The 70012-nt window shown below is 35.4% G+C and overlaps 7 protein-coding genes, 1 long non-coding RNA gene and 1 pseudogene across 13 annotated transcripts in view; 3 read left to right on the top strand and 6 right to left on the bottom strand.

Moving 5' to 3' along the window:
* The window catches only part of LOC111777119 (T-complex protein 1 subunit gamma), a 5011-nt gene extending 2659 nt beyond the window's left edge, over positions 1–2352 (bottom strand). The window contains exons 1-8 of one of the 2 annotated variants that reach the window (XM_023656572.1): positions 2218–2352; positions 1972–2033; positions 1815–1887; positions 1547–1614; positions 1332–1401; positions 1003–1071; positions 846–917; positions 603–676 (exon numbers count right to left, since the gene is read on the bottom strand). In XM_023656572.1, the coding sequence (XP_023512340.1) occupies positions 603–676; positions 846–917; positions 1003–1071; positions 1332–1401; positions 1547–1614; positions 1815–1887; positions 1972–2033; positions 2218–2242 (513 nt within the window). In that variant the 5' untranslated portion in view covers positions 2243–2352. Of the gene's footprint in view, positions 1–602; positions 677–845; positions 918–1002; positions 1072–1331; positions 1402–1529; positions 1615–1814; positions 1888–1971; positions 2034–2217 lie in introns of those variants that run through there. The other variant, XM_023656573.1, reaches the window with a different exon arrangement.
* Positions 2353–9148: 6796 nt separating this feature from the next.
* On the bottom strand, positions 9149–16635 carry LOC111777116 (RNA polymerase I-specific transcription initiation factor RRN3-like). Of its 5 annotated transcripts, none has more exons than XR_002812344.1 (17): positions 16392–16635; positions 16077–16235; positions 15619–15702; positions 15472–15543; positions 15330–15401; positions 14997–15233; positions 14216–14326; positions 14010–14123; positions 12968–13090; positions 12790–12858; positions 12554–12660; positions 12224–12307; positions 12015–12102; positions 11472–11591; positions 10867–11051; positions 10220–10614; positions 9149–9587 (listed from the first exon to the last, which is right to left on the bottom strand). XR_002812344.1 is itself a non-coding variant. In XM_023656568.1 (16 exons), the coding sequence occupies exons 2-16, from the start codon at positions 16188–16190 to the stop codon at positions 10314–10316; spliced, it is 1881 nt and encodes a 626-aa protein (XP_023512336.1). In that variant the 5' UTR covers positions 16191–16259; positions 16392–16635; the 3' UTR covers positions 9904–10313. The 5 variants fall into 5 exon arrangements, 3 of the variants coding, with proteins under 3 accessions (XP_023512336.1, XP_023512334.1, XP_023512337.1); XR_002812345.1 differs by having other exon boundaries at positions 9149–9540; XM_023656568.1 differs by lacking the exon at positions 9149–9587 and having other exon boundaries at positions 9904–10614; positions 16077–16259.
* Positions 16636–28095: 11460 nt separating this feature from the next.
* On the top strand, positions 28096–31858 carry LOC111777115 (serine/threonine-protein kinase PBS1-like). The gene is made up of 10 exons (XM_023656565.1): positions 28096–28426; positions 28530–28618; positions 28697–28946; positions 29044–29703; positions 29786–30034; positions 30119–30282; positions 30377–30453; positions 30588–30735; positions 31112–31261; positions 31387–31858. The coding sequence occupies exons 1-9, from the start codon at positions 28267–28269 to the stop codon at positions 31229–31231; spliced, it is 1917 nt and encodes a 638-aa protein (XP_023512333.1). The 5' UTR covers positions 28096–28266; the 3' UTR covers positions 31232–31261; positions 31387–31858.
* Positions 31859–33685: 1827 nt separating this feature from the next.
* On the bottom strand, positions 33686–42275 carry LOC111777123 (MLO-like protein 13). Its single transcript, XM_023656580.1, has 14 exons — positions 42084–42275; positions 40967–41024; positions 40449–40666; positions 39588–39704; positions 39399–39459; positions 37818–37879; positions 37462–37536; positions 36861–36949; positions 36295–36344; positions 36160–36200; positions 35781–36056; positions 35622–35689; positions 35386–35446; positions 33686–33960 (listed from the first exon to the last, which is right to left on the bottom strand). Exons 1-14 carry the CDS (start codon positions 42222–42224, stop codon positions 33889–33891), a joined length of 1389 nt encoding a protein of 462 aa, XP_023512348.1. The 5' UTR covers positions 42225–42275; the 3' UTR covers positions 33686–33888.
* Positions 42276–44996: 2721 nt separating this feature from the next.
* LOC111777157 (60S ribosomal protein L10) lies at positions 44997–46581 on the bottom strand. Its single transcript, XM_023656622.1, has 4 exons — positions 46516–46581; positions 45902–46403; positions 45673–45754; positions 44997–45221 (listed from the first exon to the last, which is right to left on the bottom strand). Exons 1-4 carry the CDS (start codon positions 46523–46525, stop codon positions 45153–45155), a joined length of 663 nt encoding a protein of 220 aa, XP_023512390.1. The 5' UTR covers positions 46526–46581; the 3' UTR covers positions 44997–45152.
* Positions 46582–49036: 2455 nt separating this feature from the next.
* On the bottom strand, positions 49037–52073 carry LOC111777174. The gene is made up of 2 exons (XR_002812352.1): positions 51950–52073; positions 49037–49211 (listed from the first exon to the last, which is right to left on the bottom strand). It is a non-coding gene; the product is annotated as an uncharacterized LOC111777174 (long non-coding RNA).
* On the top strand, positions 49209–53361 carry LOC111777170 (cation/H(+) antiporter 15). Its single transcript, XM_023656636.1, has 3 exons — positions 49209–49480; positions 50143–51135; positions 52063–53361. Exons 1-3 carry the CDS (start codon positions 49262–49264, stop codon positions 53338–53340), a joined length of 2490 nt encoding a protein of 829 aa, XP_023512404.1. The 5' UTR covers positions 49209–49261; the 3' UTR covers positions 53341–53361.
* A 479-nt stretch (positions 53362–53840) lies between these two features.
* Positions 53841–54524, bottom strand: LOC111777735 (annotated as a pseudogene).
* A 3577-nt stretch (positions 54525–58101) lies between these two features.
* Positions 58102–62135, top strand: LOC111777154 (ABC transporter I family member 10). Its single transcript, XM_023656618.1, has 6 exons — positions 58102–58264; positions 58404–58575; positions 59590–59676; positions 60746–60871; positions 60962–61084; positions 61780–62135. Exons 1-6 carry the CDS (start codon positions 58182–58184, stop codon positions 61990–61992), a joined length of 804 nt encoding a protein of 267 aa, XP_023512386.1. The 5' UTR covers positions 58102–58181; the 3' UTR covers positions 61993–62135.
* The last annotated feature ends 7877 nt before the right edge of the window (positions 62136–70012 follow it).

Below are 70012 nucleotides of genomic sequence, written 5' to 3'. Positions count from 1 at the left end.
CCTTCAAATAATAAAATGTGAAATGCCTTAGAAAACTTACACTATCTATAAATAAGATTCTAACTGCCTGTAGCCTATACACTATCTATGAGTAACAGCCTAAACGTTCTTTAATCTTCAATACCATTAAAAAGGAAACCCTTGAAATAACTAAGTTTAAAATGCACTAGAAAACTTACACTATCTACAAATAAGATTCTAACTTCCTTTAGCCTATATATATAACACGAAATGAAAATAAATCAAGCAACAGGTCTAGACAAATCCCCCCAACAAATTTTTTAACATTGAATCTAAAGATCGGGCATCCTTATAGAATAAGTACATCAAGGAACGACCAAACAATCAGTGATTCAAGTCATCTTCTGAAACTACCTTCTAAAAATCTTAACATTGAATCTAAAGATCTAGTATCCTTGTGGAATGAGAAGAACAGGGAACAACCAAACAATCAATATTTTAAGTTTTCTACTGCAACTAATCCACGAAGGCCTATAAGCATATCCAGATTTCTAATCATGAGTCACATATAAGGTAGAAAATATATAAACAAATGTAATTGCAAAACAATGTCAAGAAGGTAGATGAGTTAAGATTCTTACAGCTATCAAATCTCCAAATTGACTTGTGAACTTGGTGCCTATGCAGCTTTTGACCAGCCCCAACATAGCAGTGCCTGCCACATGATACTCATTAGTACGGTAGAGATTTTTCCAATTAATATTACATTAGCTTTGACGAAGAAAAAACAGTAATTGTTCTAGAGGAAATATATTGAAGCAACAATCTTTTATCTGGTTTTGATATTGAGTAACTACAGCATCTGATGTCTAAGTTCAACTTACGATCCTTCACATCGATGTCCATTGCTATTTTATCAAGCACAGCAAGTGCATCTTCGAGAGCTTTATTGTAGGCTATAACAAAGCACATTTAAGTTCGTAAGGATCACATTATGAACAATATCCAAGATGAAACTGCTGGCTGGAAAAAGAAAAGTACCTCGGCAAATGACTGTTGGGTGATAATTTTTCTCAATGAAGGCCTCAGCAACATGGAGCATCTCACCAGCTTCAATGTTGAGAATTAAGAATTAAAATTTAGAAAAGAACGAAAGTGAGAAAGAGAGAATCAACTCAATGGACCAACTTGATCACTAATGTAAAGTTCTAAAAAATTTAAAAAGAAAAATGATAAAGAAAAGCTTCCCACCCGACATTCCAAAATAATCCCTCATACAAGAAAACAAAATTGAAACCAATTCAGGGCAACGGTTAATTGTTGATGCTCTGTTACAAAAATAAAGCATTATACACTGGTCCAACACATACCAAGCACAATAACTGATGTAGTTCCATCTCCTACTTCCTCATCTTGTGTCCGGCTAAGTTCAATCATCGACTGCCAGCAGCAAAAAGTCATATCATGCCATATCGATAAAGCATTAAACAACAAAGTGAAAAAGGAGGGAAATAACAGGTACAAAGAAGAATACAAAAGGAAAATAGTAAGAAATAGAGAAAAAGAACATTGATAGAAAACATGCTTTTGCCGCTGGATGTGCAATATCCAATTCCCGGAGAATAGCATTTCCATCATTGGTGACAACGATCCCTGTTGAATCCCGAGAGAGTAGTCAGAAACTGACTCGAAGTACAGAAAACAAAATGAACAAAACCGTGTTGACGCTACTTGAAACAGTTAAAAAGTGACAGAATATTATAAACTTGTGACGGCAATATCAAAATAGTTTCATTTTTTCATCTGACTATAAAGTTCTGATTTCTCGAAAGAAATGGAAAGAATAGAAACACCTCCACTAGCGTCAAGTAACATCTTCAACATAGATCTCGGCCCCAACGTGGTACGAATAATATCAGCAACAGCCTGCAGGACAAGTGGAAATGGAAATGCTATGAAGTGGTAAGAATTTGAGAGAAAAGTAAAGCGTAAGAAGCAAATAACACAAACCTTGGAAGCCTGGATATTAGCATGGTGAACCTTGGTTCCAGACTCGCGTTTTAAAGAATCTTCTGCTCAATTGACGAACATACAAAACAGTTAGACAGAAGAATAGAAAACAGATGGATCAAAGAGACGAAATGTTGGGAGAACATTGAAAACATCAGGTAAAATCCTCATTTGATCTGAGATCTAAGAAACAGAAGACGAGATCATGCAAGAAAATGAGAAGAGAAATGCGGAAAAGGGATTAACTGAGAACGAGAACTGGAGCGTGCATGGTGACCGGCTTCGATGGAGATACCGACGGCGAAAAACCCACGGCAAAACCCTAGAAAGAGTTGGAGAGGAGAAGAAAGGTTTTGTTAAGTTCCGCCTGAGAGCAATAAAAACTCCATTCAATTNCTTTTTTTTTTTTTTTTTTTTTTTTTTTTTTTTTTTTTTAAATAATAAAACCATTTTTATTACAAAAAAAACAAAAAAAACAAAAACAAATATTAATGTGTTTTTTCTTCAAATAAATAAATATTGCAATTATTTTTTAATCCATGTTGTCTTTGTAAAATTTTCAAAATTATAAGGGTAAAATAGTAAAATATGTATTTTCGTATTTTAAACTTTGAAAAGTTTTTTGTAACAATCGTGACCGACAGTTGACAGATATTGTCCTTTTTAAGGTTCTCCTCAAGGTTTTAAAACACGTCTGCTAGGGTAAGTTTTCACACCCTTATAAAGAGTGTTTAGTTCTCCTCCCCAACCAATGTGAGACATCACAATCCACCCTCGTCGTTACATATGGTATCAGAGCCAGACATCGAACGATGTGTCAGCCTTCTCGCTATTCTCCGAAGGGGGATGGACACGAGGCGGTGTGTCAGTAAAGATGTTGGGCCCCAAAGGGGGTGGATTTAGTGGCGGTCTCACATCAATTGGAGAAACGAACGAGTGTCAACAAGGACGCAAGGCCTCGAAAGGAGGTGGATTGTGATGTCCAACATTGGTTGGGGAGGAGAACAAAACACTCGGTATGGAAACCTCCTCTAGCAGACGCGTTTTAAAGCCTTGAAGGAAAGGCTCAAAAAGGAAAACCCAAAGAGAGAATATCGGGTAGCAGTGGATATGGAGCGTTACAATTTTAATAATACTCCTAAATTTAAAAAAAAAAAAATAAAAAATACATTTATTGTGATGAAAATTATTACAGAGTTTTTTCAAAAATACCCATTTCTTTTTACTTTTTACTGTGTTTCAAAAATAACATTTTAAAATTTTTTATTTTATTTTTTTAGTTTTTTCTTTAGTTTAAAAGTATTTTTTTAGGGTGTTTTTTTAACAAAATATTTACCGTTGGTGTTACTTAACTTTCATTTTTTCTTTTTAAATTTATTATTGATGTATAAAATATATAAAATAAAAAATATTATTTAAGTTGTATTTAACTCTTGTTTTTTTATAAATGATTATTTTAATTCTGGTTTATATATCATATTGATATTATTAAAATATTTTTCATAAATAATTATTTATATGCTTATTTCTTACTACATTTTATTATATCAAATATTAAAATGAAAATTTTAAGCTAAGCTAATGAAAATATATCTTTATATTTTATCTAAAAAAATATCCTTAAATTAAAAAAATAAACTAAGAAACTTTATTATTTTATTTCAAAAATTATTCTTAAATTTTTAAAAATATTAAAAAAATACCCTTTAAATTTTTTAAAGTTTCATTAATACCAAATTTTTTTTAAAAAAAACTTCAAAAATACCTCTAAATTTTTTTTAAAAATTTCAAAAACGTCTTTAAAAGTATTTTTTAAAAATTAAAAAATACTTTTTCTTTTAGTATCACGTTTCAAAAACACTCATGAACTTTCCAAAATAACATTAAAAAGGTTGTAGATAATTTATGTGATACTGACCNAAAAAAAAAAAAAAAAAAAAAAAAAAAAAAAAAAAAAAAAAAAAAAAATTATAAAGGTAAAAGATGTTATAATGCTACTTTTAAATAGACTCGGATCTAGGTAGGATCTCTGAAGTCTCTAGCTCGTCCACGTCACCGTCCCGGCTGCATTGCATCTCCCATATCTGAAAAGAATACTTGAGATTTATAATTGACCTTCTTTCTTAAGGTTTTTGGTGTGGGTCGGGTTCTTGGTCCAACCGTCCTTCCATTTTATAAACTCAGATCACGTATCCTGTATTGGTAACATCACTACATGCTGCTTTAATTACATCGGCGGAAAGTCATAATAAATACTTTAAGATAAAGTTATGGACTTACGTATTTAGTTCAAAAACAAGAAGTTTGAAATAAGAGTCGTTTAACGGTGAAACATAAATGAACTAACTACTAAATGTAAATCAATGTATTCTATTGCCCTATCTTGACCTATCTCGACTTCCATGGCGTTTTCAGCATTCACCGTCATTCGTGCTTGAGAGCTTTATCTTTACCTAAAAAATATAAGGGTAGCATGTGACTTAAGTATTTTAAGAAATACTCAGTAAGTCATCTCACTGTCGGGATTAGTAATGCAATCACACACATACCATGATTGTGACCTATTCTTTAAAACAATAACATGACCTTAGACTCTTTTCAGTTTCGGGCAGGGTTGGATGTGTGGTACTTCTCCACATACGACCCACGTAAGTGCACATGGACCCACCAAGCGGGCTCGTATACGTGCCCCCTAGACCTGACTTGATTGTACACAATGCATTATACATCGCTGGATGCCACAAAAAAGGAAAGGCCGACATGATATCATGCCAAACATAAATATCGAAGGTACGCGCTCGTACCAATATAACATAATGAAAAATTATCCCATGCACATGATATACATACATGCATGAGGTCCCCATGATTTACATTCATAGCATAATATGAACATAATTCCATTTCTCCTTTCATCTATGGCATATTACATATATGCATTATGTATACATGACAATCATCACATAACTTCACATGGCAAGACATGATCACAGGACATGCATAAGATTTCATTTCATTCATAACGTAGTGTAATAGATATCACATGCATACATTACATAGCATCATATGTTAATACAAAAAGCACATAAGTATAGCATAAAATAATATGGGCCACGAGGCTTGCACCATCATATATCATTCAATTATCTAACTCCAACAGTAAAATCACTTACTTGGTTGGCGTTAGCCGAAGTCCCTAATTATTTAATAGCTTCGAAACTATGCTGCAATCTTTAACTTCACCTATATCAATTTGTATCACATTCATAGGACATATCAATATCTTAGTTTAGCTAAATATGATAACCATTTCCATTATAAGTCCTAAAATTATCTAAAATTGAATAAAAAGGAGTATTATGGACCTCTATTGGCTTTAATAAGGTCAAAAATGACTTCAATAGGGTTGAAATTTTATGAAACGGTGTAAAATTTGTATACCGAGGCGTCTAAGCCGGGAAGCCAAGCCGTCAAGCCGAGTCGGAGCGAGCCGAGAAGTCGACTCGAATGAGCTGCCACACGTGCCGAAGTTGAGGCAAGTTTGAGCTGCAGTTGGGGTAGAGCATGTGCCAGGCACGTGTGGAGTTGAGAGGGGTGTGCTGGGTTGAGGTGCGCATGTATGGGTTGGGTCATGGGTCTCGGGTTAATGCAATGAATCAGCCTTCTGCGTGGGTCTCGGGTTGGGTCGTGTATGGGTTGGGCCCTGTGGCCCCTACATGCACCATGTTTTATTATGTGATAGGACTATATGATGTATGAATTATGTGACCGTTTATGCTATGAAACGTAATGGGTTAGGTTGACAGTTAACTGTTTATGTCATGCGAAGTTATGAATGATATGTTAGTAATATATGCCATGAAAATGTTGATCGATGCCATGGATACACGTAGTATTATCGAGTCATGTCATGAGATATTTATGCAACTGGAATGTACTTTCATGTTATGTAAGATAAGTCATGTGAGATGTCATGTAATGTAAGAAACGTATATGCGATGTTAGCACTGCTTATATAATGTCATGCTAGATATGTTAAGGGACCTCATGCATATATGTATGTCACATGCATCGGGATTCTTCCCCTTTATGATACGAAAGAATGAATTACGATATTTATGTTCGCCATGATATCATGTGGGTCATTTTCTGTTCTGTGGTATCCGGCTACGTGTAACACGTGCCCGACCAAGTCAGGCCCAGGGGATATGTATACGAGCCCGCTTGGTGGGTCCATGTACGCGTGCCGTGTGTGAAAGAGTACCACACACCCAACTCTACCTGGAATAGAAAAGCGCCCAAGACTATGTAAAGTTTACGAAAAGTTAAGTCTCACTCATAGCATGTGTTTGCATTTCTAACCCCAAACAGTTGGGTGACTTACTGAGTATTTCATAAAATACTCAAGCCACGTGTTACCTACATTTTTCAGGTAAAGGCAAGACGCCAATGTACGGTTGACGGCGAAGCTGAGGACACCATGGAAGTTGGAGAGAGGATATTTTTAGGAGTTTACGTTTATCTGACTGTTTTAAGTTAAAGCATTGAGTATTGTTTTATTTAGATTTATTTTCAGAGATAGATTTGTTTTGGATTTATAAATCTTTATGAAAAACTTTGTTGTGTTTTTCCAAGGTTATTTATGATGAGTTTCTGCGTAATGAATTATGTATGCATAGGTGACGTCACTAATTAGGTTTAGAAAATTATGGGCATTACACTACATCTCCGGTAAGATCAACATCCACAAAATCTTCAGAGTCTACATCTCTAGTACAATGTTTTTACGTCCATTTTGCTCAAGGTGTAAATTCTCTAATGCAGTAATACTCAGCAAAATTCGGGTAGTAGTTAATTTCAGAAGAAGATAAAAGATTTCAGCATAATCAATGTCTTTCTTTTGTGAATATCGTTTAACTACTAACCGAGTCTTGAACCTCTTTTTGCCATTTGGTTCAACCTTGATTCTGAACACCCACGTTCGTTCAGCAGAGCTCTCTTTTCCCTAGGTAACTCAGCAACAACCACATATTATTGTTTTCAAGGGAGCTCATCTCATCATCTATGCATTGCTCCCACTTGGTTGAATCTTTCATATGTAGGGTCTCATCAAAGAACTCTAGTTCTCCTTCGTTAGTTAGCAACAAATAGTGAAATGAAGGTGAAAAACTGTTTTTGGTATTAGTCCTGAATGGTCTCCTCAACACCGGCTGGTGTCACTTGTCTGGTTTTTCAGTAACAGTCTTAGAAGTTTCTTGAGTTTCTATTGTATCCTCAACACCTGTTCCGGTGTCACTTGCTCCACGTTTGGTTTTTCAACAACAGTCTTAGAAGTTTCTTAAATTTGTGTTGTAACATCACTGGGTGAGTTTTTTCTGCAATTCAAGCTCAACTACCACTTGGTTCGTAGTCTCCGAACTTATCTTCTCTTTGTCCTTATACTGGATATTTTCATCAAATATCACGTCACAATGTCTTAGAATTTTTCTATTTTTGTCATCCCCAAACCTGTACCTGAACATGTCAGAACCATAACCTATGAAGCAGCACTTCACAGTCTTGGCATCAAGGTTATCTCTCTTCTTTGGATCAAGGTGAACATACGCAGTACAACCAAAAGTTCTCAAGTGAGAGTAATTTATTTCTTTTTCTGTCCATACCTCTTCTGGCAATTTAAACTCCAAGGGTACAGATGACCCTCTATTGATCAAATAGGTTGTTGTATTTACAACATCAACCCAGAATGTCTTTAGTAGCCCAGAATGAATCCTCATGCTTCTTGCCAGCTCATCAATATTCTTCTCGTACTTTCAACACACCATTTTGTGTTGTCTTATCGGGAACTGTCCTTATTAATCTAATTCCCTCAGCTGCACAACATATAACATATTTTAAATTATGACTTTTCATACTCTTGTCCATTATCAGACCTTAGGCATCTGATCTTCAAGTCGGTTTGATTTTCAACTTCAGCTTCTCACTTCTTGAAAGTGACAATCACATCTGACTTGCATTTCAGGAAATAAATCCATACCTTCCTACTGAAATCATCGATAAAGGTGATGTACAACTTTGATCCACCAAGTGATGGAACTGGTTATGGTCCCCAAACGTCTGTATGGACCATTTATAACCACATTTTCTTTGGTTCTCTAGTGAACTTTGTAAAGCTAACTCGTTTTTGTTTGCTCATAACACAGTTCTCATAAAGACCCATGTTAACATATTTCAGGCCTTCTAAAACTCCTCCCTCAACGAGCATCTTCATTCCTTTGACGCTCATATGTCAAAGTCTATTGTGACATAAACTTGAATTGGAAGCACTTCTAGCAACAACAATCATGTTTATACACCCTATATTGGTATATAAGGTTCCAAATTTGTGCCACGTGATACCACCATGGCACCCTTCACAATCTTCCATGAACTCTTCCCAAAATTTGCTTCATGACTTGTGCTATATATCCAACTAACCAATAGATATTAGATTTTCGTTAGACCAGGAATATATATCTAACATCGTTTAATGCTCACTGATTTCCTGCTAGAGTTTGTATACATACATCTCCCTTCCCTTCAATCTCCAAAAATTTTTTGTCGGTAAGATACACCTTCCCGAAATTTCTTGATTTCAAATTTCGAAACAATTTCTTACTTGGAGACGAATGAAACGATGCACTTGAATTCAAAATCCAAGACTCGCCGAGCTGTCCACACAATGGATTATAACATCCTTAGTATTTTCTACTGAATATATAGAATCATCATCATTTCCAGATTTGTGATTCTGCTTCTTCTTCACTTTTGTACAATCGACCTAAAAGTGCCTTTTCCTCCATAAACTTTAACCTGTTATGTTCGGTCTGTTTGGAGATTTTTCAGGTTCTTTGATTTTGATCGATCATATTTGTTTGGACCTTTCTTTTGATTTACCTCTTCTCTTTCTATCAACACGGAGAGCCTTGCTTGTTGATTCTTTCATTGAGAACTACATCTCGAATTTTATCAAACTTCAACTTCTTAAGTCCTAAGGTACTGCTGACCGCAGCAACAACAACAGTAACACACGACTTGGGTAAAGATGGCATTAAAATTAATACTTCAATTTTATCTGTGAAAATAATTTTCTTCGAGCTCAATTGATTTATAATCATATTGAATTCATTTGTACGATCCGTAACAGATCCACCTTTAGACATTTGTATTTTGAATAATCTCCACACCAATTACACCTTGTTCATAGCCAACAGTTTGACGATGGATAATCTCCACACCAAATACATATTCAATAACGCCTTCAACAAGTTCGATGTTGTCTTCTCCTTGATAATGTTGAACGCTACATTTCTAAACAACATCAACTGTATCAACTCTAGGACCTACCAATCCTTGAGCTTCCACTGCTCCGTGATCCCAGTATCTAACTTCATCCCAGACAAGAGTTCGTGAAGATCCTTCTAGTATAGATAATCTTCAATCTGCATCTTCTAGGAACCGAAATCGAGTCCATCAAATTACTCAATTCCAATCTTCGAGCTTTCCATCTTCACAAATCATGGTGAATCTAGCCTAACTTTGATATCAATTGTCAGAACCACACAACTCGCATACTCGATCTAGATGAACACAAAGATACAAGAAAGAAAAAATGCAAATACCATTAACTATAAGTTTATAATGACGACTTCAAGTATAGGATAATAAAAAATACAATATATTTGTTACAATTATTCGCAATGTATGACGATTGAGTAAGCTAAAAATAAACAGCTATCCATCTCCACGCATGTGGATTTAGCTGCTGTCGTTCTCCTCCTTCGCTCGTTTGTTTTTTTTTAATTAATAATAATAATATTTTCATTTCTATATGATATATATATATTTTTAGGAATATTACAACATCATCCCAAATACAACAGAGGAATGACACAGTTTGGTACCTACTCGTATACTCATACATATATACCATTCAGAAGTGAACAAAACTTTGGCTGTATTCGATGCTTACTGCAACTATTACAAGCCTGGAGCGTAAAGAATAGGAAACCAAAGCTATGCAAAGCTACAAAAATGGAATGAGAAAACAAAACTGAACCCCAAACCCACCTATTGTACAATTTTAAATAAACAAAATAAACAAAATAAACCCAAAAACCCACCCTAGACTTGCAATCAGAATCTTCATGGAAATATCATTCACAATTGCATTCCAGTTAACTATTCAAACTGATAATAAAAAGGAGCTTACCTTTTTCAGCGATGGATCCGCTCGCTGGGCTGGATGAGCTACCTTCTACTTGGCCTCTGTACTAGCTAACTAGTCGTGGAGTGGCTTGCTACTTTCACAAAGATTCTGGACTCATTGAGGGTCGGATTCGTGAGGGCATCCGAACACAATCTTGCCTGAACGGGAGAGAATTTCTTGGTGTGATGGACATTTTATCTAATGCATTATCAAATTCATCAAGGTCAAACTCTCTATCATCGTAGCTTCTTGCCATTGCTTCATCGTCCATAAGGTTTTCCTCGATTCTATCCGGGAAAACCTCCGCGACATCTTCATCACTGCTACCTTCGTCTTCTTCTTCTTCATCATATGTAGGTCTAACCATCGACCAATATACAAAATATGGCCGGAGATATCTTCATAAACAAAGGGGAATAGAGAAGTACGAGTTAATAATCCAAAAAATGAAACGTTCTTAAACTTTCAAGTTCTCAAGTGTTCTCATTCATTCCATTCAATCACTTTGAACATAAAACAATCAGATCCACAATATAAACAGAATGATTTTAACTTGTAATTCTAAGTCGCCTCTTATAATTATTTTACGTGTAACATTATTTATGATCGCTATCTATCTATACCTCGTTGTAAAGACTAAAAGTATATACCTGTCACATCTTTTCAGCAAGCAAGGATCATAGGGAAAAAACATGTCGAGCCTTTCAATCCCACCGAAAGTCTTTGAATATTCAGACTCCAGCAAACCATTGAATATAAAAGTCTCTGATGGTGTAAATAAATTAGCAACTTTTGCCTGCCGGAGAAATTCCTCGACGATAGACGGTAGGCAAACCTATTAAACAAAAAGGCGTTAAAATAAAAATCATATAAGAAAATTGCACGGAACCGAGTTTCAGGCAGCATGAAATTTTTTATGACAACATTGCCACTATAACAGAAGTCCATATTTGTAGATCCAATATCCGAGAGAAATACAGATTAAAGATGTCAATCTCCAAGGCCAAAATATGAACTTCCAAACATTTGTAACTTAATGCATGGATAAGATGTCGATTAGGGAGGAGATTATTGTTTAATCGCCTCAGTTAAGAAGTAATGAAATATCAAATGTGATTCTTTAGGCACCAGAGCCCATATGCTTATTCGGGTTTCGGAACATAAACATTGATTTCAAGGACAAGGAACAACAAACACAACAATTTATATCAAAAACAAAAGCCACCAAAGATCAAGGGGTCAACAAATTACCAACCTTCAGTGGGCTTAACCTATGCGTCAAGATTCGACCTATAGGCATAAGCAGAAGTTGCGACTTCAGCCGCGGTATCTCCAAAATCGATCTCATCCGAAAGCAAAGCACATACATTATGGCCTATGAAAAAGGAGTCATTAAAATTAGAAGAAAAAAAAGCTCTATCTCTTGTAAACAGAAAACAGGTAGCCAGGTTTCTAATGGAACAAAACATCCATGAAACTCATCCTCCTCCAAGAAGAAGGAATTCAAAGTGGATGCTTAAATTTAGGTTCATGAAATCTAGGTTGGTATAGCCTGTGAAATTAGCAAACGCATAATCTAGGATAAGCAAACTCCACCAAATATACTTATTCTCGTGTCACAAAAACCTAAACCATATCCCGCTAAACGATTTAGTGAGACAGCAAAAATCTAAATCATCATAATCATAACTGAAAAGTACAAATAGCAACACTTCGAAAAAACATAATAATTATTTTCCAGTTTTTCAACAAATCCCACCAGCATTAGTCAAGCAAAAGGAGTCCACGCATTTCATACCTGGCAACCAGAATAAAATATTTTATGAGCCTTTGGGTTCAGGTCAACATCATGTGTTTTGCCATATTCTAAACACCAATCCACCAATCTGAAAAAAAAAATGGAAAGCAAAACTAGATTTTGAGCCACAAATATTTACCCTCCCAGCTTTAATTTTATCAGTTTCATATTTCTTATCATAGAAATAATGTTAAAATTGACAAGTGAACCTTTTCAATATAGTGGTAACCAAAGAGGTTGACAGGAACTTCCCGCGAGACAAATAACTCGCAAGATATGAAATAGCACTCATCCTGCACAATACCACAAAAATATATTCTTTAACTTCACTTTTATAAGGAAAGAAACACCGTTCGAGCAGTGTGTGAAACTAGTGCAATATTGCAAAATTATATTAAAAGTTACTAAAAGGACAACAAATGGCCAAAGCTAGTGTTGTAGAAAGTAGAGGCAAAATTAACTAGATTGGTTCCACAATCAGACCTTTTAAGAAGCTTCCAAATGCTAATGAACATAGCTATCTAATGAATTGCTATTACCTGGTAAGGGGAAGACCATTGCAGGAAACGAACATATCAGCTAGCGTGACGGAAAATCTTGCACCACAAACTTCTGGATCTAATGCACAAGCGTAGAATATGACAAACTGCCAAGAAAAAGCATCAAAAGTTATTCAATCTCCATAAACAAACAAATGATATATAATTAGAGCTCACTGAACTAGAGTAAATAAGCAAATATAGAGAATTATGGATGGCAAGGGTGTGTTGGTTACCTGGGCAAATTTAGACTTGTAAGCAGTCAGAACAGTTCTTTGAAATGATAGAAGTAAAATGTCAAAAACCTACAATCCACATTAAAAATAACATGGAAAAATATCTCAATTGCAATATAAATCAAAGGAATTTAGAACAAATAAGAAAGAAATGATATAAACCACACAAAAAAAATACCTCATTCAATCGTCCATCACGTTCACATGATTCAAGATGTTCAAATGTAAGCACTATCAAGCTATCTAACGTTTCAGCAATTACATTTCCACCTAAGCTCTTACGACTTAGTTCTCTTGGAAGCTAGCAAAATAAACATAAATTCAGCCAAATAAATAACAGCATAAATTAAAAAGAAGTATTGAGACATATAGCAGAAAGGTCGAAATGTAAGTAATTTTTCAATAAAATTGCATGACGCTTTAAAAGCCTGACTCGGCTAGAGTACTTAAACTTTGCATACTCAAAAGAAAATTTGCTTCCAACCATGGACTATACTTCAGATCCATTACTTCATAAACCAGAATACAAGAATTTAAACATAAAAAATATAACGATACGAATGCCAAAATGTTCTAAAAGACCAAATGCAGTCTTAAGGTTGAAGAGGCAAGGCACACCTCGAGCGTAAGCCTCAAATTAAATTTAAAACATTTTATAAACCCCAAATTGGCATGAACAAGCATTGTTAAACATAATAATGACATCAAAAAGTTCACCCNTCCCCCCCCCCCCCCTCCCTGCTACTTAAAAAAAAGAAAAGGATATCTATAATATCGCTGCTATTATTTTTTTATAAGAATTTATCGCTGCTATTACAATTATATTAATCATAATAGCAGCGATATTATATTAATAACAATATCGCTGCTATTATGATTAATATAATTGACTTGTACTATAACCTTTTCCACTGTTTTTGAAGTCACAGTAGTAATAGTTCAAATTGTCACAACTCAAACCTCTAAGATTTTAAGTCTCAATGTGATTTCACTAAGGAAGAAGCCTCTTATGGCTCAACGAAGGCACAGATATTGAGACACAAAGTAAGAGTTTTGCCTCGAGGCAAACCTCAAGGCATAAGCCTCAATAGCTTTTTAAAACATAGGTCACCAACCATAATTCTCCAGAAAAAAGGACAAGAAAAGCTAATAAAGGGATTAAACCATCACAACTTAGTTGAAGAAATAATTTTATCCAGCCTATAGGTTAAATATCATACCTCACTATTATCCTCATCAATATCATCTGTAGATTCATTTTCATCTTCAAGTTCAATCTCAAAAATTCCTTTACTGAAATCGTCTTGTAGGATATCATCCCACCCAATCTCCACCTATCAGAAGGTTAGAGCGCATTATAATAATAATAACAAAGTAATCACATAAACGAACGTCATTGCAGAGTAAAACATTTGTTTTGACTTACATCCAAATCTAAAAGCTTATCCACCAGTGCAGTTAAGATTTTCCTCCCAACAAATTCACTCATTGCACCCTTTTCCAACCTCAGCATGTTCTCCACATATATCGTGGTCAACTACAGAGCGGTTCAACAGATGTAAGTGGAAGACAATCACAAAACAAAGTCCTAACAAAGAGTAAATGATTTGAAGGCGAAACAGACAATGATTTCTTTAAAAGAATATTCCAGAAAAAAATCAAAGCAATCTCTCTCTTTTAATCAAGCAAGAAGTACCTATAAGCACATCTATAAAAATAGGTCAGGGCTTTTGAAAATGTAACCATCTTTATGATTTCTGACTCGTTTAATGGCCTAAACTATCTGGTTCATATGAACACATTTATCCACAAGATTTAGGAGGAATTCGTAGTTTCAAAGATTGTATAACTGTAGCATCTAGCGAATATACACTGCATTTCAACTATAAATCATAATCAGGGTAGTTCTACTTCGAACTATATTTCATAGGGTCTTTTAACGATTCAAATCGAGGCATCTAATACTTCAGATCAATGTGCCAAAGCATGCAAACAAATAATGGGCTTTCGGCTTCACACCAAAATTCCAATAGTCGTTGCATAGGTGGTCATGAAAAAGAAAAAGATGGGTAAAAAAAATTAATAATTAGAAATAACTGTTTTAGAAAACATGACAGATGAAAATAACAATAACAATCAGTAAGAAATAAACACAATTTGCACCAAGATTTCTATTGGCAACTTTTAGCCGGGAAAATTTTACTCACAGATTCCTTGAAAAATACTCTCTGCATTTTATGGACAACTATGAGCTCTAATCTCAAGGGTGCAAGAGGAACCAAGTCCGAGATGTCTTTTAGAGCTGTGTGCACTCGAGAAAGAACTTCATCCTTTCTTGTAAGACCATGTGGCTTCTTCAGGAAATCCTTGTAGGAATGGGGCGGCATGAAATTAGTTACAAGCATATCCAAGCATGAATCCACATATTTTCCACTCGAAACAGCCTGAAACATTAAATAGACAAAAAGTCAGACGAGCATGGAACTATAAGGTGAACCTCGAGAAAGAGTGAAAGTTCTATTGTCATAAAATGCTCATACCAGGGATGTTATTAGTTCAATCAGGGCATCCATCACGTTAGGTCCATAATCCCACAAGCTCATTTTAAAAATCTGAGAAAGAACTTACATTACAACAACAAGATTGCAGGATAATGACTCTTGAGTTTAGTGATAAACTTACTGCAGCAAGAAGAGATTCGTGGAGAACGACATCAATACAAGAAACTGCTCCAGATAGCGCCTTCAAACATGTCTATTAAGCACATCAAGTGAATTAAATTACATTTCGTATCATTGGTCAAAAACAGTTATGATCTAAAGGACATACCACGAGCAAGGCAACCTCATCAGGGGATAATCGATCTCTGTGGTGTATAACACCAACAAGCTGGTGATACCCATCAGTATTTCCCTACACCAATTAAAGAGCTATTGTAAGGTTACAACGGTTATTCTTCCAAACACAACATGATTATGAGTGAGAACTCGGAAGCATATCCAACCCATATAATAAACTAACAGAGAGCAATTCAGAATTCGATTGCTATATGAACTCTCTCTCTCTCTCTCTCTCTCTCTCTCTCTCTCTCTCTCTCTCTCTCTCTCTCTCTCTCTATATATATATATATATATATATATATATATCCAAATAATAAACTAACAGAGTGCACTTCAGAATTCGATTGCTATATGAACTCTCTCTCTCTCTCTACATATATATATATATATTATATCTATATATCTTTTAAAAAGTAAGGAGCAATAATGATCTTAATAGAACAATACCAGCGACACTGAAGTAAGAAACCCCCTAATGAAATCAACTAACTGATCATCTGTGAAATTAACACCCTCCATATCCTGAAACTGAGCTTGGCCGTTTTCCAATTCCACCCCCATGATTAATGCCGAAACCCTGCTGAGATCCTATTGCGACAGTGAGGCCTGCGAACAGGACACGGTTCAAAGCTGAAAACATAAGACCGATTGAATAAANGATTAAAATTACGGAAACATAAAAGCAAACCGCCTGCTCCAAAACACACAAGCAAAACAAAAAAAGGCAAATATCAAACCAGTTTGGAATAAAGGTAAGATTACCCCACTAATTAGGAATAATTGTTTTGATTGGCGCCGACGTGCGGTTGCAGCAGAGAGGGAGATAGAGATAGAAGAAAGAACAGAGGCGGTAGCGACAGCAGTGGCGACGACTTCTGCCGCTGAGGTCTGGCTGGTGGAGGCCGGTAAAGGCGGAGACGACGACGGCTTGTGGATGGTGGAGGGCGGCGTCGGTTGTGATGGAGGGCGGGGAGTATGGAAGTCAGAGAGCCAACCCTAAACCTAAACCAAGAAGAACAAGAAGAGTTAAAAACAAAATTCTAAAATTTTAAAATAATAAAATAATAAAATAATAAATAATAAATAATGGAAAGGGACATTTTTGTCGTTTAGCTTAAATTTGTCTTTGATATGTTGGATGTTGACTCGACCCAATTATTTTATTTAAATAATTCTTTCGTCAAATATTTATTTTTAATAAAATAAAATGTCAATGCTTAAAATATTTATTTTTAATAAAATAAAATGTCAATGCTTAAAATATTTATTTTTTTATTTTTAAAAATTACTAACATTAACTAATCAACAAAATAATTATAAAGTTGAAGTAAATATATATAATTGTATCTAACCAAAAGAAAAAATTAACAATAAATTTGAATTGTTTTTGTTCACTAAAATTAATTTTTAAAAACCTATTAATCAATTTAACAAGGGTGTACATTCAACCTGACAATCCAAAAACCCAGACCAACCCATCTCGAACTATATAAGTATTTGGTTGGGTTGAATTAGCATTTTATGTAGGGTTAGGTTCATTTTTCTGAACCTGAACTGAATTGGTTTCATTTCGATTTCGTGGGTAAAACTTTCGAGTTGACCCGAGCCAAATAAAAATATTATATAAATATATTAAGAATCTTTCTGTATTAATGGGTTTGTCGTGGTTCTTTGGCCTATCTAAGGACACTCATGTCTAAGTTCGATGCCAGAAAATACAAGCAACTCGAACTCGAACTTTTGGGTTGGGTCAAAAAAATTTCTCAATCCAATCCAACCAGACCATGTACACCTTGACAACCCAACCTGAAGTAGAGGATTGGGTTAAAAAAATTCAGGTTGGGTTGGGTTACCAATCCAACCCGAACCCGAACTTTTGGGTTGGGTCAAAAAAATTTCTCGCCTCAATCCAACCCAAACCATGTACACCCCGACAACCCAACCTGAAAATAGAGGGTTGGGTTAAAAAATTTCGTGTTGGGTTGGGTTACCAATCCAACCAACTTGAACCCAAACTTTTAGATTGGGTCAAAAAAAAATTCTCAACCCAATCCAACCCTGATCATGTACACCCTGACAATCCAACCCGAACCCAACCCGAAAATAGAGGGTTGGGTTACCAATCCAACCAACCCGAACCCGAACTTTTGGGTTGGGTCAAAAAAATTTCTCAATCTAATCCAACCCAGACAATGTACACCCCTCGGATCTAATCTATAAAGTTTCATTTAATCAACTTGAGAAGGACGAAGATTTAAAGAAGGGAAGACGAAGAAGAGAGGAAAAAATGTTTATGTAATTTAATATTATAATACTCAGATATTGAAATAAAACCTAAACTAAATTTTAACGACTAAAAGTTTAATTTTTCTAAAATAAAAAATAATAGTCAGGTCAATCATGCAACGATTTGACTCGTAACTCCTCTTTTCTTACCTAAAATTGTACAACTTTTCTCGTTGGCTTTCTTTTTAGCGAAGTCTTAACGACGTATAAGGTATTTACTTTTCAGGCTAGAATTTGTACGAGCTTTTGCTCACGACACAAACTCTCGTTTAATGTCTAGGTTCGTAGTCTATCACATGGGACTGGTAGGTCACGCACTTGTAAGGCATGGATGCATATTGCACGTTATCGACTGCAATAAGAGATGGTGACAGAGGTAGTCAATACACCACTAGTCCAATTCGATCTTTAATTTTGAAGGGTCGTGGGCAACTTACCTTTACGCTTAAACATCAAACCTTTCGTCGGTGTTACATTTAGAAATACTTTATCGCCTATCTCTAATCACAAGTTTTTACGGTTTACATCAAACCAAATCTCGTGTTTTTTCTGGAAAACGTGATTAGGCAGAATTGGAGTAGTTCAAGGCAAGATTAGGGGCGATGTGAGGTGGAACAAGCTTGTATTGAGAGGATTTGGGCTACTGAAGTTGAGAAACCAACCCCACTTCGCCCGATGATTTCGTTTGTCAAATTCTTGCACGAACATCGACGATCTTGGAGTGAAAAGCAAGGTCGTTCGTTCATTAGAGATAGCGAAGCTCGTGGTGAGTTTCGATTTAAGACAAGATGACATAGGAGAGGAATCATATTTGAATTATGATGGATTCATGTGATTCTTGAACCTACCGTTTCGAGGTGAAGAGCTTAAAAAATTTCATGAAGAGGCCGAGGGATGGGAACGTGTGTAACACACGTTTATCAGGGAGTCAAACTCACGGTCGTTATTATTGATACCGATTATATTTTATATAAAACATTTCATATTTCATAGACCATGTAGTGGTGTATAAGATTTCAGATTTTGTGTCACGTGCTACTACTATAGCACCCTTCACAATCAACTCTTCCCAAACTTTGTTGCATAACCTATGCAACAGTCTAGTTCCATAGCAACAGTCTCACGAGTTTCTTGAGTATCCGCTACAACATCACTAGGTGAATCTTTCAGCAACTCAACCTCAACTCTCACTTGCTTCACCTCTAGTTCCTCAGCAATAGACGTAGGAGTTTCTTGCGTATCTGCTACAACATCACCCTGTGAATTGTTTTGCAACTCAACGTCAACTCCCCCTTGCTTCATTGTCTCGGAGCCTTTTTTCAATTCTTTGACAGTCTTTGTGAAGCTAACTCGTTTCTGTTTGCTCATAACACAGTTCTCACAAGGGCTCATATCAACAGATTTTAGACCTTCCAAAACTCTTTTCGCAGCCAGCATCTTCATTCCTTTGACGCTCATATGTCTAAGTCTGTTGTGCCATAGACTTGAATTGGAAGCACTCTCAGCAACAACAGCTATGTTCATACACCCTGCAGTGGTGTATAGGGTTTCAGATTTTGTGCCACGTGCTACCACCATAGCACCCTCCAAAATCTTCCATGAACTCTTCCAAACTCTATTGCATAACCTGTGCTATCCAACCGACCAATAGAAATCATGTTCTTCTTGGCACCAGGAATATATTTGACATCCTTTAATGTCCACTGATTTTTTGTCGGAGTTTTTATGAAAACATCCCATTTTTCTTCAATCTTCAAATCTTTGTTGTCAACAAGATACACCTTCTTGAAATTTTCAGGCTTGAAATTTCGAAACAACTCTTTATTTGGTGACAAATGAAAAGATGCACTTGAACCCAAAATCTAGGATTCAATCGGATTGTGCACACTAAGGATTAGAGCATCCCCAATGTCTTCTGCTGAATGTAAAGAATCGTTGTCATCATCTGATTTGTGATTCTGCTTCCTCTTTGTTTTTGTACAATCTGCCTGAAAGTGACTCTTTTCTCCACAACTCCAACACTTTACGTTTGATTTGTTTGGAGATTTTCCCCAGTTCTTTGATTTTGATCACCCATCGTTTGGGCCATTTGATTTACTTATTCCCCTTTGATCAGCACTGAGAGAATTGCCTGATGAATCTTTGACTTTCCATTTGCGAATACTTTCGCTGAGAACTATATCTCGAATTTCATCGAACTTCAGTTTGTCAAATCCTCATGAACTGCTGATTGCGGCAACAACAATATCCTACGACTCGGGTAAAGATGACATCAAAATCAAGGCTTTAATTTCATCTTCGAAATTAGTGTCCATCGAACTCAGTTGACTTACAATCATACTGAATTCATTTATATGACCAGCAATAGACCACCTTCAGACATTTGTAGATTGAATAGCCTCCGCATCAAATACACCTTGTTCATAGCCAACGATTTTTCATACATATTCGACAACGCCTTCAACAGATCTGACGTTGTCTTCTCCTTGATGATGTTGAACGCCACATTTTTGGACAGAGTCAATTAGATCAACCCTAAGGTCTGACGATCCTTGAGCTTCCATTGCTTCGTGGTCATAGTATCTAGCTTCACCCTCAATAGGGGTTCGTGAAGACCTTTCTAGTACAGACAATCTTCAATCCACATCTTCCAGAAACTGAAATTGGATCCATCAAACTTCTCAATTCCAATCTTTGAAATTTCCATTTTCATAGATCGTGGTGAATTTCGCCTAACTCTGATACCCATTGTTAGGATCGCTTGACAAAGCAGACACTCGATCCAGATAAACACAAAGAACAAGAGAGAGAAAATTCAAGGAGGAATATTAACTAAAGATTTATTGATAACTTCACGTACGTACACCAAGAGAATATAGAGAATGAAGAAAAGTACATTTTGGAAGTACGGTCTAATCGGTATATATATGGTTTCCGTTTACTAAATATAGCTTTAACAGATTTAAACTATGAGATATAGAATATATCTCTATCAAATCTTTACGAAATATCTACTATATATATATCTCTACCAGATCTTTATGAAATATCTACCATATATATTTTTACCGGATCTTTTACTATAAATAGATATCATGCTCCATATACCAATATTAACGTACTCGGATTAGGAAGAATGTCGGCTAAGGCCAACCAAGTAAGTGGTCTTGCCGTCGTTGGGTATAATTATGTCTTGTATGATGACACGTGCCCATGGCTTCGCACTTGTCTTAGGCCATATGCGAACTGTTATGAAATGATATGCAAATGTTGCGTGATTGTTATGCTATATTTGATGAATTGATATGTTTTACGATATGTTATGTTATGATATGATATGTTGATGACATGCTCGGGATTATTTGTGTGACTGTTATGATATATGATACGATATCTGCACAATATGGATTGTTATGTCTGCAAGCATGAAAACATTATGATATGATTGATATGTGACATGAATGATATGATATGATTGACATGTAAAACGATGAATTAACATGAAATACAACCTCGGCATACACATAAGAATTATGATAAATGATATGAGAAATGCTATGAGAAATGCGGGTTGTAACAATGATAATTAAAATGAAAAAAATGTTGGGACCTCATGCATCAGGGGATACCCCTATTCCTTAACGATAGTACGCACGCGTACGCTATAAAGCAAGGAAACGATCATTATGTTTACCATAATGTAATTGTGACGGCTGCTACTCCTAACTGGTGTTCGGCATCAACAGCTACCAGAGAATGTTTAGTCGAACAAAAAGGAGCCCAGGAGGCGTGTGAACCGAACGATGGGTCCATACTCGCAATAATATATATCTATATATATATATATATATATACACAAAGGACACTAAAATTTAGGAGAAAGAAAGGGACATTTTGTGCCCACCATTATTCCCATAATGGCAGACAGCCCCACATGTCCATGCATTTATTACACGTAAACAGGAACATGAAATATCCTCGAACTCCTATGTTTTAATATTAATCATCAATGTCGGATTTCTTTCCTTTATTCTCTAAGGACAATGACAAAACCAATACGATTGGTCGACCCCATCCTCCTCGTGTTTCGGTACCATTCACAATTAGTAATGTGATCGTAACGGTATGGTGTAGCTCGGGAATGAATCAAAGTAGAGCTCGTAGGGTACGTGATGTGTTTTCTAATAAGTGAGAATCAATGTATAAAAGAGAACGTATGCACATTAGGTGGTATTGGTTGATGTTGAACGGTCAATCTTATTGTAATGCCGGAGCCCGACTAGAATTAATTCTTTTATTTTTAAATTTTCATTTGTGGAGTTTTATTAAGAATAGATAGGAGAGATAAATACTTAGAAACACTAAGTACTTTTATAATAACTCTCATTTCTCATTTTTGTAGTTGACTGCTATTCATCGTTCAAGGTAGAGGAGTGTTTTTGAGCTACATGGTTAACGAGGGGGTCATCTAGAGGCGTCAGTAAAAGAAATAGTAGGAAAGAGTTCGAATGTATCAAACTCGTTGGATCAACCGAGAAGCCAAACTAAAGTCGTTAGAAAATGTATTCTACAACTGGCTCTGAACTGTCCAAGTGGGATGAATGGAGAAATTGTTGTGACTCAGTAAGCCGAGGGTCTCACTTTCATATTGGAGTCCAACTCCCAATTTCTCAACCTAACCGATGCTGGACAACCTTAATTTATTTTTAACCTAGCCCGATGTTTTTGGTATTCGGTTCGGAGTTCTAACTTTGGTTTTGATCTAAGGATCCTAGTTCTAAGGTTCTAGGTTCTTAGTTCTAAGAACTTGATCCTGATCCATGTTCTAGTTCTTATCTTTAGTTTTTAGTTCTTGTTCTTGATTCTTATTCTTGTCGTTAGTCTCGTTCTTAGTTCTTGTTTTGATCTTTTCTCATTCTATTCCCTAAGACACTCCTTGGGATTTACGATACAAGACATGAAATTGACAATCTGTGTCCAATGCTTCATGCATCTCAAGCAATATAGTCGGAATCTACCTCCAAGGTTTCTATGTTCCAAGCGACGTAGTCTGAACCTGCATTTAGGGTTTCATGCATTCCTTACGATACAATATGAAACATATACCAAGGCTTCATACATTCCAAGCGATGCAGTTTAAAAGTCTATACTCAAGGCTTCATACGTTCCAAACGACATAGTCCAAGGCTTCATACATTCGAAGCGGTGTAGTCTAAAACCTACATCTAAGGCTTCTTACGTTCCAAGTGATGTAGTTTGAAAATCTACATTCAAGGCTCCTTACATTCCAAGTGATTTAGTCGAGTCATGAATATTTTGTACCGTGAGAGGTTTAGGAGTTTCTTAGATTTTGAGTTCGAGGACCTTTGTTCTGAATTCTTGAGTGATACCTAACATTCTTCTACCAAATTTTACATAATTGCTTAGTTTAGCTACTTAACCTTATCTAATGACTACCAAATTTTATATATAACCTTAATATGTCATAACGGAGTTCATTTAATGGGTTATTTTAACGTTACTTAGTTCTCGAGCAAAACACTCGATTTAAGTCCTTAACTCACGGTTCTTTACTTGATTCTTCCATAATCCATTAAATCTTACTTAACTTAAGGTTCGTATTGAAATCTAAGTGATTAAGTATGTCTTAATAAAAGTCCTGATTGACTACTTACCTTTTCGTTGATGTTTCGGTCCTCGTTTCTCAAGTTTTCAGTATCCAAATTGCTCCAAATTTTCTTTGGTAGATCAATCTTTGAGTCTAGTTTCTGGAACCATAAAAAAATTTTAAAAAATTGAGAAGGTCATTTTTTAGTTGACTTGGGCAATTCAATTGAATTAGTCATTCCATCATCTCCTTCGGACTCGCAACCCTTTCATCGATAGCTCTGAAACTCGACCTCCACAATCTTTTGCAGTGGCTTTCTCTCCTCGATTTCTTCATGAAACTTAAAGGTCATGTTGCAAGGAAGAACTAGGTATCAATTTCATACCCTATCGTGGACTGTAGCTGTGATGTCCCACATTGGTTGGGGAGGAGAACAAATCACCCTTTATAAGGGTGTGGAAACCTTCCCCTAGCAGACACGTTATAAAGCCTTGAGGGGAAGCCCGAAAGGGAAAGCCCAAAGAGGACAATATCTGCTAGCGGTGGATCTAGGTCGTAATAAATGGTATCAGAGCCAGACACCGGACAATGTGCCAGCCTTCTCGTTGTTCCCCGTAGGGGGGTAGACACGAGGCAGTGTGTCAGTAAAGACGCTAGCCCCAAAGGGGGTGGATTTGGTGGTGGTCCCACATCGATTGGAGAAAGGAATGAGTGCCAGCGAGGACGCTGGGCCCCGAAGAGGGTGGATTGTGATGTCCCACATTGGTTGGGGAGGAGGAACAAATCACCATTTATAAGGTGTGGAAACCTTCCCCAAGCCCAAAGAGGACAATATAGGACTTATAAGGTGTGGAAACCTTCCACAAGCCCAAAGAGGACAATATCTGAGTCGTTATAGTAGCCTAAGTTATAAGTCTTCCGCTCACCAACCCTAGAAATTAGGGTATTTACAGTAACCCGAACCAATCATTGTTTTGGGATGAAAGAGGTTATCTGCATTTTGGGGAAGTCCAAATCAAAGCCATGAAGGCTTATGCTCAAAGTGGACAATATCGAAAGAGGTTATCTGCATTTTGGGGAAGTCCAAATCAAAGCCATGAAGGCTTATGCTCAAAGTGGACAATATCATACCATTGTGGAGAGTCGTGTTCGTCTAACATGGTATTAGAGCCAAGCCTCCTCGAATGCAGTAAAAAATGACTAAGACTCCAAAGGAGTCGAGCCAAGCCTTCTTGAAGGCAGTAAAAAATGACTAAAATAATCAAGAATTCTTCCACTCGTACTAAATGTTGATTTAGAAGCTACAATAGACGCTCGAAATGTCAAAACATTTAGACAACTTTTGATAAAACTCGTATTTAAATTCATTTACTTTTCGACGGGTCGGAAAAAAAAAATGATGGATTGAAAATAAAAATTACATAGAATATTGACTCAAAGGGACAAATTCTGCCACATTCACGTTCCAATCAAAGTGGAAAAAAGTTTATGAAAAGAAATTAATATTTAGGGGTCCGAAAATGAGATGTGCAATCATGTTCTAATGTTACGTTCATAATTACATGCGAACAAAAGGCCCTCCTCCATCATTTTGGTGCAATTTAATATTGTGACATTCTCATTATTTTATTGTTTCTTTTACGAGGAGAAGTTTGTTCTCACCACGCTCACGACCCGATAAGAATCATGGTGTTCCAAATGGACTGATTATACGATCCAATGCCAAGACCAAGAAGATTCAACCCTATTACACGATCCAAGGCCAAGAAGATTCGTTCCAAATGAACCTATTCATCTACAAAATTGGATCGGTTCGGTTCAACCATAGAAATGAATGTTTGCACGGTTGAAGTTGGAAAACTTTAAAATGTCAAAAACAAGGTTTGAACGTGAAGCCCAAATCTCCTTCCCCACTCAAACATATAAACGTTTGTGAGAAGACTCCATTGTTTTTTTCGTTTTCATTTTGTAATGGTCAAATGGTCAAAATTGACTTTGTCTTTTGTGGAGATTAAAGGGGATCGGGATTGAATCCCGGCCACAAACGTCTTTTGTCAAGAGACTATAAATACCCACAATATGTTAGGTGAAAATTAGATTGGTGGATGAATGAAATTGAGATCTCGAATTGAGACATTTTCCTTCGAAATCTAAGCATCAATTTTGTCATTTATAAGTTTCAAGCAATTCTTGTGGTAGAATTGCATCCGAGTCATTCAATCAAACATGGATCAAGTTCGATTGTGAAGTGACTCAATTTAGAACAAGATTCCAAATCTTGCTTCTTCTAGATCTTCGATCATAAGAGATAATCTAATTCTAGCTTTATCTCTTGGTTGATCCAAATTTCGTATAAGGAGGTGTTAATTACTTTGATTCAAGGGTTCTTGCTTCAACAAAAGGTTGAATCGTTGGGCTGAGGATTAGAGTTTCCTTATCACGACCCAGGTGATCTGCCAATGATAGTAAGAATTCTCCCGTTTTCTGGTAAAAAATCTACTCAAGACCTCTCTTTTCATACCATTACAACATGCTCTAGTCCCGAGTTTTTTCCAGTGGTCTCTAGCGTTAGAAGAAGTCGTGTTCGTCTTAGATCCTTTTCCTCTACCTCTCATCTGCTAAGGGATTCAGTATCTATCTCTACATATATTTTCAAATTGTGAGATGGTTGACCTAGTTTTAATATTGTGAGATCCCACATCAATTGAAGAGAAGAACGAGTGCTAGCGAGGACGTTGGGTCTCAAAGGAGGGTGAATTGTGAGATTCCACATCGGTTGGAGAGAGGAACGAAACATTCTTCATAACGATTTGAAAACTTCTCATCAGTAGACACGTTTTAAAAACTTTGAGATAAAACTCGAAAGGGAAAGCTGAAACAAGATAATATCTACTAGCAGTAAGCTTGAGCTATTACAAGAGTATATCTATTATATTTTAAAATTTTTACTAAAATATTAAAAAGTATATACTAACCAGATATTAACATTGCAGAAATCATATCAGATGACGTATTAAAGAACTCGTGTCGTTTTTTAATTTATTTTTAATTTTTAGACTTCTTAATTTATAAAAAAAGAAAAGCATTTTTATTTTTATTTTATTATTTGGTTTGTATTAAATGATGAATTATGATTTATAAGACCACATGTCTTTTGTAAATTCATGAATAAATACTAATATTTTATTTTGGTAAATCATATTGATGCATAAAATAATTAAATATTAAAACATATATATATAATAAATTTAACATAAATTATTTATTTATTTATTAATTAAGGTACAATCTAGTTAAATTATTAAACATGGGTACACGTAAAACGAATAATTCAATTATAAATTAAAAATAATTAAAAAAAAACAGTCCATATTTATAAAAATTTATTTTATTTTTATAAGTGCATAATAATTAATTATGATTTTCCAAAAAAAAAAAAAAATATTTGGAAAGATATAATTAATAAGGAATAATAACTAATAAGATTTATGATAATTAATATTTTATAAATAATTCACTTATTTAGGAGTATTGTTAATGCAAATCTTTATTGTTATGGTATTTCTTAAAACAAAAATAGTTAGCTTAATTTGCAATAATAAAATTATTAAATTATTTTTATTTCGAAATTTTCTAAGGACAAAAATCTCGAGTCGGTTGAATTGATGATGCAATCTGAATAGAGTTCACACTCCAACCCTCTATTTTTTTCAAGATGAAATGGGTTGTCGGGTTTTTTTTTTTTAAATAATTTTTATAAAAACCTGCTTATCCACAATGTTCGAATATTAAACAGTTACTCGTCACACTGCAATACTAACATTGATTATAAACGTCGAATATTTTTAATTTTCATAATAATCTTAAGAGTACGATATGGTAGGTTTGGGTTGTAACCCTCCTGACAAAAAATATGTCAACCCCACGAACTTACCCGAATTTTAGGTTTAAAAAAAAATTCAACCCAACCCAACCCAAACCGAAAAAAATCTAACCCAATCCAGCCTTTATGATTTGGGTTAGATAGTCCGATCAAATTCTCGATTCATTTGAACATCCCTAAACCTTTTGAAACTTTTAATTGAGATAACTTACCCTAAAGATAGCTCCCAGATATTTATAAGAGATAAAATTATAATATTATAACTTCAACGAGCATTTTTTAGTTGGATTGAGAAAACCATTTGAACCAACTCGAAATTTTGGTTCGGTTGAATTGGTGACCCGAGCATCTTGAATAGATTTCACAACCCAACAGCTAAGCCCACCGCTAGCAGATATTGTTCTCTTTAGACTTTCCCTCTCGAACTTCCGTTCAACATTTTTAAAATGGGTCTGATAGTAGAGATTTCTACACCCTTATAAAAAAAAATGTTTAGTTCTCCTCTCTGGATATGAGATCTCATATCAAATATTCACAATATTTTATAATTTAGCATAAATAAATAAATAAATAAATAAATAAAATAAAATAAGTGAATCGGACGGTTGAGAGGGAAATGGGATATATATATATATAAATATATAAATATATATATATATATATATGAGAAGCAGAGGAACAAAGCCTTGGCATACAGTTACCACTAACCTCGATTTATCTTCCCCATGATTCGCTTCTTTCCTTTTTCCACTGCATATGCTTAAGCTTTTATCGTGCTCTAATGGCTTCTCTCGCGCCTAAACTTTTTCCCTCGCTTTGAAACCCTCCATTTCCTCTTCTCCACTACGGCGGCGCCTACGATGCTGCTACCTGACCCTGCCGCTGGCCATGGCGGCTCTGTGGTCGTCGTCGGGGTCAGAATGGAACTACAGAGTCGGGAATTGCTCACTTGGGCGCTTGTTAAGGTTGCTCAGCCTGGCGATTGTGTCATTGCTCTTCATGTTCTTGATTCTGCCGCTGGTAATTGTTTTGTGTTTGCGACCTTGTTTCTCTCGCTTCATTCCGTGGTTTGATTTTGCTTTGTAGTACTGAGTGTGGAGTTTTCTTTGGGTTTCTGTTGTAGTTGATGAGGGGAAGTTGACTTTGCTCTCTCTTGTGAAGTCGTTTGACTCTATGTTGTCCGCTTATGAAGGATTCTGCAACCTGAAGCAGGTTAGAATGTTTGTGAATCGAGAGTTCTTTATTTCCTTTTTTGCTGAAGATTTGAGCGTGGAATTGTTGCTTGTGTAGATTGATTTGAAGCTCAAAGTCTGCCGAGGATCGCCGGTCCGGAAAATCATTAGACGGGAAGTGGATTCGTACGGTGAGGCTTCTCTAATTCTCGGTACTTCCAAATCTCACCATAGAATCCGTTCGTCGGCCTCGGTTGCTAAGTACTGCGCTAGAAAATTGCCGAGCAGATTCAGTGTTTTAGCAGTTAATGGTGGCAAAGTCATTTTCCAGAGATTAGCGACTTTCTCAACTAAATGCCAGTCTCGAGGTTGCAATTATTTCACTTTTCTTTTTTGCTTTTAGGTTGTGAGTTCTTGTTTAGTGCTTAGATCATGATTTCCCCCTTTTTCTTTTGCCTAATTTAGCAGACAAGGATAGGGACAAGAATTGTGCTGCCATTGTAGATGTAGCTAATGAAGCAAAAGCTGTTGGGTTGGCTACAAACTTTATCGACACTCATATTTGTTTACAGAAATCTGACTCTGGTTGTAATGATAAAACGGAGAGGGACTCCGTTGAGGGCACTCCATCTTCGCTTGAACGGAATGATTCCGGGACTGATTTGGTTGATGAGTTACCTGAGGACAATGCTGTGGGGAATTCACTAGCTTTAGTACCATTTCATAAGCCTCAGGGATCGTTGAAGTCGAATTCCATTGTGAGCCCAGAATCATCACATTGGAAATCGAGTTGGCCGCTTCTACGACGTAGATTTTTGTCCAAGCAGCATGTAGAGAAATCTTCAAAGAAGTTTTCTATGTTCCAAGGCGTATTGCACGTTCCAAACATCCAGTCGTCGTCGTCGTCCTCAGCCTTGGTTTATCCAGATCAGAAGCAGAACAGTTCTTATCAGGATCAGGGTTCCACCATTGATAGGGAGTGTGGTGCAATTGTGCCATATGGGTCCGGCTACATTTTCGGAAGCCTTCCTAAAGAGGTATTGGATTTGAAGGATAAGTACTCATCCATCTGCAGATTGTTTACTTATGAGGAACTTTTGTCAGCAACGTCTAATTTTATGCCTGGTTTGTATCTATCTTGTCTAAATTTCCTCGTTATTTTGGACTGGATGATTCTCTAACAAGTATTTATGTGTGTGTCTTTTAGAGAATATGGTTGGTAAAGGAGGTAGTAGCTATGTTTACCGAGGGCTTCTTCCTGATGGCAAGGAAATTGCTGTTAAAGTTCTGAAGCCATCTGAGAATGTTCTTAAGGAATTTGTTCAGGAAGTTGGGATCATTGCGACTTCAACTCATAAGAATGTTATATCTTTAATGGGTTTTTGTTTGGAGGACAATAATTTACTGTTGGTCTATGGTTTTCTTTCAAGAGGAAGTTTGGAAGAGAATCTTCACGGTAAAGATCTATACTACTTTTGAAGAACACTGATTTGATTTTTGTTAACTATGTTCTTACTATCAATTGGTTGTTTTATTTAAGGTTGTAAGAAGGATGTGAATTCATTTGGTTGGCAAGAGAGGTTTAAGGTTGCTGTTGGTGTTGCTGAGGCACTAGATTATTTACATAATTGCAGGGAGGAACCTGTGATTCACAGGGATGTGAAATCCTCTAACATTCTGCTTTCTGAGAATTTCGAACCTCAGGTTTCATGACATGTTCCTTTCTCATATTCTGTATCTTTCAAAGGGTTCCACTATCTGATTGATTACTGATGGTTATGTTTTACGACCCGTTCAGCTTTCCGATTTTGGGCTTGCTAGTTGGGCATCCTCGTGCTTTCAAATCACTTGTACTGACGTAGCTGGAACGTTTGGGTATGCAGTTTCTTCTCCGCTGTTTTGATGTCACGCAGTTCATGTTTTTCGTTATTTTTATGAAGATTTTGGTGTTCTTCAACGCGATATTTGATAATGTATTGTTTTGAGCATGCTTCATTCCTTTATGGCAGTTACTTGGCTCCTGAGTATTTCATGCACGGCAAAGTGAGTGACAAAATCGACGTTTACGCATTCGGTGTGGTACTCCTTGAACTACTTTCAGGTAGAAAACCAATCACCAACAATTGTCCCAAGGGGCAGGAGAGCCTTGTCATGTGGGTAAGTGTCGAGTTTTTTCCTATTACCATCCATTACAATGAAGGTCAGAACAATGTGTATGATGTTGAGGATTGTTGGGAGGGAGTCCCACATTGGCTAATTTAGGAAATAATTATGAGCTTAAGTATAGAATACATCTCCATTGGTATGAGGCCTTTTGGGGAAGCCCAAAGCAAAGCCACGAGAGCTTATGCTCAAAGTGGACAATATCATATAATTGTAGAGAGTCGGATTCCTAACATGGTATCAGAGCCATGCCCTTATCTTAGCTATATCAATAGAATCCTTAAATGTCGAACAAAGAAGTTGTGAGTCTCAAAGATGTAAAAAATGACTGAGTCGTGATTCCTAACACTGATGTGCATATGCAATACAGGCAAAACCAATTTTGAAGGAAATCAAAGTTTCAGAATTACTAGATCCAAGCCTAGGCAGCGACTACAATGACGATCAAATAGGTCGAATGATTTTGGCTGCTACTCTTTGTATTAGATGAGCACCGAGACTCCGTCCTCAAATCAGCCTGGTAAGTTGACTACGAAATGCACGACGCTATCAGCCTCTTCCACTTGTGTCAATGCTTGTCTGTGTCATCAATGGTCGTTTTCCCTTTTGACCCATTCATTTGTTGTTTTTTTTCAAAACTTGCAGGTGTTGAAACTTCTCCAAGGGGATGAGGAAATAACAACATGGGCAAGACAACAAATCGATGAATACGACGAATTCGACGCGAGTGATGGCGAACCTCTACCTACTAACATTCAATCACACCTTAACCTAGCCTTGCTTGGCTTGGAAGATGACTCACTTTCTCTTGGCAGTGGAATTCAAACCATCTCCATAGAGGACTACTTGCAGGGCAGATGCAGCAGCCGCTCTTCAAGCTTTAACTGAAATCGCTCACTCTCAATCAAATCAGCCAAATTTTAGGTATTAACATCTTCCTCCAACTTCCTTTTTCTTCCATAGCCTTGAAGGGCTTTTTCTTTTAATCTTTGTACTGATTGAGATTGAATAGCTGTTCATAGAAAATTGTGGGTTTGAATTAAAGGAGATGATGTGAGAGGCCTCTGTAGATATCAGGCTACTTATTTCTGAATTTATTGTGAAGTTTGTTAGGAATCACGACTCTCCACATGGTATGATATTGTCCACTTTGAGTATAAGCTCTCATGACTTTGATTTGGACTTCCCCAAAAGGGCTCATACTAATGAAGATAGTATTTCTCACTTAAGCTCTCATGACTTTGATTTGGACTTCCCCAAAAGGGCTCATACTAATGAGTATAGTATTTCTCACTTATACACCTTTTGTTCGACACTTTAGTCACTTTTGACTACACCTTCGAGGCTCACAATTCTTTGTTCGATACTTGAGGATTCTATTGACATGATTAAGTTTAGGGCATGACTCTGATACCATGTTAGGAATCACTCTCCACAATGGTATGATATCGTCCACTTTGAGCATAAGCTCCCGTGGCTTTGCTTTGGGCTTTCCCAAAAGGCCTCGTACCAATGAAGATAGTATTTCTCACTTATAAACTCATGATCTTCCACTAAATTAACCAATGTAGGACTCACTCCCAATAATCCTCAACAAAGTTCTCGATGGATCATCTTTGACCTTGGGGTCTCCTATTCTTGTTTTGAGTTGCTTTCAGCTTTATGAGAACCAATGAAAAGGAAACAAATGGGTGGCTGTGTTTTACTATTTAGTCAAAAAAAGGAGTGAAAGTGCACAAAGTCTAAATTTTTAATTTTAATGTTCTAGGAAAGTTCAAAAGTGCCCAAGTTTTGACATAGAATTGTGCATATTCTCTTGGAGAATGGGCATATTTTGATTTCTTCTTTTAACGATGCATTCACGTAGAGATGTCCCGGTGCCTATTCCTGTCTTTTATTTCATTCTCCATTCCTATTTCTGCCTCTTATTATATAGTTGTTTATGTCGTAGAGATTAAAATATAACTAAATTGAGCTTTCAAAAGAATCATAGTAAAAAAAGAGACTATTTGGACAACAATGGAAGAAGTCAGAAGATAGAGAAGGAAATCAAGCCACATGATTCGCCTAACGCTCCTAAGTAAAGAGTGCAAACCGTATGTTAAATGAAAACATGTATTTGAGCAAATGCTGAAATACCCTATGGTTTGTTTGCTAACGTAGCAAACGACGTGTCATTGTTATTCCGTAAGTAATCTCCTAACTTGGTTAAATATGCATGAACACACGACCAAAAACATATAACGTGTGTTATAAGACCCAAATCTAAACAATATAATCATGTCATTTCTATCTATAGCCAAGTGAACGATTAGCCCATGATCTAAGGTGTATTAATTATCCAGTGTTGCATAAACGAAAATCCTAGAATATCTTACCTCAACTGATGAAGATTGACACTCAGTTAATGGAACCAAGTCTCACCCATTATAACGCTTCATGAAAATAATAGACACTCACTAGTGAAACGCCGGCGACCGCCCGACAATGGTTAGGTAAAAGGACACTTACCAGCCCACATTCGAGCTCGACTTTGTTACCAAATAGAGCTGAGTTATTTTAGAAATTTGGATCAATGGAGTGTGGTCAAGGATCGTCTCGAGATGATTTTGAGAGATTAGTGCTCAACGTGAGATTAAATATTACTTTGAAAGCTTCCAATTGTCTGAGATTAGCTGAATCAACCGGAAAAAAGGCCTCGTACTAATGGAAATAGCGTCTCTTACTCATATACACACGATCTTTCCCTTAATTAGTCAATGTGGAACTTCAACAATTCTCAACAGTTACATCCACGGATTTATAGATCTTTGGTCCATTACATTATTTTGAACACTTTACAGAAATATAATACTGACGGTAATTCCTTTCGAGATGGAAGTCAGAATCGAAGAATCAAAGAAGCGGCACCTATTTGGAATGATATTTCAAGAACAAAAGCAAATTCTAAACGCTCGAAAAATTCACTTCAAACACAATGATATTGACATCGTTCAACCAAATTTATACCTCTACAATGTTCGTGAAGATCTGTAACGAAGAATTCGTTACCGATTGTGAATTTTTATCTTTAAACACTTCATATATACAAATCAATTGAGAATTTTGAAAGAATTTGTGAGAAAATGGAGGATTTGTCAGCTGCTTCTATGTTGCTCTTTGTTCTTCAGCCTCTGACACTTCACCTTCCTCCTTTGGCTTCTTATATTCGCTTCCCATCTTCAAGTTTATGAGAAAAATAACACCAAAAATAAGCAAATTCGAGAAATAATCCATTTTCGTTCATCTCCGTTCATATAATTTTTCGTTAGTTTTGTTCATTTCGATTTTCGTGTTCATACTTAAAAAAAGTTTATTTTGTTTTTCTCTATTAAAAAAACGAGAAATAAAAAACAATAACTGAAAACGCTATCAAACGAGCTCTTAAACGAACAATTGAAGAACGAAAATAACGAACCTGAGTGACTAAAGAGTACAAAGGCAATGTGCTATAACTGCAAAGAACTTGGACAATTCCACTGAGAGGAAGAATTTGAGCAAACGTTAATCGGCATACTTACGAAAATAATAATAATAACAATTTTCTTATTATTTGACGAAATTTATTTTAAACAGCTAAACACGAACATAGTTAATAAAAATTACTTTTGGTAAAAAGAAAAGGTAAAAAACAATGAAGGTTAATAGTATTACCCGAGGACAAGTCTGGTGATGATAAAAGCCGGTCTCTCCATAATGCAAGACTTAAACCCATAAGTTGTCTGCCAATATTTTCAACCAAATGTCAAATTTTAGTAACTTTTTTATCTAAAGAAACGTCATACGGTGGCTGTTAAAAAGAAATAATCTTACCCAAATCCAAAAGAAGAAGGCAATCTCGAAAGAGTTTTGAAAGAGAATGAAGTGAATCAAGATGAGAACAAGAGAAGGACGAGCAAACCAAAAATGATCATCCGAGGGATTCACTTCATGGTGGCTACCCTGTTTCTTGATCTCGTTCTGTCGTCTTTGAAATCTATGGATGTCATGTTTTTGTTGTGCTTCTCTGTCATCGATTCTCCTCGAGTTTAGTTCTTGAGCCATTCGGGTAATTATGTATTCCAACTTTGCCCCTACTAGAAGTAGCATCTGAATCATATCAAGGTCATTACGTTAACATTGACGGCAACATCCACTCCCTCTCTCATTTTTCATCTAAACTAAGAATTTTCGCCCGGTTCGAAGAACTTACAATGAGGGGTAGAAAAGCCAACCAAAAGTAAGTGTGCCATCCTACAATTGAAAGTAAAAAAAAAAACAAAAACAGTAAAATAATTTGCAGATAAGTGATTGGTGAATAATTGAAAGGGTAAATAATGATATTTACCTTCAAGATTAAGCAGCAAGAAGAGCACTACAAAGGCCCAAAGATACCAACTACAAAATATTTAATTTATATTTCAATAANTCGAGAAATAATCCATTTTCGTTCATCTCCGTTCATATAATTTTTCGTTAGTTTTGTTCATTTCGATTTTCGTGTTCATACTTAAAAAAAGTTTATTTTGTTTTTCTCTATTAAAAAAACGAGAAATAAAAAACAATAACTGAAAACGCTATCAAACGAGCTCTTAAACGAACAATTGAAGAACGAAAATAACGAACCTGAGTGACTAAAGAGTACAAAGGCAATGTGCTATAACTGCAAAGAACTTGGACAATTCCACTGAGAGGAAGAATTTGAGCAAACGTTAATCGGCATACTTACGAAAATAATAATAATAACAATTTTCTTATTATTTGACGAAATTTATTTTAAACAGCTAAACACGAACATAGTTAATAAAAATTACTTTTGGTAAAAAGAAAAGGTAAAAAACAATGAAGGTTAATAGTATTACCCGAGGACAAGTCTGGTGATGATAAAAGCCGGTCTCTCCATAATGCAAGACTTAAACCCATAAGTTGTCTGCCAATATTTTCAACCAAATGTCAAATTTTAGTAACTTTTTTATCTAAAGAAACGTCATACGGTGGCTGTTAAAAAGAAATAATCTTACCCAAATCCAAAAGAAGAAGGCAATCTCGAAAGAGTTTTGAAAGAGAATGAAGTGAATCAAGATGAGAACAAGAGAAGGACGAGCAAACCAAAAATGATCATCCGAGGGATTCACTTCATGGTGGCTACCCTGTTTCTTGATCTCGTTCTGTCGTCTTTGAAATCTATGGATGTCATGTTTTTGTTGTGCTTCTCTGTCATCGATTCTCCTCGAGTTTAGTTCTTGAGCCATTCGGGTAATTATGTATTCCAACTTTGCCCCTACTAGAAGTAGCATCTGAATCATATCAAGGTCATTACGTTAACATTGACGGCAACATCCACTCCCTCTCTCATTTTTCATCTAAACTAAGAATTTTCGCCCGGTTCGAAGAACTTACAATGAGGGGTAGAAAAGCCAACCAAAAGTAAGTGTGCCATCCTACAATTGAAAGTAAAAAAAAAAACAAAAACAGTAAAATAATTTGCAGATAAGTGATTGGTGAATAATTGAAAGGGTAAATAATGATATTTACCTTCAAGATTAAGCAGCAAGAAGAGCACTACAAAGGCCCAAAGATACCAACTACAAAATATTTAATTTATATTTCAATAATTTAGGGAAAAAACTCAATTTTTTAAATTACAAAAATAATAATAATAATAATAATAATTTTTATTTTGTCTCACAATTTTAATATTTTACACTTTTAGATAAATAATTTAAGATAATTACGAGGTAAATTCTTTTAATTAATTTTAATAGTAATGAAAAAATTTGCGAAAACAAATTTAATTCTTTTAAATTAAACATCAATACTGAGATTAGAACGTGGGTATTTAGTAAAAAATCAAGGGTAAAAATGTAAATTTTGAAATTGAACGATTAAATGAGAATGAAACTCTAAATTTAAGGGGTAAAAATGTAATATTTTAAAATTTATGGACTATATGAAAATTAAACTAAAAATTCAAGAATAAAAACCGACCGTAACATTTTGAAACATAGATACCTAAGAACAAAAGGGTATTTTTACCGAATTTAAATATTTTTTTTTTAATAAACGTGAAAATTATATATGCTAAATCAAAAGGGTCTCACCTTATGCCTACAACTTTCTTGAAATCATGTTGATACGTCTTTGTAATATGGTCGTAGAAATTAAAGTTTGGTTCCCCGGGACAATGTTTCTGTACCATAAAACACGTTCAAATCACACAAACTATTAGATATAAAATTAAATCTCGAAAATTCAAAAAATTCTATTTAGTCTAAGAGATGATTTTTTTACGGACCTAAAGACACAAATTTGAAAGATTAGGACTAAATTCGAAAAGTCTCAAGGGTAAAAATGTAATATTTTTAAATCCTAGGGACCTAATGGAAACTAAACACGTAACACAGGGACCAAAATGATATTTTCTCCCTTAAATTAAAATTACTAAGAACGAGCGCAAAAAAAAAAAGAAAACCCTAAAATTTTCAAGTTATATCGATTAAATTAAACCCTAAACGTAAGATCTCACGTCGGTTAGAGAGGTAACCGAAACATTCTTTATAAGGGTGTGAAAACCTCCGATAATAGACACGTTTTAAAACCGTGAGACTGACAACGATACATAACGAACCAAAGCTAATAATATCTGCTAACGATACATAAATTAAATTATTTCCGTAAATAAATATGGAAATTATATATAACCTTAATAAAGCCTCGTCGAAGAAAAATGTAATCCGACTTTGTGATCGATCCATGAAACTGCTTCACAAATGCCACCTAAAATATAATTTTTTTTATAAATATTTAGGCTTACGTCATAATTATTTTATATTTAAAAAATAAATTACTTTTGATATTTTTAATTTATTTTATTTAATTTTTCTCTATTAAATTTAAAAACATTTAAACATACATGTAATTAAGAAAATATTAAAGAAACCATGTGAAAAAAATAATATAAAATCAAATATTTCTTTAAAAATTAAATCTTTGTTAGAAATTTAAAAAATAAAAATAAAAATAATTTCGAAATTAAAAATAATAAAATAATTAATTACCATCCAAGCTATGACCGCAGCATTTAGCCAATATCCCTCGGCACGTTCTTTAAACTCGTTATCTTTACCAGCAACGATGAAATTAAAAAGTTTAGCTGATTTTTAGTACAAATAATTGTAGAAATTATAATCGTAAATTACTTTTAAAAAAAAAAAAAAAGGGTTTAGCTATCTCTATTCTTGAACGACGTAAGTAAATAGGGTTTTGATTTAATGAATTGACTCTCCTTCACCTCGTAAACTTGGGTTTCACCATTCTTTCACGAGGTTTTCCCTATCTCTATTGTTGAACGAGGTAATGAATAGAGTTTTGATTTGATGAATCGACTCTCATTCACCTCATAAACCCGGGTTTCACTATTCTTTTATCAGAGTTTCACTATCTCTATTCTTGAACGAGGCAAGTAAATAGGGTTTTGATTTAATGAATTGACTCTCATTGACCTCGAAAACTTGAGTTTCACTATTCTTTCACGAGGGTTTCACTATCTCTATTCTTGAACGAGGAAAGTAAATAGGGTTTTGTTTAATGAATTGACTCTCCTCTACCTCGTAAACTTGGATTTCACTATTATTTCACGAGGGTTTCCCTGTCTCTATTCTTGAACGAGGTAATAAATAGAGTTTTGATTTAATGAATCGACTCTCCTTCACCTCATAAACCCGGGTTTTACTATTCCTTCATCAGGGTTTCACTATCTCTATCCTCGAACGAGGCAAGTAAATAGGGGTTTGATTTCATGATTTGACTCTCCTTCACCTCGTAAACCTGAGTTGCACTATCTCTATTCTTGAATGAGGTAAATAAATAGGGTTTTGATTCAATGAATTGACTCTCCTTCACCTCGTAAACCCGAGTTTCACTATTCTTTCACCAGGGTTTCATTATCTCTATTCTTGAACGAGGCAAGTAAATAGAATTTTGATTTAATGAATTGACTCTCCTTTACCTCGTAAACTTGAGTTTCACTATTCTTTCACGAGGGTTTCACTATCTCAATTCTTAAATGAGGTAAATAAATAGAGTTTTGATTTAATGAATCGACTCTCCTTCTCCTCGTAAACCCGGGTTTCACTATTCTTTCACCAGGGTTTCACTATCTTTATTCTTGAACGACGTAAGTAAATAGGGTTTTGATTTAATGAATTAACTCTCTTTCACCTCGTAAACTCGAGGTTTACTATTCTTTCACGAGAGTTTCACTATCTCTATTCTTGAACGAGACAAGTAAATAAGGTTTTGATTTAATGAATTAACTCTCGTTCACCTTGTAAACTCGAGTTTCACTATTCTTTCACGAGAGTTTCACTATCTCTATTCTTGAACGAGGTAAAGAATAGGGTTTTGATTCAATGAATTGACTCTCCTTCACCTCATAAACTCGGGTTTCACTATTATTTCACGAGGGTTTTATTATCTCTATCTTGAGCGAGGTGCACACCAAGCCACCATAGCTCCAAAGTGTACGTACGTATGTATGTATGTATATACGTGTTTGACTAAACGGTCAAAATTCGTATTAAGATTAAAATAGAATAAATATAGAAACTAATATGATATTTTTAACTAGAATAATTTACCATTTTGAGAATGTACAAGTCCTCGATGAATAGAATCTTCCCATCTTTTCCATTGTTGTATCTAAACGAATTGAGAAAAGAAATTTTTATTCGTTTCTCAATATATTTTCAAAATATCCATTTCGATTACGAGTACGTTAACGGTGACGTTCAATAAATTTTCGTTTGATCTCGAGTGAGAGAGATTACCTTTGCAGCAGCTAGAAGCATGGTTATAGCACAAAAGACGACATGAACAACAGCCAACACAAATATGAATATATGGAGTTGATGCAAAGCTTCCAAAGACAATAGAGGAACCTTTCCCTGTTCATAAACATTTTCATATAGAAGAATCGAAATCGTATTAAGAACAGAAACGAAGAACGAGAATGCTATCAAATGGAAGAATCAAAATAATATTAAGAATAGAAATAAAGAACGAGAATGATATCAAATGGAAGAATTTAAATAATATTACAAACAAAAACGAAGAACGAGAATGCTATCAAATGGAAGAATCAAATAATACTAAAAAGTTAACGAGAAACGAGAATTCTATCAAACAAAAGAATCGAAATAGTATTAAGAACAGAAACGAAGAACAATATTAAATGGTAAAATCGAAATAATATTAAAAACAGAAACGAGGAACGAGAATGCTATCAAATACAAGAATCGAAATGACATTTAAGAACATAAGCAAAGAACGAGAATAGTATCATATGGAATAATCGAAATAATGCTAAAAACTGAAACGAGAAACAAGAGTCTTATCAAACAAAAGAATCGAAATAATATTAAGAACAAAAAAGAACAACGATAATGCTATCAAATGGAAGAATCGAAATAATACTAAAAACCGAAATGAGAAACGAGAATCATATCAAACAGAAGAATCGATATAGTATTAAAAACAGAAACGAAGAACGCAAATGCTATCAAACAGAAGAATCAAAAACAATATTAAAAACAAAAACCAAGAACGAGAATGCTATCAGATGGAAGAATCGAAATAATATTAAGAATAGATATGAGAAACGAGAAGAATGCTACAAACCGAGCCCTTACTTTTCGTAAGCAATGTTGAAAATTAGTATTGGTCGATAGGAGATGACGGTGAGTATTATAACCGTCGAGGGACGTAGGAGATGAGAAATGATGAACAACAGATACAGTTCTCTTGCATGGAAGCATATGGTATGCAAAATCTCTAGGCATACAGAACTGTCCAATTGCCCCTTGAAACACATTCAATAATAGGGAGATGAACCCTAAAATCATCAACTCTGTCCNAAAAAAAAAACCTCAAAATTAATGATAAAGTTATAAGCTTTATTATTTGAATTTAAAAAACGTCGTTTTTTTCGAGCTTTGTAGAAGTAAAGCTAATTTGGGTCGAGTAAGTGCTCGGAATGCTAGGACCGTCTCACGTTGGTTAGACTATATAAGAAGATATTAAGTATGTTAATAAGAGCGATTGATATCAGACGTTCTTCGATTCAAAATTAAAAAATTATTTTTAACATTTTTTTTTTAATTTAAAAGAAAAATTCAAAAAAAAAAAATAAATAAATTTGAGGAAGAACCTTCCTTTAATTTCAGCACGGCGTGATTCAGTTGATCCTGCTTTTTATGTTTCAACCACTGACCAATCAAAGAAAAAAAAATTAATTAATTAATATTTAAAAAATAAATATGATAAAAAAAATATTTAAATATTATTTTTATTATACATTAATAATCTAATTTATCAATTTTAATATCTCTATATTTATATTTTTTAAAAAAATTTATTATGAACATTCATAAACGAGTCCTATTTTTAAAACCCATAATAATAATAATAATAATAATAATAATAATAATAATAATAATAATAATAATAATAATAACCATTTAAAATTTCCCGGTGAATATTATTATTATTATTTAACGAAAGATGATAAAAATTAACTTCAAAAGACTCGTGAATATGTTGAAATTATATAGATTTATTATACTCAGTAGCTATAGTATACACATGTGTGCGAAAGTAATACATTAACGATTTTAAATGAAATTTTAATAACGGGTCTAAATGATTTAATTGTGAAAGTTTAAGGTTGATAGTGTTGACGGGCCACACGAGGTCTAAATTGATTCAATTGTGAAAATTTAGGGTTGACAGTGTTAACAGGCCACACGTGGTCTAAACTGATTCAATTGTGAAAGTTTAGGGTTGACAATATTGACGGGCCACACGAGGTCTAAACTGATACAATTGTAAAGGTTTAGGGTTGACAGTTTTGACGGGCCACACATAGTCTAAACTGATTCAATTGTGAAAGTTTAGGGTTGACAGTATTGACGGGCCACATGGGGTCTAAACTGATACAATTATAAAGGTTTAGGGTTGACAGTGTTGACGGGCCACACATGGTCTAAACTGATTCAATTGTGAAAGTTTAGGGTTGACGGTGTTGATGGGTCACATGGGGTCTAAACGGTTTTTGTTTTTAGCTCTAAATTTCGACTTTTTTTTTTCTAAATGACTAGTGAGAATGACATATTCGACAACAAAATGAAAATATATGTCTGAAGACATATTCACAGGACGTGTTTACTTACGTAGAATTTAGTATTATTTGATTGAAAATTAACATGAAAATGCTCGTTTTAGAAGCTATTGAAAGTATATGAACTAAAATGAAACGAAACCCGAACCTGTCCAAGATGATGAAGGCCACGTTCAAGAGAGAAGGAAATGATAACGATAATGGAGGAAACAACGGCGACGATCCATGTTGGAGTGAACTCAAACTTGGCATTTGGAGGTTCATGCACGATCCCCGTTGCATGATTCATCGTTCAAGAATACTTCTTGTTCTTCGTTCTTGTTCTTATCGTTTGTTAGATGAATATGGATTCTTAAGGTTGCTATATTTGTGTACCAATTCCATTAGGGGAGAAGCAAGGAATAAGTTGGTAGCAGCAGCATAGGGAAAAGAATAAAGCATACGTTTGTATTCTACTCTTTATTTTATNTTTTTTTTTTTTTTTTTTTTTTTTTTTTGAGGGGAACACGGGTGACGTCTAAGCTGTAAAATCGATTGAAATTAACTTTTGAAGTTTAGAAGTAGGATTGAAACCTGCTAGCTATAACGTTTGAAGATATTTTGTGAATAAACTACGAGAATTAAGAGTATTCATATGACTGGCCAATCTGGGTTACCTAAACCACACAACAAACNTTTTTTTTTTTTTTTTTTTTTTTTTTTTTTTTTTTTTTTTTTTTTTTGGTTTGTACTTTGTTGAATTTTTGGAAAATTGAAAATTTTGAGTAGGTTGATAGGTTGACATTTTTTTAACGGGTCAACCCGACCAAAAATAAATATAAGTTATTAATATTTGAGTTTTATGAAATTTAAGTTATTAATATAACATATATTATGAATAAATATAATTTTTTAAAATAATGAAAAATTATAATTCAGGTGGCTCCCGTTAGTTTGTTCAAAAGGGTTTCTTAATCTAAATCTAACTCGGTTGTGTACATCATCGATGATAAATATGATAGTTTGTTCAAAAGGGTTTCTTAATCTAAATCTAACTCGGTTGTGTACATCTCGATCGATGATAAATATGATTATTGGGTAAAATTTAACCCGACCGGTAGTGATTTCCCAAGGTTAAGAGGTCTTTGGCTCAAACGAAGAAGTTTAGTTTGCCATTACTTCAATACCAAAAAGTTACTTTAAAAAAAATAATAATAATTAATTAATTAATCTCTTTTTTATAATAATATATACTTTGAGTAAAAGTTGGAGAGTGGCGTGGAGAATATTCCCTTTAAATAAAAATGTTTCTTTAAAATAATATTCCGCACTTTTAAAAGTGTTTTAAATTTTAAATTTAGTTATACAAAGAAAAATATTTTATTTTTAACTTAATTATATTAAATTTTGAAATATTTTAAGATAAAACGGTTCCAATTCAATGTATGCCTTCGATTAAAAAAGTATATAGAGTAACGTCCTTGCACCTCTGGTCATTCTCGGTCTTTCTATTAGAATGAGAATGAGGGGGATACTGAGGATGTCTAGTCAACGAACGAGGGGAGGATGAGTCTTAGGGTGGATAAATCCATTAACACCGACTCCCCTTTATGTCTTTGTTATTCCCAAACCTTGCTACCAGAGTGTCTATAATACTTTCAGAGGGTAGATGACTAACCTCAATACTGGCTCTTTGAATCACAAAAGTATTAAATACGGGCCCTTTGAATCACAAAAATACTACATACCGGCCTTTTGAATCACAAAAGTACTACATACCAGCCCTTTATATCATAAAAGTACTAAATAGATTATAAGGATTATGAAGAGTTAGAACTTGAAAAGAGGAGACGATATTTATTAGAAGTGAGCTTGAATTTTATAAATGGTATCAGAACCCGACATCAATTGGAGGAAGAAACGAAGCAATTGTTACAAGCATGTGCAAACCTCTTACTAGTAGAGGTGTTTTACAATTAGGAGGGCGACAATACGTAATAAGCCAAAGTGAATAATATCTACTAACATACATCAATTAGAGAGAGGACCCCACAGATTAGAAAGAGGAACAAAACGTACTCTCTACTACCTAATAGACGCATTTTTTTAAAATCGTGAAACTAACGATAATGCGTAACATGCCAAAAACAACCAACAATAATACGTTAGCTTCTAAGAAAACACCTAGGTTGAAGACACTCTTTAAAAGTTTTGACTACGGAGTTTAAATGGCTACCATAATCATCTACTTCTATAGCATTTTTGTGCGAATTCTAACAGCCCTTGTTTATTGTATAGCTAATAGCGAATACTATAAAAGAGTATGAAGATAAAGCATCTATCCATTACCTTGAAAATATGTTGGTATTGATAAATCTATTTTTAACCTATAATGGTTTTTCATAACACCATCTTCAATACAAAATAGCCTTTTTGTATACTGTCTTTAAGAGATGATGCTTTTCCTGGGCAATATTGAACATAGAATAGTTACTTTTCATCCAAAAACTAATTGGCTCCACCCATGCCGAGCGAAAATCAAAATGGAAAAGTCCCCAGAATGGTTTTTGAAGGCTACAGTGGGCACGAACACGAAATAGAATCAAAAGATGGATGGGAAAATCACAAGCACCCACATGAACAAGATTCTCAAAAGGAAAGGAGAAAAGAATCAATCAAGTGGTAGAAGAACTTGCAAGAAAGAGAAACAAGCAGGAAAGGTATCTAGCTCCAATCATAAAGAAAGTAACAGCATAAACATTGGGACTTGACACCGAACTCTATGTTCTGAAAGACTCCTCATTTTGATCAAAAGTTGGAACTAACCATTTCATGAACAGGAAACGGATATCTAAATACATCTCTAGTTAGGAGTTGCGTTTCAAAAATGCTCTGACAGTGGAAATTGAAACTGAAATGAGAAGAGAAGTGGAACATACCTAACAAATAAGAGTATAGAGAAAGGAAACCAATCTGCCCCAGATTTTGCACAAGAGAAGAAAAAAAAGTCTTTGCAAATGGGCTAGTTTCCCAGTTAAGCAACTTGGTATTAAATCAAAACTGTAGGCATAACGAGCTAATATGGTCAAAAGAAACAAAGTTCCATTCAAATTTCAAAAAGTAATAAGCCACAGCAAATAGGAAATCGCTGATTTCACAAAGTTCAAACAGAGACAATGGTAAAAATGTTGACACTAATTCCATATAAATTTAAAAACGGAAAATTAACTAGCTTAACTTAGGCAGCTTCGGATAGAAAAGCTCTTCCGGGCTGACGGTTAGCGAGGGGTCCATGGCATCCAAGAAGCTGCACAGTCCAATTTCCACATCATGAGTTAACAAATAACAAGTAAGAACTATGCAAATCCAAACAAACTACAGAAATATATAAACATATCGATCCTGAGGTTGTGGCTTATAAGTGATAAACAACCAAGACATATTAGAACACACTTGAAAATATGATCCTACATGCTAAGAAGGAAGCCCCATTCAAAGAATTCTAAGGTAATCACCATGCTGTTTGCCTTAAAGTCGTGCCCTATGCTTCTTTAGTTTCAACTAGACATTGTATCAAATGCTTTGTAATTTTTTTAGTTTAATGCACTGCAATTCCTTTTAAGTGGAAGAGACAGTAGCCTCCACTATCCACGATTAGATTCATTCCCCTATTGTGCTTATAAACAAAAAAGATCAAGGCACTCCCAACAATTAGAACAGCGATGAAAAAGTATACGGTTATCCGCAATATCAGATACCTTTGCATTAACACCATCTGGCATGATCTTGTTCTCTGACTTGAACTTAAGATAATCAGCTCGGCTGAATTTAGTGAATCCCCTGAGAAAGAAAATGTTGAACAATCATCATTAAATCAAATTAGGCCCTAAAAAAAGGTTTCCTCAGATCCCAGTCAAAGAACTAAGAATATGAAAAGTGCACACACTACACACGAAACTTAATACACATCCTAGTCAAGGGGCATACCACTTCCTGCTAACAATGATCTTCTGACGACCAGGGAACTTGAACTTAGCACGGCGGAGGGCCTCCTGAGCATGTTGGCTGTTGTTGTCCTTGCATCGAACCGAAAGAAGAACCTGACCGATGGCAACTCTTGCACAAGTTCCTTGTGGCTTACCAAAAGCACCTCTCATGCCAGTTTGGAGCCTATCAGCCCCAGCACACGAAAGCATCTTGTTAATTCGAAGAACATGGAAGGGGTGCACTCTGACCCTCAAATGGAACGCATCCTTCCCAGCAAATTTCGACATGTACTTATTACATGCAATACGAGCTGCTTCCAAAGCCTCACTGGACACATTTTCTTTCTCCCAACTCACAAGGTGCACACAGAATGGGAATTCATCAACACCCTTCTTCTTCATTCCAACATCATATATCCTGATCTTGGGATCGGGGACACCGCGACAAAATCGCGATTTGGGATAGGGTTTGTTCTTAATTTGGCGGTAACATCTAGCAGGTCCTACAAAATCAAAATCAAAATCAAAATCAAAATCAAATACAAAAACAAAAACAATGAAAAGCAATCACACAAGATACTATGAAGACATTATACGAAGAAGAAAGAAAAATACTTCTCCCCATGGCGCTGGTTCCCCCGTCCCTCTGCTGCTGCAACTGAACTTCGATCTGGTAGGTTGTAAATTAGGGTTTTAGATACTTATAAGGAACCCGAACTTTGTAAAGGCCCAGGCCCACTATTACGGGCCGGGAAAAAGCCCAACTACAAATCAATTTTAATTATTAATGTGAAAATATATTTAAAAATAAAATGAATAGTCTCCGTCATTATTGTAAGTCTTTCTTAGTCATTCTATCCTCAAGATAGCTCTGATTCAGATGTGTCTCGGGTTCATTCATGTACCCCTCTTTTATTTTGGTGTCACATTCCCATCAGCTCCCACCTTGGTTCGTCCCTAACTTTCATTTCCTTTAAGCTTTTCTTAGTTATCTTATCCTAAGTTCGCTCTCATTTGAATGTGGTATCGGTTCATTCATGTACCCCTCCTTTACTCGGGTATCACATGTCCACTAGCTTCCGTCTTCGTTTGTCCCTGAACGTTATTTTATTGGGAGAGGTACCGCTCTTGTAACGACCCTAGATTTCTATTAACCTGAAGTCGCTATCGTCGTCATAACCTAGACTCTTTATGTGGAATAAACATTTAAAACTTCATCTTAAAACACGGTCATGGACTTACGTGTTAAAGCATCTTTAAAATAATATAAAGAAATAATAAATAAAAACAACTAAAACATTAAAGGTAAAAACACCCTATACTATTGTAAGTGTAAGAAAATGAAATACTATTATCCAATGCACGTGTCATGGTCTTTACTTACGATGTTGTTGTCAGTCGTATAGGGGTACCTTACTTTTACCTGAAATAAAAGTACCACACGGCTTGAGTATTTTAAAAAATACTGAGCAAGTGACTTCACTATTGAGGTCAAGAAATGCAAACACATACAACACATCATCTAGAGACCAATCGTTAAAATCATCGTAGGGGTGGCCTCCAGTCCGGACAAAATTGGATGTGTAATACTTTTCTACACACGACCCACATGTACGAGCATGGATCCCCAGGTGGTTCGCACCCCCTAGACCCATCATAGTCGAGCTAGTCTAGATAGTGTCATGTGAAGCATGATCATCATCATATTGTACACGTCCGTACGCATTATCATAAATGCAGAAGTAACCCGATGTATATGTACACACAAAATGCATGAGGTTCATGTAGTTTTCACCTTTAAATGATTTGTATGACACAACTAACCGTAAAAAATAATTCTTTTTGGTGAAACAAAATATCTCTCATTTTCCCTTCGAATTTTTTTTTGAGGGGTTTCTAAATGAATATTATTATGTTGCCTCGAACGGTGCGCTAATTCTCTGACTCCGGTACCAACGGATATCATTCCTCCGGTACCAACCAATCGAAACGACTTTGGAGGGCGGCTTTTGCTAAAACTCGAGCAGTTTCTTGAAAACTTGCTTCCGATATGAAACTTTGAGTATTTAGAGATGCTTTTGTTATTCCCAATAATACGGCTCGGTAACAGATCGCTTATTCCAAAGCACGCCTGAATCATAGCTTATGGGTTGTGCATCGTAAATCTTCTATCTCAAGTATCTCATAGCATGTCATAACATGTAACGACCCTAATTTCCAAAGGGAACTAGAGACGCTACCATGTACAAGATATAATCCTTTTATACGAAAAATTCATTTAAAATAATTTCATAAAACACTGTCGTGCACTTATATATTTAAAATAGAGTCTTAAAGTACAATAAAGGAAATATTTAAAGTAAATTAAAATAAAATATTGAAAGAAGAATGACCTACACTAACCTAAAGTCTACGAAAAATAAATGTAACCTATGCAAATTTCATGGTCTTTAATGTGATGTCGCTGTTAACCGTGCAAGGTATCTTGCCTTTACTTGAAATATAAAGTTAGCACGTGACTTGAGTATTTTTAAAGCTTTTATTTGGCATAAAAGAAGATCTTTAAAACTAAAGTACGAAAAACTATGTCGAAACTAACTCGAACCTGACTAGCCTAGCCGGTATAGCAATCATCGTCGATCATCTAGGATGATCTTGTATTACTTAAAAATAAAATATTTTAGAAAGTGTTGAGTATTATACAAATACCTAATAAGTGATCCCGCTGTTTGAGTAAAAAATACATGCACATGCAACTTTCATGACATTGTATTTATTTTTTCTCGAGACAAAATAAATAAATAAATAAATAAACTCATATAAATCAAAATTAGTATTATTTAATATACTATTATAGAAATTATATAATCAAATAAAATTAAAATAAATAATTTTTTTTTACATTGAACATTAATTATAATTATAATTAATAATTAATCGNAAAAAAAAAAAAAAAAAAAAAAAAAAAAAAAAAAAAAAAAAAAAAAAAAAAAAACTCTCACCATTCCCTAACGATGGGTTAATAATGTGCACTGCTAAAAAGGGCCTATTTTTTCAACACACCAAGAATATGGGGTACGAAAATAGTCAATCCATCATTGACCACAGATCACCAACCTTCTCAAAACAAGTATTATTTCGATATTTCTCCTTCTGTTTTCTCCTTACCCATTCAGATAAGCTGGGTCCTCGCTGGTAACAGAGACAGCAAACCAATGAAGCTCTAAGCATTTACAGTTCATTGGTTCATTTTTCTTTCAAAAGTTTCACGTTCTTCCTCGCATAGCTTCCACAAGTTTCATCAAGAGAACCTGTTAATGGTGGGTTTGTAAGAGAGGTGATTAGCAAAAGAGAAGAAGACATGGATGAGCAGGCTTCGATAGCGAATAGCACAGATGATACAATCGTTTGCTATGCGCCTAGCATGATCACAACAAATGGGGTGTGGCAAGGCGATAACCCTCTTGATTATTCTCTCCCTCTCTTCATCTTACAGTTAACAATGGTGGTTGTGATGACTCGCACTTTGGTTTTTCTCTTAAAACCCTTACGTCAACCTCGAGTCATCTCTGAAATTTTGGTGAGTTTAAGATCTCTTATCTAAAGTACTTGTCATTTTATTTTCACGGCTTGCGCTAACTGTTAGGAATCACGGATCTCCACAACGGTATGATATTGTCTACTTTGAGCATAAACTCTCGTGGCTTTGCTTTGGATTTCCCCTAAAGGCTTCATACCATTGTAGATGTATTTCTTACTTATAAACCCATGATCATCCTCTTAATTAGCTAATATGGGACTCTCCACCAACAATCCTCTCCTCGAACAAAGTATACCATAAAACCTCCCTTGAATGCCTATGGAGTCATCGAGCAGCCTCCCTTTAATTGAGGCTCGATTCCTTCCTTTCGAGCCCTCGAACAAAGTACACCCTTTATTCGACACTTGAGTCACTTTTTGACTACACGTTCAAGGCTCACAACTTCTTTGTTCGACATTTGAGGAATTTATTGACATGGCTAAGTTAAGGGCATGCCTCCGATATATGTTAAGAATCACGGATCTTCACAATAGTATGATATTGTCCGCTTTGAGCATAAGCTCTCGTGGCTTTGCTTTGGGCTTCCCTAAACAACTCATTACCAATGTAGATGTATTTCGTACTTATAAACCCATGATCATTCTAGGATTCCCCCACTAACAATCCTCAACAGCTTTAAACTTTGTTTGTGTGTGTAACAGGGCGGAGTGATTTTGGGGCCTTCGGTTCTAGGGAGGAGTACAGATTTTGCCAACACCGTATTTCCTTTAAGAAGTGTAATGGTGCTTGAAACAATGGCCAACGTGGGGCTTCTCTACTTTTTGTTCTTGGTTGGTGTGGAGATGGATCTGTCAGTGATTCGTAGAACTGGGTCGAAGGCAATGGCAATAGCTGTAGCAGGAATGATTCTTCCATTCAGCATAGGAGCTGCCTTTTCATTCCAGTTGCACAAAACAGATGAGGAATTGAACATCACTTACATTATGTTTCTTGGTATTGCACTCTCCGTGACAGCTTTCCCAGTGCTAGCTAGAATTCTTGCAGAGCTTAAACTGATAAACTCAGAGATTGGAAGGATGGCTATGGCCTCTGCCCTTTTCAATGACATGTGTGCTTGGGTTCTCTTAGCTATAGCCATAGCCTTATCCGAGAATGATACCTCATCTATGGCTTCCTTATGGGTTATATTGTCAAGTACAGGCTTTGTTTTGTTTTGTATCTTCATCGTTCGACCCTTGATCTCGTGGATGATTCGAAAAACTCCAGAAGGGGAAAGTATCAGTGAGTTCTATATATGTTTGATCCTCACAGGGGTTATGATCTCAGGGTTTGTTACAGATGCCCTTGGAACACACTCGGTTTTTGGGGCTTTTGTGTTCGGGTTGGTTATCCCAAATGGATCACTTGGGGTTGCTTTAATTGAGAAACTTGAGGATTTTGTTTCAGGGCTTCTTCTCCCTCTCTTCTTTGCAATAAGTGGGCTTAAGACTAATGTGAATCGCATAGAAGGATCAACCTCTTGGGTAGCTATTCTATCAATCACGCTCCTTGCTTTTGCTGGAAAAATCATTGGAACTCTCCTTGCTTCCATTTGTTATCAGATGTCCTATCGAGAAGGTGTCACCTTAGGCTTGCTTATGAACACCAAAGGCCTTATTGAAATGATCATCCTCAACGTCGGAAAGGACCAAAAGGTAAACACTCTCAACACATACTTATTAGGAATCACGATCCTCCATAATGGTATGATAGTTTGTTAGGAATCATGACCCTCCACAATGGTATAATATTTTGTAAGGAATCACAATCGTCCGCAATGGTGTGATATTTTGTTAGGAATCATGACCCTCCATAATGGTATGGTATTATGTTAGGAATCACGATCCTCCATAATGGTATGATATTTTGTTAGGAATCACGACCCTCCATAATGGTATGATATTTTGTTAGGAATCACGACCCTCCACAATGGTATAATATTTTGTTAGGAATCACGACCTTCCGCAATGGTGTGATATTTTGTTAGGAATCATGACCCTCCATAATGATATGGTATTATGTTAGGAATCACAACCCTCCACAATGGTATGATACTTTGTTAGGAATCACGACCCTCCACAATGGTATAATACTTTGTTAGGAATTACGACCCTCCACAATGGTATGATATTTTGTTAGGAATCACGACACTCAACAATGGAATGATATTGTCCACTTTGAGCAAAAGCTCTCGTGGCTTTGCTTTTGGCTTCCTCAAAAGGCTTCATACCAATGGAGATGTATTCTTTTCTTATAAACCCATGATCAACCCCTTAATTAGCGGATGTGGGACTTCTCTTCCAACAATCCTCAACAATACTGTCACTCCCAACACGAGCAACGTACAGTGAGCTGAAATTTCCTATAAATCTAATAAGTTGGGTCGAGTTTTCTCTTGCTATCCACCACGCACGCACCCATTATCCTAGATATTAAACACATGAGCAACAATAATGAATGCATACTAACCTGGAATGCTCTGCAGATAGAAGAAGTTGGGTTGTTTTTCTTTTTCTTTGTCATAAACTTTGCCTCTTTTCATGCCATTCTCACCAAAGTATCAATGTAAACATAATATGCAGGTGTTGGATGATAAAACGTTCACAGTTATGGTGATTGTAGCCCTCTTTATGACTGGGATAATAACGCCTGTAGTTACCATAATCTATAGGCCAACAAGAAGGTTTCTACCGTATAAGAAACGAACAATCCAAGCATCGAAACCAGATTCAGAGTTCAGAGTATTAGTTTGCATCCACACACCTCGAAATGTGCCAACGATCATTAACCTTCTTGATGCCTCAAACCCAACCAAAAGATCCCCAATTTGCATTTACGTTCTACACTTGGTCGAACTCACAGGCCGAGCCTCTGCCATGCTCATTGTCCACAACACCAGAAAATCAGGTCGCCCTGCCCTAAATCGAACCCAAGCTCAATCAGATCACATCATCAATGCATTCGAGAACTACGAGCAACACGTCGAATGCATCTCAGTTCAGCCGCTCACAGCCATTTCCCCCTACTCCACAATGCACGAAGACATCTGCAATTTAGCCGAGGATAAACGTGTGGCCTTCATAATCATCCCATTCCACAAGCAACAAACAGTGGATGGAGGAATGGAAGCCACAAATCCAGCGTTTAGATTGGTAAACCAAAATGTGTTAGCCAATGCCCCTTGTTCCGTCGGAATCCTAGTGGATCGAGGCTTAAACGGCTCGAATCGAGTCGCATCGAACAAGGAATGTCACTATAACATAACCATGTTGTTCTTCGGTGGACAAGACGATAGAGAAGCCCTATCATACGCATGGAGAATGTCAGAACATCCGCGAGTAAGCTTAACCGTAATGCGATTCATCGCTGGAGAAGAAGCATCAGAACCAAACCAAGAAGATAACACACCAATAGCTTCAACTACAGAAACAGACGCCGACAGAGAGAGGAAACTGGACGAAGAACTCATAAAGGAATTCAGAACAAAAAGCTCAAATAACGATTCAATATCTTACAACGAGAAAGTCTCGAACAACGGCGAGGAGACAGTAGCAGGCATACGAACAATGGATGATACTCACGACCTGTACATCGTGGGGAGAGGAGAATCTCACATATCGCCTCTCACCGCGGGACTCACAGACTGGAGCGAATGTCCAGAGCTTGGAGCAATCGGCGATTTGTTAGCTTCGTCGGATTTTGCAGCGACGACTTCAGTTTTGGTAGTGCAACAGTTCGGAGCAGCAATGGTGGGGGATCATGGAGACGAAGAAGATCCAAACGAGCCCTTCCAAAGCTTGAGATCCACGAATTTGCGGCCACATCCTCCATCAGAACCTCAAAATATGTACAGTACATGATCATTGCATTACAGAATCAGATTCTTTTCCCCCTCCAATTCTTTTCCCCCTCCAATTCTTTTGAAACAACTCATTCAAAAACTACTAGTCATCTATTTTTAGAACTTTAAATTTTGTAAATATTAAATTTTTTTCTTATGAATTTAATTTTTTTCTTTTTTATTAATACTCACTAGTTTAGTAATTATTTTTAAATTATTTTTTGTATTGCAGTGACGAATAAATGAAAATTAATTTAATTAGTGAATTCCTTATCAATTTTTAAATTAAAAAAAAAAAAAACAGCTTGTTTATATATATATATATATAATAGATAATAAGCTTAATTTTTTAGAATAAAAAATGAAATAGTAATTAGGTTTTTCTAAAATTAAATGGAATTTATTTATTTTGTTTTTTTTTTTTTTTGGGTTTTTTCAAAATATAAACTAGGTTTTTATAATTAAATTTTTTTAATTAATTTTAAAATTCTAAAATTAAATTATGAGAATAATATTAAACTAGATTTTAAAGACTAAATGAAANGTCTTCAATGGGGTCTGCTCTGTTTTTTTTGGGAGAGTATGCCAATATGATCTTAATGAGGTGCGGGGCTTTGCATCTGAGATTCGTTGGGCTTCCCTCTTCTGGGGCCTGCGTCCCGGCGTTTTTGTGCAATAAACCCCTCCGGCCGAAGACTAGTGGTAGGTGGTCCTGCGGAGCTTTCGAAGAAGGGTAGCCTAGCGTGTAAGCACAACAATGAACTANTCTGAGATTCGTTGGGCTTCCCTCTTCTGGGGCCTGCGTCCCGGCGTTTTTGTGCAATAAACCCCTCCGGCCGAAGACTAGTGGTAGGTGGTCCCGCGGAGCTTTCGGAGAAGGGTAGCCTAGTGTGTAAGCACAGCAATGAACCGCGGCGAACCCTCAGACGACCTATCTAAGATTAGGGGGGAGATCCTCAGTAGTGGTGACCCTTTCACTCTTCCACGGACTGATACATGTACCGAATGCTCATACGGGAAAGTTGACTCCTGGGTCTGGAACCTGGGGGGTTGCTCCGAGAAATCTCCTTTCTTTCTCGTCCACTCAGGGGGGTGCGGACACACTTGCGCGGATTACAGGTGACGGTTACAAGAATGGCGGGGAAGTGAACAGTACCCGACAACATTCAGGGATGGATGTAGACCCATCGGGCAGGGATAATCATTCTGATCCTGGGAGAGGTTTCAAAACTTAATAATTAAAATTAAAATTAAATTTTTTTTTAACTCTATGAACCTAATTAAAATTAAACACGAAAGTCATAATTAACATCTCGAAATTTATGGCAAAAAAAAAATGTTCACTCCCGGTAAAAGATTCTATTAGAATTTTATCTATAATTCATTTCACTATTTATTTTGATACTAAAAATGTATATTTAATTCGCGGAGACCTACTTCGAATTGGACAAAGAATATTGGTTTAAACTTAGTTAAATGGCTTGCACGTTTATGTAATTATAATTATATCTAGCACAAAACTAATTTATTATATATATTATATAAATATTAAAATTATTTTAAATGAATGTTTGGTAAATATACAAATACATGTTTAAATAGAAAAATAAATTAAATTATCGCAGCTTTTTAATTGATTAATTAAAAAAAAAAGTTTTATTTACCATTAAAAGACATNTTTTTTTTTTTTTTTTTTTTTTTTCACTAAATCCAAAAGTTCGGGTTGTTGAATTGGTAACCCAACCCAATCCAAAAATTTTCACAACCCAACCAGCCTAACCCAATATTTTCGGGCTGCGTTGTTGAATGGTTAAAAAAATTATTTTTTTTTAATTTCTTTATCTACCATTTATAGGGTCTTAAACTATTATAAAAATAAAAGAAATATATAAATTGGGATAAAATAATGTTGCAATGAATAGATAATAAATATATTAGAATTTACTTCTCTCAAATTTTATAACAAAATCTTTAAATTAATTGAAATTAATTATTTATCGTCCAATTTTGTGTCACTATTTTAGTGTTAAAAATTTCTAAAATAATTAAGAATTCTCTCGTTCGTACTACATATTGATCTAGGAGCTATGGTAAACATTAAAACGGTCAAATATTTTGAACAAGTTTTTATAAAACTCGGTATTTAAAAGACATTTGCTTGTGAGAGGTTTCAACACCTTCAAAATCTCATACTCGGGCCCTTTGTTAATTTATTGACAGATAAACTTGACCTTCCTTTGCACATTAAATTTCTATAGTTTACAGTGTACAAAATCTTGGTGGTCGGTAATCTGTCCACTGTTTTGAGTTCTGCTTAAACCTCTAAGTCTGTCTCTATGCTCTTATATATTTATATTCTTATAATATATTACCAGTTTTTAATTTAAAATCATCTATCTTTGCAGGTAATTAATTGGATACGGAAACGTGCTGATGCTCCATTAAGATATCTCATTTGGATTATTATGCGAAAAAGAAACTCAGGTGTATGACAGAAGAGACGTCGAGATGAATCGGTCGTAGTCATTGCGGGAAATACTCTTCTCCTAGCCCACGTTGTTTAGGGAATGAGCTACTTCAGCTGCAGATGATTCTGACGTAGACCTTGGTTAGGAGACAAAGTTCTATTCTGATGGGGCCGGACTTCGACTCCTCTCAAGAATTCGGTGGCAAAGGCATTTGAGCCGAGGCTAGTCTTTGGGAACGAGTGACCCGCGAAGGCAAACTCTCAGTGACTTGGGCTGATGAAATTGGATCACGGGAAGATTGTGTAGATAAAGGAGAAGGCTTTCCACGCTCGTAATATGGAGAACCTAACCGACAAAACAAGGAAATGAAAAAAGGGGGCCTTTTAAAGAAGATTGAGTGAATAGGCTAACTATTAGCCGTTACCGCTCTATTCCCGACTGTGCAACGTTAATCCTTGTTGGGTGGCCCAAATAAGAAATAAGAAGAGAGTCAGTGGTCTCGGTCATTGCAGGTCCTTTTCCTTTGGTTTAAGTGGTCAGTAGTCTTTGGATCAGGTTGATGACGGTGGATTTTCTCCTTGATGATGTTGAACATCATGTTTTTAGACAATGCCAACTTGATCAACTCTAGAGCCTATCAATCCTTGAACTGCTACTATATTTTTTGACACCGTTAACTGGATCAATCATTGAGCTTACTAATCTTTGAGTTTCCTCTATGTTTCTAGATAGCATGAGCTCGATCAACTCTAGATCCTACCGATTCTTGAGCTTCCACTATGTTTACAGACAATGTTAACCGAATCAACCCTAAAGTCTACTAAGTTTCCTCTTAGTACCGACGAGCAAGGATGTTTATAGGACAGGGTGTAGATGGGAAAACGTTTCTGTCTCCATTTCTGCCACCTATTTCATTTTTCATCATCGAAAAATTTCTCATTTATTTTGCGTAGAAAACAAGGCAGAGATTTTATGTGTAATTTTTTTCTCATTTATTATTCTTTAAACAAATAGCTATTTTAAAGCTTTCCATTTTAAATATAACCTTCATTAAGCATGGTATAAAATTATTAATAAATTAATATATATATATATATATATATATAATATTCTATCGATTTAAAATTCAAATTTTAATATTACATCGAAATCTTTTAACAATTTTAAAATATGTATGGGAGGATTTTTAATTCAAATATTATCATAAAAAGCATGAAAATTAACTAATTTATTTTTTTAATATAGAAAAAAACGACGCGCGTTATATAATATATATATATATATATTAAACAGAGTGGGACTGTGATGAAGAATATTCTAGGTGGTCGGAGGTTGAGGGCGTTTGACGGCGGTGGCGAAACGTTCCTGCGCGCGCCCCACCCTGCCCCGCTCGCGTGCTCCTGCGCGCGCGCCCCGTGTCACGGTCATGCTCGTCCAGGGCATGTTTCCCATGGCCGCATGCCCATGACAAGCCAAACTCTTGTCATATCTTTTCATTCTAGTGTTTTACTTTTGTAATTGTAGGGGGTATGACGCCTCAAAAATATCATGTCTAGGCCTGCCAGACCTAAAATGGCTCAGAATGTACTCTAAGTAGATATGACTAGTTGTCAACTTCTCCCTACCCAAGGTTATATATGGTAAGCGGTTGTTATCTTTCTCTTGCTCCTTATATAACGTATCTTTCCAAAATCTCTCTTTCTAAAATCTCTCTCTCTCCTCGTTTTCCAAAACCTTCTTTTAAAACCGAGGCTAGAGGCTCGATCGTACGTCGCTTGGCCGTAGGCGACGCAAGAACAAATTGACTTAAGCTCACTTGTCGCTGGAAAGTGAGTGCCGCACAATCGCTAGTCCGCTGCCTTCGAAAGCGCGATTGCGTCACCCCGCCCCTCCCGCGTTCTCCCACGCGCATGCCCGCCCAACCCTCTCCCTCCCGTGCGCGTGCCCCGCCCAGCCCGCGTGCTCCGGCGCGGGCACCCGCCCATTACCACAAGAGTAATTTTTTTTTTCTTCCATATTTTAAGCTTAGTACAATCTTCAGAGGATATGGTATGATACTAAAACGAGAAAACAACTTTTAAGATTGAGTTAACGACTCTGTCTCAAAGGTAATTTGACTGCAAAATCATCTTGAAAAAAAAAAAATATTCCTCACTTTCTCTCCCGTTCTCTAAATGTAGCTAGAGGCGGGTAGCACAGGTAAGATGGACATTTCTACCCCTCCCCAATTAGGAGCGATTTACCACAAGTAATGATTTTATAAATAAATAAATAAATAAATAAATAAATAAATAAAGGTGTAGAGGCTAAGTTCTGCTTCTTGGGTGATTACAATCTTCAAGGACTTTCATTACGAACAATTGAATTTCTTGTCCACCATTTTTGCAGCAGCATGCTATTGAAGAGTTCCATTTTCAATCCCGTTCCGACTTCGCCGCCTCTTCTTCCCCCTCTCTTCTCCGGCTCCCCTTCCAGGTTCCATCGCTCTCTTAATTTACTCTCTCTTTCATTGTGTCAATTCTATTCCATTTTCAGTTCTTGTAGTCGTTTTCTTTCCGTTAATTTGCTCTCGTTCTATTTTGTTGGATTTTTGTGTCTGTTTGTGTGTATGCAGGGCAAATCTTACTGAAAATATAGCCATTGAGGGCCGTAACCTCACCTTCTCGATCACGACGAGACAGGGCAAAATTGTGCCTATTCTTAGGGATTGCTCACTCCGGATTCCGTCAGGACAGTTTTGGATGCTTCTTGGACCTAATGGCTGTGGAAAATCCACTCTCTTGAAGGTACAATCCAGATTCATTCACGTTTCCCTTTCCGTAATCTGTATTTGAAGGATTTGGATTGTGATACAGAGGCCTGATTGAGCATTTTTTTTCCCTCTTTGAAAGAAGTTTTCTGTTGTTTAGAATAAAATTGAGTCCATACATGTTTCATAACTATTATCTAAAAGAAAAACAAAAGAAGAGAAAATAGTGACTTCGCTGTGCATTGCACTAACATTTTTTTTAATAAGAAACGAAAATTGTTCATTCAATTAATGAAAAGAGACCAATGCTTAAAGGATGAAAGCTTCCCAAAGGAGTAAAAAGAAGCAACCAAGTAGGATTATCCAAAAAATTCTAAAACATTTCTCAAAAAAGAGAGAAAAAAAAAAAAAAAAAATTATCCTACCAAAACACCGAAATAGAAGTCGAGAATGCTGAACTCCGAGCAAAAGAGATCGAAGGAGGGAGGAGCCAAGGGAATCTGAAGAAAATTGATTTTGGGGGCTGAAAAGAAATTCCAAACAAACCAGAAGAGACTGACCAAACTGAAGGAGAAAATTTGATGAAACTGATAAAAAGAAGAACAGAAACCCATAAAAGCGTAATCAAATTCCATATTTAACAGTTTTGAAAACAAATTAGAAAATTGTTCTGATCTGAACGTGATTTATCAAACATGCCGAAAATCCTTACTGTCTTGTATTTTGCATAATATAGTGAAGTCACTTGAAAAATATGCTATAACACTAATCTCTGTGGAGGTTCCATCTACTCTAATGCAAGATAATAAGGATGTTATGTATTATGTTTATAGCTGGGGCTTGAACCTTCGACTTTAGAGAGCATCTTCTTACATTTCAAGTTCTTATTGAGACAACTCTTGGGGTATTGCGATTTACGACTCGTATTTCTTAGTATCCAAAAGAGTACAAAATTTAACACCACTATCAAATGGGCCCTAATATTTCACCATACTTTTGTATAGATCAAACTGATGCAAGTTATAAGTCCTCGATGTGTTCACCTATGTAGGTCTTGGCTGGTCTTTTGAATGCATCAACTGGTGCAGTATACGTCAAGAAGCCAAAGTGCTTTGTCTTCCAAAACCCCGATTATCAGGTTACCTTCCTTCATCGTTTTAACCTTCGGTTGGTATATGATAAAATTGCAGCTGAATTTAACACCTTGGAAGAGAATTTACTGTTATGGCAATTCCTCTTTTTAAGTAAGTAAATATGTTTTGCTTTAACTGTGTGCCTTTTGCTCTTGAAGTAATTGTTGGGTTATTTTGATGTAGTTGGTTTTGCATCAGAGCCACATTGAAAGTTATTATGTTAATTACTACTAACTAGCTATAGTCAGCTCATCCATCCTCTAGAGGACTTCTGTATTCTATTTGTGAAACCATCATCAAAGCCTAATGCCATTGATTTGAAGAATGGACTTTGTTAGATAAAGTACAGCAAAAGTAGGGTTTGAACTCTGTAACTATGAGATATGAATGCAAGAAATACATGACTGATTACTGATTCAACATGATTACTTTCATCTTTGAAAACGTAGGATGTGTTGCATCTTAAACTGTCAATTTGAGTTTGATTAATTCTTGTTGTTGACATTGGTACTTAAATGTTGATTGGGCATGTTGACTGGACAATGGAGTAATTATTTAACATGATGTGGGAAAAATTAGCATGGGAGAGTGGATTAGTTGAGTAAAACAAGTTTGGGTGGGTCAATTTTTTTTTGATTTATAGCCTGCCCGTCCCACCAAATTTTTATGCCCCTTTATCCTTATTTTATCTGGTGACATATTTCCTTTTGTCATGTCATTTACAACTTGTTATCCAAATTGTAAGTTATGTTAATATTTTAGTACCAATAATAATGGTATGAACTTAATAAATCAATAAAAAAAAAAAAAAGTTTAGGAATACAATTGAAGCTTTTGAGAGTTTAGTATCAACACGACTGAATTCAGGGACTAGGTTTGAAATTTGACCTAAAATATATTCTTAGAAGATGGTAGAAACAGCAAGCACAAAGTTGCCGGCTTGAGAAAATCTATTGAATTTCAAACATGCATATGCATTCTTGCAAACAAACAAGCTGTACAGGTTTATCATCTTTCTTTTTGCTCGTATTGTTGTAAGGAACATTTGCTGCAAATAATTCTTTTGTTTGCCAGGTTGTGATGCCTACTGTGGAAGCTGACGTTGCATTTGGCCTCGGTAAGTTAAATCTGACCAATGAAGAAGTTAAATCAAGGGTTCTGGAAGCTCTGAGCTCGGTTGGCATGTCCAGCTACCTTCAGGCAAGCCATATAGTTTTGTAGCTTATCAAAATAGGAAGTTATAAACAACAGCTGAAATTAGTTTGAAAGTTCCTAATTCTTGTTCCTCAGAGATCCGTTCAAACGCTGAGTGGTGGTCAGAAGCAAAGGGTTGCCATTGCTGGTGCTTTGGCTGAAGCATGTAAAGTGCTTCTATTAGATGAACTGACCACATTCCTCGATGAGAAGGATCAGGTATTTCATATCATACAAGTAGATTTTGTGAATGTTCCATCACATAATCCCAATGGTAGAATTTGACATGCTGTGCTGATTATTGCAAACAAATCTGGTCTCCACCCTCTCCCTAGGCGGCCAATGTGATAGGCTTGGAATGTTCAGAGATAACCTTCAAAATTTGGTTCATGGTTTAAGGTCGAAAATTTATTAATCAAAACCTCAATTAGATAGGTTAAACTTTTCTAGGGATTCGTAGGGAAGGTCATGAGCATAATAAATTATTTACTAGAAACTTGATATAGACACACGTTTTCTTCATTTACTTAATCCTTAAATTCGTACACGAGCAAGGGTTGGAAGTCATATGTAGTATCAAAGCTTCCTAACAAATTTAAGTTCTTATTATTATGACAAATTAATAAGGAGTAAAATAGCCCTTTTTATGCACAATAGAGTTCTTGTTAAACTATTAAAGATAAATTAATGTAGTATCAAGTTTCTAAATAAATTGCATGTAGTATGGAGACTAAAATAGAACATTTTAAAGATAGAGAAACTAAAATAGACCATTTAAATTTTAGGAGACAAAACGAAATATGTAGGAAAGTCCGAGGACCAAAATAAAATTTAAACAAACCATTTACTTTTTTGAGGTTGTATCTATCCTCTTATTTTGTTATCCTTTTTCAACATTTTCTTTTCTAAATCAGATGGGGGTGATCAAAGCAGTTAGGAATTCTTTGCACAATTCTGAAGATGTTACAGCATTATGGGTGACCCATCGCTTAGAAGAACTCGAGTATGCTGATGGTGCTATCTACATGGAAGATGGGAAAGTCATCATGCATGGTGATGTGGAAAGTGTCCAAAGTTTCATCAAAACGAAACAATCAGATTATATCAAGCGTATTTACTATTCGTGACTGTCATCTCTCTTTCAAGTGATGTTTTTCTTGTTACATTATTATAACATCGCATTTTATAGTTTTGTATCATCTAGTTCCATAGTAAAATCATTCAGTTGTTGCATTATTTCGTTACATAATGAAGAAAGTTTTTATACTCCTTTTCTGCTTCCATCTAATTAACCTTGATGAATATATCAACCGCGATATATTGGCTGTAACGTCGTATGCTTTATGGCAATTACCTTCTGATATACTATGCGCTTTCTTATGACAAGTATTATATCATATGAAATATTATCAGGTACAATATTTTGGCTTCTTGAAGTTTATTTGCATATGTCTGGATTTGATTGAATACTTTTTGTTGGCTGTTTGTGCTTTTGTGGAGTCTGAAGATTAATCAGGTTTGATTTAAGCACAAGTTCAGGTTTGTCTTAGAGCTCGTGATAAATCCGTTACAAGTCCAAGTGAAGGAGGTCCTTGAAGCTAGCATTGCGGTGGGACATCGAGGCTAGCATCATGGTTTAGAAGAAGTCTACTGGAACTCATGTTACAGGTAAATTACAAATGATCTATTCGATGAGTTGATATACCTTCAAGTTCGCCTTATAGCTCGAGATAAATCTTTTACAAGTCCAAGTGAAGAGGTTCTTGAAGCTAGCACCGTGGTGTGACACCGAGGGTAGCATCGTGGTGTTAGAAGAAGTCTATTGGAACTCATGTTACAGGTAAATTTACAAATGATCTATTCGATGAGTTGATATACATTCAAGGAAGCTTATGAGATTTGTATTGATCTTTTCTTATTATAATCTTCTCAACCGAGATTACAATCTAGTGAATGATGATTGATGATCCAAATACATAAAAATCTCTATTACAAATTCTCTTATTTTTATTGTCTTGATTTGTCAGAAGGGAAATTGAAGATCCTAAAATCTCTTCAAAGTCCTAATAGTTGGAACGGTGATTCATCTTTGGTGGTTTTCTGCAACATCCTTTGGTTGATGAAAAGTATAAAAAGGTGATGTTTTGTGCAGAAAAGCTTTTTATTTGTTTGTTTTCTCTTCTTTCTTTCTTCCTAAAAATGCCTTCGACACTGACATTGACATTATATATTTATCAGCAATGGCCTCAGCTAAAGCAGTGGACTTGTCACCAAATTTCAACTTGAGAGAGTGGCGCATGGATCATCGCTTTCTTAGAAAAGCATCCAAGGTTTCCCTCTTTGATTTTGAGTTTTGATTAACTGCATGCCATCTTATATTCAAGTTATCTTACATTTTTTCAAATCATTCCCTTATATTTTAGAAAATAGATTTTTATACTTGAAACTTGTGTATTTTCTTGTGTCAACCTAATTTGTTAGTGTTTAATTAATTCGATGTGTACCAGTTTCATCTAAAACTACAGTTCAACAAAATAATATGATGAACAAAAGATTGAACTATTAGATGTTTCAAATTACTTTTAAAAGCAAAGTTAGTATACAATTTTTAATATTTCTATATTTTACCTTAAATGTCAATGTAATTCCTCTCTCTCTCTGATTAAATATAATTACACTAAGTTATTTATGGTGGCACTAAAATATGGGTCAAATAAATTCTATTGACTTCATCGGTTACATTTTCATAGAAGTATTTGCATTCATAAATAGTAATCTCATCTTTTACAAAGTTGATCCTCTTGGATCACGAAGTTCATGTGGGCACCTCTTGTTGCTATCCATGAATTGATTGCAAATTGGTATTATTTGCTATCTATAAATAGATAGTAATTAACTTAAATGAGTATAACTTGGCAGTAATTAACATATATTACTTTTTTTTTAGGTCAGAGGTTTAAATTTTCTTACTTTTTCATTTTTTGTATTAAAAAAATGATTCAATCCTTAGAGCCATGTAAAAACTTCATCAAATCATAAAGGACATGTCATGGGACTATGCATTGGATTCTGTAGGTAGTTGAGATATTCATTTGTAGTTGATAGAGTTTGTCTATAACAATAGTTAACAGGAAACTATTCAAATAACACCGTTTGAGGCTCTTTATAGGAAGAGGTGTCGGACGTATGTGTTTTAGGACGAAGTGGGGAAGCACAAACTTTTAGGACCCAAGTTGGTTCATCTTACTAACGAAGCGGTGCAAAACATCAGAATGAGAATGTGAGCTGCATAGAGTAGGTAGAAGAACTATGCTGACTCAAGAAGAAAAAATTTAAAGTTCATAGTTGGTGATCACGTGTTCTTGAAGGTAGCACTTGTGAAAGGGATATTAAGGTTTGGGAAGAATAGAAAATTAAACCCGCTATTTATCGTACCATTTGAGGTTTTAAAGCGAATTGGGCCTTAAGCTTATTGTTTGATACTGCCTGCAGCTATGGCTGCATTTCATGATGTGTTTCATGTCTCTATGTCATGTAGATATATAGCATACCCATCACATATTATATACTTGGATCTATTCCACTTGAGGGAAGATCTGAGTTATGCAGAAAGGTCTACATAAATTTGTACAAGAGAAATAAAGACTTTGCATAAGAGGGAGATGACACCTGCAAAAGTATTATGGGAGAACATCTATTGAAGCATCCTGAGAATGAGAAGATGAAATAAAGACCAATTACCCAAAGTTGTTTAAGAACTAGACTTTTTTAGGGATGAAAGCTTTTAAGGAGGAAAAAAATTGTAGTACCAAAAAAAAAAAAAAAAAAAAAAAAAGAGAGAAGGGAAAGCCGAAATCTTGGCGTTGATTAGCAACGAGCAACGCCTAACAATCTATTGCCCTATTGAAAATATAGGAATGAAATCTATTGTTGATCATTCGTCTTCAAACCCTTGTAGCATGACACATGAATTTCTATTAGAGCTTAGATATGAGCGTGCTTTGTTGTTTCCTGCCACTATGCTATGATTATGTATGTGCCTCTTTATGTTATTAGGTTGTTATGACGAGGCTGCTAGAACGTTGTCAACTAATCTTTAATAGTGATGAGTTATTTATACACAACTCACGTATTTATCTTAGTTGGTACTGACACGTGACCTCTCTCCTCATGTTTATGGTCTTTTTAGCTTACTAGGATGAGACTACTAGAGGGATGCCAACTAGCCTGAAGTAGCTAGAAGTTATTTGTTGGTTCAGGTACGAGGTCATTGCCCTCGTGTTTATAATGTTATGAGGTTACTATGATGAAGCTCTAGAGGGCCGTTGACTAACTTGTAGTAGCAGCGAGTTTTTTTATGATTATCCCACATATGTATCTAAGTTGGTTAAGCAAATAAATAGCTAGTTGCACACCTAGACTAGCTAGGCCTAGAAATGCGACCTTTATGTTTCAAGATAATTATTATGCATGAATGTTTGGAGCCGAATGAGTTTTAAGTATCAAGAGTCCATGACTTAAATCTTCACAACACTTTGTTCTAGCAAATGAGACTACTTACGAAGTATTTTTATATTCATCCATATTAGGCTTCTCGAGTGCATTTCAAAGCAACAGGGCTATGAGGTAGAGATAGAGTTAATTTACCAGCTTTTACAGACTTGAAGGCATAGAGTTTCTTTTGAAATCTGTGAGGAGTTGTCTTCAACATTATTATAGTGAATAAAGGGATTTGGTCTTAGTTATGGTTGTGGATTATTGGGAATGAGTTCCACATTGGTTAATTTAGTAGAAGATCATGAGTTTATAAGTGAGGAATACTATCTCCATTGGTATGAGGTCTTTTGGGGAAGCCCAAAGCAAAGCTATGAGAGCTTATGCTCAAAGTGGACAATATCATACCATTGTGGAGAGTTATGATTCCTAACATTGTATCAGAGCCACGCCCTAAACTTAACTATGTCAATGGAATCCTCAAATATCGGACAAAGAATTGTGAGCCTCGAAGGTGTAGTCAAAAGTGACTAAAGTATTGAACAAAGGGTGTATTTTGTTCGAGGGCTCCAGAGAAAGGAGTCGAGCCTCGATTAAGGGGAGGCTATTCGAGAGCGCCATAAGCCTCAGGGGAGAGGCTATTCGAGAGGTCCATAAGCCTCAGGGGAGGCTTATAGTGGACTTTGTTTGAGGGGAGGATTGTTGAGAATTATTGAGAGTGAGTCCTACGTTGATTAATTTAGTGGAAGATCATGGGTTTATCAGTGGGTTTATAAGTGATGAATACTATCTCCATTGGAGGCCTTTTGGGGAAATCCAAAGCAAAGCCATGAGAGCTTATGCTCATAGTGGACAATATCATACAGAGTCGTGATTCCTAATAGTTATTTTATATTATAGGCACATTTTTACTGCAATTTGGGTAAAAATTATCGTTCTCTCACAAAAATGCAAAAACACATTTAGGTTCTTCAAAATTTTACTCTTTTTATACCCAATTTCTTTCATTTAGCTATTCATGATGAAAAAAAATATGCACTTTAGTTTGTTGAACTAGTTTACAATCATAGATAAGAATTTTCGGTATAGCTAAATCAGATCGGTTACAAATTAATTCTTAGTCGGATGCTAATTAGGGTTTAGGGTTTAGGGTTTAGTGTGGTAACTTGAGTGCACAATCTCTAGCCATTTTCCTTTGAAGAAGCAAGCATGTGGAGCTTGACATTCACTTACTAGATACAAAGTTCTTGCAAAGGAAATTATGTTATACTCGTCCGCAACGAACTTACCAAACTATTAGAGAAACAACTCTTCAATGGACTTACCAAATCACTCAAAACTTGTTCGGAGTTATGGCATGAGTTAGATTGAGTTGAGTTAAAAAAAAATCCAATTTTCCATTTGAGTTGGGTTAAAAACCCAATTTCCCCACCGTTCTTTCTCTCTCTCTTGATTTACCTTAAATTTCCCGGAGACAGAATCATTAATGTTTCTATTGGACGTCACAACCTCGATGAAGGAGGAATCGTCTTTGGAATCCATTCGGGTAAGTCTATTTCCAAATTCCATTTTTATGGAAATCCCATCAATTTTGTTACAATTAAGTTGAATTGGGTTAGAAAAATAAATATAAAAATAATTTACGTATTTTAGAAAATCACGTCACAATCCATGGCCGGAAAAAAATGGTTAGGAGTCGATGAAATATAATGTTATAATAAATAGTTATAATAAACATATGTTTTATTTACATAAAGTACGTTATTAAATTATAGTATCTAATGAATGGTATGTTTATGTTTATGTTTAGTAAGCATATTTATATTCAAAGAAACATTAAATCTAAATGAAAAAAATTAAAAATTTATTAAATACCTAGGTTTAAATTCTAAATGAATTATTTAGACTAATTATAAATATTAACCTAACCATACTTAATATAGATAAATTAAATAGAATTCTAAGTTATGATTGTGGGACTCCTTAGGTAAAATTAAAATTTAAGAAGTGGCGTTAAGCTATTAGTTGCCAAACTCCGTAATTTGTAGAGGAATGATCCACTGCCATTGAAACGTCTAGAATCGTCACAATTCCATTCTTGAGTTTTCTAGATCATTCGCTGAAATTATCTGTTTCAACCAGGGTCCTACCGACCTTGGTTTTGAATACTAGCTGTTGGAAGTGATAATTTGCGAGTGTTTTAGATCATATCCAATTTTGGAGGAGATCCAACGGCTGAGATTTGAGTTTCGAAGAATTTTGTGCAGATGGTCACTGTAGATACTCTGATTTTGATTCGAGTGGCATTTTTGTGTGATTATCCATTCTTTTAGAGGCATTTTGGTAATTTGTCATTTTTATTATTTAAATATTATTTTTCTTGAAAAATTTACAATTTTCTATACCTCCTCTTGACTAATTTTTCCTCTTTGAGTATCTTGGAAATCTTAATAAAATGTAAAAAACGGAGGAAGTTTAATAAAAATTGAAAAATTCCATTTTCTCATTTTCTTTTCCAATTTTTTTTTTGTTTCTTGTTTTCCGAACCTCGTACAACCCAGTATAAACTACCCCTTTTTGGAAACCTTTGAGTTCTTGGGTGTTACATGATATTATGACATGATGATGATGCATGATAACATGATGTAAGAGGCAGATGACGATTATGACTTAATATGATAATATCATATTAAGATAATGTGTATGTACTAAATGACATGATACAGTATGATGAAGAGTTTCTAAGACAACTCTAAATGATGTTAATGATGATGAACGCATGAAACCAAATGCATGCATATTATCTAGAGTAATATGTGAATGATGTATAGGCTTGTGTCATAAGAACGATTTAAGATGAAAACTATAAGAACCTCATGCAAATTGTGTATTCATATACATTTGGTTACTTCCCCATTTATGATGATGAGTACGAAGGGGTACACTATGATGATGATGATGATGATGATCAGACCTTGCATGATATTCGAGAATTTGTTGACCTTCAAACGTCTAGCTACGGACAACTAGCCCGACTATGATGGGTCTAGGGGGTGCGAACTGCCTGGGGACTCACGCTCGCACGTATGGGTCGTGTGTAGAGAAGTACTACATATCCAATTTTGTCTGGATTGGAGGCCATCTCTATAATGGTTTTACCGATAGGTCCCTAGTCATGAGGTGCATGTGTTTGTATTCCCTAACCTCAATAGTGGGGTCACTTATTGAGTATTTTTTAAAGTACTCAAGCTGTATTACTTCTATTTTTCAAGTGAAGGCAAGGTATCCCCGTATGAATGATGACGACAACATAAGTAAAGACCATGGCATATGTATAGGATAATGATATTTAAATTATTAGACTACACGTTAATATAGGGCATGTTCTCTTTCAATATTTACTTTGTTTTATTTAATATTTCGTTTGCGTCGCTTTAAGTCATTTATTTGAAAACATGTAAGCCCATGACATTGTTTAATAAAGATGTCTTAAAGGATTATTTTTGCATAAGAGAGTATATTATGATAATGGTAGCGACTTTAGGTTAGCAGAAATCTAGGATCATTACCGTTGATATTGTTAGGATCGCACAACAACGCACACACTCGATCTAGATGAACACAAAGAACAGGATAGAGAAAATGCAAGGAGAATATTGATTAAAGGTTTATATTGATAACTTCAGACATGCACAATAAGAGAGAATATAGAGAATACAAAAAGTACATTTCCAAAGCTCTGCGTGAGGAGATATATATATGATTGAGCTTACTATATATATATATATATAGTTTTACCAGATATAACCATCTACTCTATATAACTATCTACCCTATATAGTTTTTTACTATACATAGCTATTTTCTGTTTATGACAATTTACTTTATATGTCATCTACCATATACAACTTTACTATATATAACCGTTGAGTAAGTTATAAATAACCAGTAGACTCCATAACCTAACAATTCTTCCAATTGGAGACTGATCTAGTCAACCAACAATTTCATTCTCAAATGACCATGAGCATCTTCATGGCACCATACCAATTGAAGCTTTGCACAACCTCAATATTCCAACATCAACACATTTTGCTGGATTTTTTGCACCCTTTATCTTCTCCAAACACATCACCATCTTTCACTAACCTGCGAGTGAAATGGTATCGTCTTCTGTGTTTTGTCTTTAAATGATAGACTGGGTTCCTCACCAACTCTATGACACACTGACTATCTCTATAAAGAATCTTTTTGTGTTGCTTCTTGCCCAATTCTTCCAAATAGTCAGTCATCCACATCGTCATCTTTTCAGCTTCACTTATTGTCACGTACTCAGTACAATGCATTTTTGAAGCCTAGACATCCCATCATCTTATGGTTTGCTCCCACTTGGTTGTATCCTCGAACTGTAGGGTCTCATCAAAGGACTCTAGTTCCCTTTCATTAGCAATAGATAGTGTAAGGAAGGAAGGTACATACATATCTTGTANTTTATAGAATCATCATCATCTCCAGATTTGTGATTCTACTCCCTCTTTGGTCTTGTACAATCTGTCCGGAAGTGACCTTTTTCTCCACAATTTCAACACGTTATTTTGGTCTATTTGGAGATTTTTCTCGGTTCTTTGATTTTGATCGCCCTTTGTTTGGGCC

The sequence above is a fragment of the Cucurbita pepo genome, chromosome LG16, assembly GCF_002806865.2.
Source record: "Cucurbita pepo subsp. pepo cultivar mu-cu-16 chromosome LG16, ASM280686v2, whole genome shotgun sequence".
NCBI lineage: Eukaryota > Viridiplantae > Streptophyta > Magnoliopsida > Cucurbitales > Cucurbitaceae > Cucurbita > Cucurbita pepo.
Note: the sequence above shows the minus strand (reverse complement) of the source record. Positions and strands in the feature narration are given on the sequence as shown.

Coding starts and splice junctions, on each gene's coding strand:
- LOC111777116 (XM_023656568.1), bottom strand. CDS start 16,190: ATGGGGGTGGAATTGGAAAACGGCCAAGCTCAGTTTCAGGATATGGAG. Junction 15,544..15,618: donor ATGAGGTTGCCTTGCTCGTG/GTATGTCCTTTA, acceptor TGTGCTTAATAG/ACATGTTTGAAGGCGCTATC. Junction 12,103..12,223: donor GTTACCACTATATTGAAAAG/GTTCACTTGTCA, acceptor TTTTTTTTTCAG/ATTGGTGGATTGGTGTTTAG.
- LOC111777123 (XM_023656580.1), bottom strand. CDS start 42,224: ATGAATCATGCAACGGGGATCGTGCATGAACCTCCAAATGCCAAGTTT. Junction 36,950..37,461: donor TTCGACGAGGCTTTATTAAG/GTTATATATAAT, acceptor TTTATGGTACAG/AAACATTGTCCCGGGGAACC. Junction 36,201..36,294: donor CTTGCTGCTTAATCTTGAAG/GTAAATATCATT, acceptor TTTCAATTGTAG/GATGGCACACTTACTTTTGG.
- LOC111777154 (XM_023656618.1), top strand. CDS start 58,182: ATGCTATTGAAGAGTTCCATTTTCAATCCCGTTCCGACTTCGCCGCCT. Junction 58,265..58,403: donor TTCTCCGGCTCCCCTTCCAG/GTTCCATCGCTC, acceptor GTGTGTATGCAG/GGCAAATCTTACTGAAAATA. Junction 61,085..61,779: donor TCCTCGATGAGAAGGATCAG/GTATTTCATATC, acceptor TTTCTAAATCAG/ATGGGGGTGATCAAAGCAGT.
- LOC111777170 (XM_023656636.1), top strand. CDS start 49,262: ATGGATGAGCAGGCTTCGATAGCGAATAGCACAGATGATACAATCGTT. Junction 49,481..50,142: donor GAGTCATCTCTGAAATTTTG/GTGAGTTTAAGA, acceptor TGTGTGTAACAG/GGCGGAGTGATTTTGGGGCC. Junction 51,136..52,062: donor ACGTCGGAAAGGACCAAAAG/GTAAACACTCTC, acceptor CATAATATGCAG/GTGTTGGATGATAAAACGTT.
- LOC111777115 (XM_023656565.1), top strand. CDS start 28,267: ATGCTGCTACCTGACCCTGCCGCTGGCCATGGCGGCTCTGTGGTCGTC. Junction 29,704..29,785: donor AACGTCTAATTTTATGCCTG/GTTTGTATCTAT, acceptor TGTGTCTTTTAG/AGAATATGGTTGGTAAAGGA. Junction 30,035..30,118: donor TTTGGAAGAGAATCTTCACG/GTAAAGATCTAT, acceptor GTTTTATTTAAG/GTTGTAAGAAGGATGTGAAT.
- LOC111777157 (XM_023656622.1), bottom strand. Junction 45,755..45,901: donor ATCATTGTTAGCAGGAAGTG/GTATGCCCCTTG, acceptor TTTCTTTCTCAG/GGGATTCACTAAATTCAGCC. Junction 45,222..45,672: donor CAGATGGTGTTAATGCAAAG/GTATCTGATATT, acceptor TGGACTGTGCAG/CTTCTTGGATGCCATGGACC.